The 72,089-nt window shown below is 42.1% G+C and overlaps 1 protein-coding gene across 1 annotated transcript; it reads left to right on the top strand.

Moving 5' to 3' along the window:
• Nucleotides 1-26,565: 26,565 nt before the first annotated feature.
• Nucleotides 26,566-29,640, top strand: LOC145660255 (uncharacterized). Its single transcript, XM_081724603.1, has 6 exons — nt 26,566-26,913; nt 27,047-27,157; nt 27,236-27,303; nt 27,430-27,462; nt 28,774-28,839; nt 28,912-29,640. Exons 1-6 carry the CDS (start codon nt 26,784-26,786, stop codon nt 29,023-29,025), a joined length of 522 nt encoding a protein of 173 aa, XP_081580729.1. The 5' UTR covers nt 26,566-26,783; the 3' UTR covers nt 29,026-29,640.
• The last annotated feature ends 42,449 nt before the right edge of the window (nt 29,641-72,089 follow it).

The raw sequence follows: 72,089 nt of genomic DNA, 5'->3' as shown, positions 1-72,089 counted from the left end.
TCTGTTGAGGTCAGGGAGGCACTTTCGCTCCCCGAAGACCAAGACAGAGAGACTGAAGAGGAGCTTCTTCCCACAGGCCATTCGGGCCCTGAATCAGGGAAACTGATAAACTGTAGGGACCACCACCACCATGTAGCATAACTGTATATATATAGATATTTTATTACCACCATGTAACATAAAAACTGTAAATATGCCATTTTACAAAATGGATCTGTACATTCTGTACATTGTGTACATATATATATACACAACCATATACATTGTACATTGTGTATATAATCATAATATACATATATTGTACATACATTGTTAATATATTTTTGTAGATATATAGAATATATATTTCTCTATGCACCCGTTTTCTTTTTCCTCAGTTTGGACAGAGCACTCTCAACCATTTCACTGCGAGTTATACTGTGTATGACTACGTATTTGACAAATAAATTGAACTTGAACTCTGTATCCTAACAGTAGCAGCAGAACTGGAATGGTGATGTAAGTCATGGTTGAGTGAGTGGACACTTCTGAGTATAATCAAACCAATAAGGGGGGTTTACATGTTTACATATTTGTGTGTTTTTGTATTGCTTTGAATCTGTGTAGGTAAAGACATTATTTAATTACAATAACAATACACACATCAGTGGGTATAGGATAGTAATACAAGATAGAAATACAACTCAGTTGTGTCTCTACGTGTTTGCATAAGAGAGAGAAAGAATGAGAGAGAGAGAGAGGACTGCATCCTGTTTCTGATGGTGCACGTACAATGCACTCTGTGTGTGTGTGTGTGTGTGTGTGTGTGTGTGTGTGTGTGTGTGTGTTTTAGCACATGTGTTTTATGATGTTAATAAGAAAACATAAGAGTATTCTTACCTTCAGCAGGGGCCCCTGTGCTGTCCTCACTGTGTCTGCCAGCAGGCCTTTGAGAGGATGTGGTTACTGGTCTTGTCTGGCCAGTGATCACTGGAGTAGATTTTGTAGTTTTAAGTGGAACCTCTGGAAGGAGAGAAGATTTCATACCTGGGATGAGAGTTACGTGATCAGAGTCCTGCATTTCTTACTACAGGATAATCTTTGGTTTGGTTTGGTTGGTTTGGTTTGATTCATGCTGTAATGCTCACTGTCTTTAAAGATTGGGTACTGTTCACATAAACTCAGCATACATTTCCTGCATGACTTTGCAACAAAACCACGCAGCAATCTCACTGTGTGAAGTATTCTATCAGGAAATGTCCCTCAATTCAGTTAGAATATGCTACACACAACATCTGATGAGTAAAAAACAGGAAATAGGGGCAGTGGTAGCTCTGTGGTTAAGGGCTTGCCTTGTAATTGGAAGATTGTGGTTTCAAGCCCCAACACTGCCAAGTTACCACTGCTGGGCCCCTGAGCCATGCCCTTAACCCTCAATTGCTCTAGTTGTACTCAGTCATAATTGTAAGTTGCTTTGGATAAAAGTGTCAGGTAAATATAATATTAACATATTCTTAAATGGTTCTTAAATGGAGAGAGAGAGAGAGATCTAGTTAAAATCTCAGTACAGCTCAAAACTGCTTGTGGACTAATGAAAACTGTAGTTAATTTACCTGTAATATCTACACATCTAATGAGAACCATGACCTCTTACCTTTATCTGGGGTCTCTGTGCTGTGTGTTCCAGTAAGCCTTTGATATGATGCTGTGGTTGAAGGTAGTGGTCTAGTCTGGACTTAGACTGGCTACGGGGGGGAATTGAGTAACATCTCTGTTAAACTCAAAGCTACATGTGGACGAAATTAAAACTGCCAAAGTCTCTTATACCTGTAATATCAAGTAGCACTCTCCTGATGGGATTACTGTTGATGGAATACACATACACTCCTTTATCCTCCTCAGTCAGCTGTGATATGAGTAGAAAGACATTTCCTGGAGAATCACTGAGCTGCTGAACTCTGCCTGTGTAATGCTGAGTCTGGTCAGTGGGGTAGATTTCTTTGTCTCTGAAGGTCAATTTAAGAGTGTGTGCTTTGGTCTGTAGTCCAGTCCTGGAGCAGGGCAGTAGTACACACCCTCCCACATGACCCTGTAGATTTGTCTGTCCAGCTGTGGATGTGCAGTCAGTGGAACACACAGGAACCAAAGCAGATCATTAAAGACACACAGTTCAAATAAACTGTCATGTAATCATAATAATCATGTGTTTAAGAAGTACAACTCCATGGTGATCTTTAGAATGTTAATAGTGTTGACCTACAAGGAGATGGCAAAGACATTTGCAATGCATGTGTAAAAAAGCAACATACAGGTTAGTATAAAATGAGTTTTGTTAAGTCAGTAGAAATAGAGATCTGATGCCTTTTACCTCTAACAGTGAGTTGCATGTCTGTGTATTCACTCCTATTAATAAAACACCTGAAGTATCCCTCATCCTCTTCAGTCAGGTGTGATATGAGTAGAGAGGTTTCCTGGAGAGTGAGCAGTACCCATCTGAACTCTGAACTCTGAGTCCTGAAAACACCTGAGGTCTGTTTTTTTCATTGTGTAGTTTCACAGAGCCCACAGGGCCCCTGGTGCCTCTGTGAACTAGACATGCATGTTGTGGTTTCAGTGTGGGGGTGTCTGTGGGAGAAAAAAGAGGCGGCTTGAGAAACCACCAGAAGGCTGAAAAAGCCTCCTTGTTGACAACTTGCCGTTAAAGCAGCCATGTAACACAGCCAGTCTACTGGTGGACAAAAACTGAATACATTACTTATAGTGTAGCCATGACACTTTATAAACACAAAATACATAAATACAGCAAACATCATGCAGCATAAATACACAAAATCAGCAGTAGAGTGGGTTGTTTTTTGGTAATGAATGGTGTTTCAAACTATGGATGTTTATGTCCCCTCCACCACAAATCCTTTTTTCTTGTAATAAAGTGTAAATATTTGTATTATTTTATTTATTATGTATTTGAAAGATATTTGACAAGCCAGTTAAACAGAGCCTGGGTGATCAGTTATAATTAGACTCTGCCTTTGCTATGAGCTGTTACACTTAATAGTAAAAACTGCTGGTTAAAACCACAAGGACCAAAACCACGATTAACAGCTCGCTCAGACCACATGTGTTTCTTTTTAAACAGTTCAGCTAGCAAAGAGGTTCTAAATCCAGTCATTGTGGCCCCCAGAAACATCATTATTTCTCATAATGGTGAGAACCGTCACCTTTCTGCTCGCCTTCTCAACACTCCTTTTTCTTTGGTAACGCTGTACGGTGCTTTTTACTGTTTCCTTTACGTATAAGTAGAATGATGATAGCCGTGTGACCTGGCTTGATGTGGTCCAGGAGAGAATAAAAGTCTTTCAGATTGCCCACACCAGTGTGTGTGTCACTCCATGTTAACTCCACACATCGCAGTTACCCCATAGCACCTGTTCCTCACTCCAGGAAAGAAGCGTTACACTATTTTCATTAATAAGCCTCTGAAGTACTTTGGGTCTCGTAGTGAAATGAACTGACCAAACAGCAGTGAGGGAGGTTATGTTGGGTCTCACCCCCTGAGCTTCTACATCGTGTCTCTATGACAAAGGACGGAGCCACTTAACTAAGAATGAGACCGTCCTCACTGACAATGTGAGAATATCTGATAGATCACTGAATGATAAGGAAGAAAGAGGAGATATCACATGCCATCTTACAAAACCTATCGCATCTCTATATTTGGTGTGTGTGTGTGTGTTGTGGTTAGTTTGTCAGAGTTTCATCTGAATACACTTCCTCTCCACTATAAGTGTTCTTGTGAAGTCATTCAGTAGAGTGTATTGAAGCGTGTGTACGGTGTGTATCAGCAGTCCTGCTGTAGCTGTGTGTAGTGTGTGTGTAACTCAGTAAGAATGCAGGTGTGTGTTTATCTGCTCCTTGTGCTCCACGCTGCTGATGGTGAGTGTTACCTTCTCTCTACAGGTGTTGTCATCCTCATACATTCATTTGCACAAAGGTATTTATATCTGGGAGTAGCAGAGAGCAGCAGCTCACCACTTACCCCAGATTCTGTCTATCTACCAAGATATCTACCAACAAAAGCTGTTAAATGCTAACGTTGCTAACAAACATTGGAGGTCAACAGCAACTCAAATATAGCCTTCGTAAATACATCAAACTTCTCTCAAGCCGGTCAAACCGTATCCAAGTGTTAATAAATGCCTCCCAGACTAGTCGGTGTGTCGTATAACTCACTGTGAACTAGACAAGTGAAGAAACACGTCACCGGGAAGCGACCTGGATGAGGTTTGAGGACATGTAGCTCGATATCTGACTTATTTACAAATCCTATTAGCTATCGTTGCTGTTGGCTTCCAGTGTTTGTTAGCAACGTTAGCAGCTTTTTGTTCTAAAGGAGCGAAATATGGACTCCAAACATGTCTTGTCCACCCGGGTTAAGGGAATATAAAGTAAATTTGATTCTTCGTCGACCTGACCCGTTAAGTGGCACTGAAATCTGCGCTGTGGTTCAGTCCGGTAGAGAGTAACCGGTGCTAATTACTTGCTAATTGCTAATTAGTTACTTCAGACCAGCATAAGGTAGGAATTGTAGGGACATTACTAAGACTGATGAAATTAAGAAACAGTGTACAGAATATTGTGACTCTTACAGGAATCATTTTGCTCTTTTTTACATCTACATCTCTAAGTAGAAATCCTAAGTAAAACTATCATCTCTTGGAAACTGAAATAAATATGAAAACAAAAAAAATAGCAAAGCATTAGTCATTAGATTAGAACATACTATTCCATCACTGATCCATCCTGATCAAACTGCTTTCATCAAAGGAGACACTCAGCCATTAACAGGGTAGACTACTTAACCTAATACTGTGACGGTGGCAGTTCAGAGGAAGTGAGAGGCAAGGTTGTGTTAGTGTTAGTGTGTGCGTGTTAGTGTTTGTGTTTTTACACAGCATGCATTTTAATTGCTTTTTAAGATATTAAGAGAGCATGTTGATATGCAGTAAATGCATGTTACTGTCAGTCAGAGTCTTTGCACTGTCAGTAGTGGAAGCGTCAGCTGGAGCCTTTGCACTTGTTGTGCCATCAAATCTTGATGTAAATTCTGTTGTTGAGATTCCTGGAGAGGAACATGTGTTAGCATAAGATGGTGTACTGCTTTAGTACTACTTGTGTTTGCAAGTTTGGCTACAGTACTGACCCATTATAAATGTGTATAGGAACATTCAGGGTGGTTTACATTCGTGACACTAGTAGTACACGACCACTTTAACCACAAATACACTCCTATAAAAATGGATGAAATGTATATTTACCCTGGACTTGTTTTAGCTGTGCTTTTGCAAACAAACACCTAGCAAGCCACATCAGTGAGAAAACACTACTCCAGTGATCTGTAGCATTCATCCTATCTCCAGTATAATAGCCTTTGATAGTCTAAGAGTGCTCTATAGGTGTAACAGGTGCTACAGGTATAATGTAACTCTAGTTTGCTAAAGTTCAGTTTATTTGTGAGTGATCAATGCACAAAGAATACGGAGTGAGTCTGATGTATAGTTCTTCATATTCCTTATGTATACAACTGTAATCTCCTTCATCTTCCTCAGTCAGATGTGATATGAGTAGAGAGAGATTTCCTGGAGAGTGAACAGTATCCAGCTGAACTCTGTTTCTGTACTCTTCACTCTCACTGGAGATCACTTCCCATGTTTTACTGTTTGGGCTGTATTTCTTCCAGGTGAAATGTGCAGGTTTGGCGTGTAGGTCTGTGCAGCTGCAGGGTAGCTGTACTGAGTCTCCTGTGTGTGCAGTGATGTGTTTTGTCTCCCTGTTGTATTCTAATACTCAACCTGTAGAAACACACCCTAATGTCAGACTCCACCACATTTGCTTGTTAGATTAATAAATATTTACTTTAATATTATATGATTTTTAGCATTGTTCTCATGACATTGACTATCCTTATAACAATGATAGTTATAAGGTGTAACTGAGCAAACTGGTTGCTCCATTTAGGTAACAATTTGAGCTTTGTTTGTTTGTTATTAAGTACCAATGTAACAATTTTTTAATATTTGATCAAAATCTACATTTCACATTTATTAACATGTTTCTTAAGAGTGGTCTTCATAAGTCCTTCATAACCCATCTTGATCCCGAGCCTGTTCCCGGCGTGAGAGACACCGCCCATCTTGATCCCGAGCCTGTTCCCGGCGTGAGAGACACCGCCCATCTTGATCCCGAGCCTGTTCCCGGCGTGAGAGACACCGCCCATCTTGATCCCGAGCCTGTTCCCGGCGTGAGAGACACCGCCCATCTTGATCCCGAGCCTGTTCCCGGCGCGAGAGATGACTCCGTCAGTTCAGTTCCCTTTTCAGTCCCTGGTGCGAGAGATGCCGCCCATCTCGTTCCTGGCCTAGTGGTGTCCGCCTGGCCTGTTCTCGCCGCCGAAGAAGTCTCTCAACCTGTTCCTGTGTTAAATCAGTGCCTGTAGGTGCACCCCCAGACCTCGCTGCAGTGCCACTTTTGCCCCTGTAGCTGCAATAGGTGTGCCTCTATTTGGGACTCCCTCAGTCATACCTCGTAGTGAGCCAGTGACCCTTGAGGTCCCTCTGTCGACCTCCTGGACCCATACTAACTCCTTGTTTATGCTGGGTGTCGCTCCTCGGCTCCCTAAGGCTGCTGTGCCAGCACCCATTAATGTCTGGGTGCTTCAGTGTCTCCAGTTCCTGTGTTGCCTAATCCTGTTCCTGGTTTCGTCTATGTTCCTGTTCATGTATCCATGCCTGTTTGTGTATCGGTACTTAAACCTGTTGCCCTACCTCGTGGACTCAGCATACCCCTGCCTGTCCCTGTCTCTGTAACCATGCCTGTTATAAATTTTGCTCCTGTTCCTATGTCTGTAGTGGTTAATATAATCTCATCTGTCATTACTTCTGCCCCTGCCCCCGTTCCCGTAACCATGCCAAAGTCCGGCGTTGCTCACCTTTCCTCGTCTCTGTACCCGTCCCCTGTCCCGGCCATGTTTCAGATCCCACTGCTTTTCCCATTGTGTTTCAGTCCCTCAGTCGGTCCCTGCCCCCGTGCCTATCCGTGACATAACCCCTGGTCTCGTACCTGCTCCTGGACCCATCTTGGCTTCTTTACTTGCTCCTGGTACCCTGGATTCTGTGTCAGCTTTTGAGTCTCCTGTTCCTTTGTCTTGTCTGGTTCCTGTCCCTGCTCCTTATCTGGCCTGTTCTGTTCCTGTTAGTGTCCCTTGTCCTGCTGTTCCAACTCCTGTTTTTTTTTGGGGGGGGGTACTGTCACATCCACAAACCTGAGCATACCCCGTTGTGAAGGCAACCAAATCACTTCTGGGTTTTCATTCGTCTCCATGGTTCCCTGTCTCCTCCCCTTTCATGCCAGCTGTTCCTGGTTTATCCCTGATTGTAGTGTTATAAAAACCCCATCCCTACGTATTTTGTTTGTCGGTCATTGTCTTTGTCTTAGAGTGGCTTTCATGGTTTCTGGTCAGTTCTCGTTTGGTCGCTATCATTGCATTTCTAGTTCGATCTCATTTGTTCTCCGTGTTTAGTCCGATCTGCTGCATGTTGCTTTCCTTGTTTAGTTCTGTATCTTCGTCGTCAGTATTGTTTGTGCATCTTATGTAGCCCGGTTCTGTGTTGTTCCCGTTTGTCTGTCTTTATGCTCACTGTTATGTTTCATTATTGTTGTTCTCCGTTAGTCTTCCCTTAATGTTTTATTCCCTTGTTGCTCATTTCTCGCCCTCACCCTGTTCTCATATTATTCTTCTGTTAGCCTGTTTGTTTTTCATTCTATTCTGTGTTGTTAGTCTGTGTCGATTATTAAACGTATTATTTATTTCTTCTATTCAATCAGTTTGGTTCATTATGGCGTCGTCACTTCGCACGAGTGTTCGCTCTCCACTCCTCCCACGTTACAATTAGTTGTTGCTTACCAAGTGAGGGGTGACATCTTAGAACAGGCCAGACGCTTGCGGACAGCCGAGTTTTATTTGTAGCGGAATAAGCAACAATTGTAAAGTGAAAGAGGCGAGGGTAATGGCCAGATATACACACGCCAGGGAATTGCTCAGTACATGCTGATAGACCAGCGATAATACTTAGCAGGGACTGAATGCAACCAGAGAGAATAAATAGCGTAGCAAAGATGAGACACAGGTGATACTAGTAAACTGGTGATGAGGATCTGGTGAGGTTGTGCTGGGGAAGACGGGAGTTGCAATCACGGATTGAGGGCAGTTGCGGGACATGAGGATACTAGGAAAACTGAGCAGATGTGAACACCTCAAACCATGTAATACTTTCCTGTTCTTGACTCTGGCTGGAGAGGCTGAAATGAAAACTCCCATATGACTGTTATAAATGAACACTTTGACAATGATTGTCCTGACACTGTATTGAAAGTGTTCTGGCCTGGTCTATAAATAAGGTGTTTTATTTTATTACTAATAAAATGTTGATTGATCTCTAATGCCACACCATTCTACCAGTCAAAGAAAGATCAGACAATATATGTATAACTCCATGATAGAGCGTCAGTGTGGAAGCACTAGAATTCTTTATATCAAGGCAAGTGCCACATACAACACATGCTAGTGATCACATTCTTGCAGTGCTCGTCTTTGTTCAGTTTTCCACCTCATCTCATTGAGTATGTCTGTGTTTAGTGAGGGGTTTGGTGTTGTGTCTATACAGGCAAAGGTCTGAGTAGGAACCATTCTAACAGAAATGGAAATTTATAGAGATGATCCAGTTAGATTCCCATTCTAATTAGATTCCTGTTCCCATCTTTTTGAAGACTTAAGCGTCTGTCACATCTAACTGCCACATCACTCCTTTTTCACCTGAGTGGAGCAAATTCAGGTGTTTATGGGCGGTCTTGATATTGTTTAATTTTGGAGGTAATGTAGTACTACAGAAAACAGCTAACACTATCTGACTTGTTAATCTGGTTTTTGTGACTTTGTGTTAACGGATGAGAAAAAAATAACTAGTAAAAAGATTGCAGCTGTTTTTTTCTCTCAGAAAGAAGCAAGTACAGCACCATCCTCTGGTTTTATATTAGCTCTCACTTCCAAACTGCATTAATTAGAAGGTTTCAGCTAGATGAACTCAGCACGAACATTGATCTTTAATATATATATATATATATATATATATATATATATATATATATATATATATATATATAGGCTTCCATTATAGATCATTGGGCGTGAAGCGAAATTACTCGCTACCAGAAGCGAATTCATTACCTTCATAGATATTCCATACATTTCTTTATGAATTTAAAGGCTCAATCAAACCAGCTACAAGATTAAGAAAAAAGAAAATTGGAAAGAAAGCAAAATTACAAGACTTTGTATATAAATGCTTCATTAGAATTATAAATTCTATAATGCCCTCATACAGGTAGCTGGCTATACACTGAAATACACTGAGCTACAAAGTAAGTTGTCATGACTATGTCATTTAACCAAGAAAGTCAGAACATGTTCCTACTTGTAGGCCAAACTCTCATCTATAAATTTTTTGTTCTTGTGTAAACCAAATCCTGTGGTCATCTCTGGTCTCTTGCAGAGATGTTGTTATTAAAGCTACATAACACACCTAACAGCTCCGAATGTGCCCGCACACACAAACTGCATAATACACGCAGGTAAAAGATACAGATCGCAAAATTAATGAAATATTGAATTATTTGGATGAAATTCATTAGACAAATATTCACAAGTTTATGTTAATGTGTTACATTTACAGGAAACTGGTGTCAGCAGTTCATAAAAAATAGTTGGTTCTTCACTCTAGTTAGGTAGTAGTTTTACATTATATAATACTACATAAAGAGCCGAGTTTCATATAAGTTCAAGGCAACAAAGGGTTAATTAACATACTACAAGCCAGTTAGATACACATTACACTAGGACAGATATTGTAATGAAACTATACACATGATATAAATAACAAAAATATGGCACAGGAAATACTATCTAAATGTTTCTAGAGAGAGAGCCCGAGAGAGAGAGACAGCAAGAGACAGAGAGCGAGAGAGCCCAAGAGAGTGGTCTCCCCCAATGTAGCAGCTCAGGCCACGAGCTCTGCTCCAGCACTGTGACCTTCAACCCAGCATTAACTCCCCATGCTTTAGAATTTCTTTAGGCTTAATTTCGTTATGCTATGGTACTTTATTGTTGTGAGTGGTAGCTCAGTGGTTGAAGTACTTGATTTTTTAATCGAAAGGTTGCTGGTTCAAGGCCCTTAACCCTCAATTGCTCAAGTTATACTCAGTCATAATTGTAAGTCACTTTGTATAAAACTGTCAGGTAAATTTAAGTTTGTCTAAATGTTTATTCCAATTGTAATCAATTTGTTATTTTAAATATTTTAACATTCTGTTTCTAATGTTTGATCATTCATGATCACATATGTAGTTTTTACATTAGGCTACTTATGTTTATCACAGTAAAGGATCCAATACTGCCTCTTGCATTGTGATTTTAACAGTGCCAGAATGCAATGTAGACAGAATAGGTGAGTTACATAAAGTATCCAGTCTCTGCACCGCACATTTAGTAGGTTAAACCCAAAGTTAGGCTGACTGAACGGTAAAGCTCTGAGAAAGCAGGATATTATGACTAAGGAACCTAGTCACACATTTTCTCATAACACATGCTAGATTTTGCATAACACATGTTAAATTGAAATTACAGGCATACTTTGGAATCAGATCATTTCTTAAAAGTTTTATGTGCATTAAACCTTTGCCTGCACCTCTGCCATTGGTTGTAGGTAAGTGGGACAGGGATAAATAATTACAGTAACAGAAACTCCAAATATATCACTTTTATTGTCAAACTGACATCAACATTGACTAAATCAACTTTTATGATTGTTTACATTTATTTGCAACTTGTCATAGCAAAGCATTACCTCTTATTTTAGATGTTTTAAATCAAAAATCTAAAATAAGAACACATTAGTGATTGTGATCCAGCTGGTCCTCCTACATTAATGATCTGCACACTGTGCAGTTTTCAGAACGATAATGTAACGCGTAGGCAGACAGGACTTGACGCACATGTGTAAACAAACGTTCTTCATTTCCAAAACAGGTAGACAACGTCAGAATTAACAAAATGATGCAAACTAAACACTGACAAGGGAGAAAAACGATACAGGAACTGCGCAGAAACAATAAAATTGTGATGGAACGTTTGATATTAAGACATCGAAGCTCTTAACACAGTGTACTGAAGCTTACTATTACCAATAATATTGCCACTAAAGTTACTGTTACCACTAATACTACCACTAAAGTTACTAATAACACGTGACTAATGATATTTGAAGCTTCAAACGTCCCCGAACCACAGGATGAGGGTGAGACTGTTTCATAAGTTTGGCACTGTCCTATAACTTGGAAGCTTTATCTTTTTACTAAAAAATTGGAAATGTGCAAATTATAGAAGCCAAAAGGGAGAGTAAACGTTTCATAACGTCACCCTGTTGTCTGACAGTAAGGTTTTGTATCAAGTTTTCACATAAAAAGGGAAACAATGATTTTAAACAAATTATTGCATAATTTAATTACTAAACATCATTACTGATCATCCTTTTTTTTTTTTAATGACATATGAAGGCGGTGGACTGTTGTATTGTTTATAATGCTGCGCAGTTTTGAATCTATAACTGCTATAATTTCTGAACACCACCAGGTGTCGCTGTTTTGTCACCAGCTTTCAATGCTCCAAAGCTTCGAATCCTTTAGCAGTACAATAAGGAAGAACCTCAAACGCTTCACAGGACTTCGTCTGCACATCATTACCAAAAAGGAAGTAAAAACACATCTGCAGATAAAAACACACCTGCATTCCACAACACACTACACACAGCTACAGCAGTAACGCTGCTACACATCTTATACACTCTACAAAACTACAGTGTACTGAACACTCTGAAAGCTGCACCCTAGACTACAGTCTGTCTGTGGGAATCACCACACAACTATGACCTGGAACTCTACAACTCTCTCAGTAGAAATCCACTGAAATTCTCCACCCACTAATATCCACAGTAGAGGGGAAGTGTGTTCAAGTGCAAAACAAATTATTCCTCCACTTCTTTCTCTCTCACATACAGACTAAATGTAACAGTGAAACAGTGTCTTTCTAGTGTCATCACTTCCTCCTGAGCTGCCCAGTGTTCAGTCCCCATCCTCAGTAAAGTGATCCTGCAGTAAGAAGTAGTGCTACACAGTGATCCCCCTCAGCACTGTTTGGACACATCATTTCACTCCTGCACTTAGTGATCAGAGGGCCAAACTGAATGTGTAGCTTAGTAAATATTAGACAGATCAGACAGGAAGAGCTCTAGACTACATGCTGATCAAAATAAAAACATTGATCATTTAATCAGGTAAACATGAGGATGGTCTGATAACATTCATATTATTCATAAAGTACAGGTGGAATGCAGCAGTCTATGATCAAGTTGTAGTTTTCATACTATTAAGAAAAAACTACTTAAGTGAAGCTGTGAAATCCACCCACTGACACAGAACCACTAAAGGAGTCACCAAAGTAAAGACCACTTTGGATGTAGACAGTACAATGTCATCACAACCCAACCGTTATCACAGGAAATAGAAACATTTTCTCACCTTTTCTCTGTTACTTTGTTCTTTTTGTTGTTAAAGCTGTCAAAAGCTGTTTAACAACTGTTTGCTAAATGCTGAATATCTGTAAAGTAACTAATTGAGGCTGTAGGCTAGTGTGCACTGCGCTGTAACAACAACAACAACAACAACAACAAAATAAAATAAAAACTGTACAAAAAGCAAAAATAGTAACAAATAAATGTATAAATAAAATAACTGAGAACAGCAATAGAGAGAGTGGGCTTCCCTGCCTAGTACCTCTATGCACATTTTGTGATGGTATTACATTAGTACTGACTGTGGCCTTAGGTGTGGTGTTAAAGATAAAATGTGAGGAGAAAAACTTCCATTTACTTTATTGAAGGCCTTCTCTGTATAGCAGTTTCTAATATGAGGTGTAACGTATTTGTCACGGTTGGCCGGGCAGCCAGAGGGAGGGACACACCCACTCCTGCTAGATATCACACTAAACACCTGCCTCATTCCCAGTCTCCTGCCTACTAATCACCTTCACCTGTTCCTTGTTCATTCTCTCTATTTAAACTCACAGGTCAAGAGAGAGTGCAGCACATTAGTGGCCTGTCGGACTGCTCAATCCCAACGTGTACATCGCTACAAGGACTACTGGAACAGAGTAGTGTTTGTCGTTAGTAGTGGTATCGTCACATATTGACAATGGAAAATAAAGAGCACTTTGGCGCAACCTTGCCTCTCGCTCCCTCTGAACTGCCACCGTCACAGTATTAGGGTAAGTAGTCTACCCTGTTAATGGCTGAGTGTCTCCTTTGATGAAACCAGTTTGATCAGGGTGTATCAGTGATGGAATAATATGTTCTAATCTAATGGCTAATGCTTTGCTATTTATTTATTTTTTTCCATTTTTTATTTCAATGTTTCCAAGAGATGATATAGAGTTTTACTTAGAGATGGGGTTTGTACTTAGAGATGTAGATTTCATTAAAAGGACCAAATAAGTATGGACTTTAGTAAAATGTGTTCAGAGTTGTAGACCAGTACCACAGACCAAACATCTTTCACCTCCCAGGCAGCCTGACTGCTGTCCAAGGTGCTGAAACTGCACCCTTCAGCCAAGTTCAGAACCTGTGCTGTACACAGCTGCCCTGTATATGGCTGCCCAGTGGGACCCAGACAGAAGCCCCTGGTGCTTCCTCAGCTGTAGCTGTAGCCACTCACCTTCCCATCTCACCAAATACACCAAAAGGTCTTTAGAGGGGGCGCATATCCTACATTTATCCTTTATTTTATTTGTTTTCTTTGTTGTCCTCTTACAATATTTGTGTGGCTTAATCTTCCAAAAAGAGTCATAATTCAGTTTGACACAACTATTTTCTAACCTCTCTTTATCCCTTGGAATTACGGAGGCCATTTCTGTAGCTGTTCCTTTAAGATGTAAGATAAATGAGCTCTGTTCTGAGTGGCTGCCCTGTATTGTGCTTCATTTAAATAGCACTAAGAGCTGAAATATGCCTGAGAACTGCAATGTAGGTGTTAGGGGTTAAACTGCTGTAGGCCAAAGAGGCAGTAAATGAGCTGGTTCTCATGACATCAGAGAAACAGCGATTTCAAAACAGGCTATTTTTACAGATTATATTCCATATATGGACTGTAAGAAATGGGAGAGTAAACAATGTGTTTTAAAAATGTAACAATAATTACATATTACTTAAAAATTATTTATTTCAAAAAAGTGAGCAAAATTCAGTTTTTCATGGTAGGGGCCCAGATATGACTTTGGCAAAACCAATAAGCAGAGTCAGTCTGCACTGTTTGCATTTGGTATCTTTTGTGGTTCTGTGGTTGTTAAGGTGCAGTTCCATCTCTGAATCAGCGTCTCACCTACTTCACCTTCAGTCTTGTTGCTACACTTGTATTCCACATTATGTTTGATTTACTGTTTCTTTTCAAGAACACAGAAGGGAAACGTGTGCTACAGTTTACAAACTTGATGCAAATTCCTGAACGCTATACAAATTCAGAAAACACTTTATTCAAAATGACGTGTGCTATATTTTAGAAATGCGAGGCAACTTCAGAAAACACTTCCATTGTATTGTGACTGAGTTTGCAGCATTTCTGAAGTTGCTCTGCATTTCAGAACAGTAGCGCACGTGTTTCCATTCTAATGAATTTGCATTTTTTAATTTATGCATTTTCTGCACAATGGGTCTTCACACCCACCGTAGAGCTGGACCTGGATACCTCACTTGTCTTGCCAAATGTATTTATTCATCACTAGTCCAACTCTTTATCCTGTAGGTAGTGAGCTCTGCTGCTCCTCAGGTCTCCATGGTAAGACAGAGTAGTATTGTCTTGCATTTGATGAGTATGTCAAAATTCATGAGATCAGAACTCACTGTAGCCTCTCCCTGAAACCCACCCCCACTCCCCACTTAGTAAAACACACAGAAGCACCAAACACATACATCATACACCACACGTAAAGGACTGCACCACATATACAATCAACCACAATGAGGTGTGACCTCTGTCACAGGCAGCTGGATACAGAAGTGGGTAGTGGACAAGAGCTGCATCATACACAGAATGAACAAGTGAGGAAAAAAAAAACAAAAACAAAAACAAAAACAAAAACAACACCACTAACAGAAAGTAAGTGTGTGTGTGTGTGTGTGTGTGTGTGTGTGTGTGTGTGTGTGTGTGTGTGTGTGTGTGTGTGTGTGTGTGTGTGTGTGTGTGTGTGTGTGTGTGTGTGTGTGTGTGTGTGTGTGTGTGTGTGTGTGTGTAATATCCCTTTGAATGTACATTTACTGTGTGTGTAAAATTGTCTCTTTCTCCAAGTCCTTCAGATGTGGGTCTGGCCATCCTGCAGCAGCTGTGCATGTTTTGTGTGTGTGTATACGTGTCTGTGTGTGAGAGAGAGAGTTAGTTATGTATTGTTAAATTGTTAAACAGTGCTCCAAGTTTGCTAGGAGGAAGAGGTGCTTGCTGGGAAACTGTACTGTTTTTGTGATATTAGTTTTTTGCAAGACAGAAAAACGGGGACATGTGACAATAATTGAAACCACTAACTCATGTAGCCCATCTCCTGACCTGTTATACTAAACCAAAAGCACCTTCTCTGATTTACACTCATTTTGTATTTCTAAAACACATTTTTTCAATACGCTAAACACAATTCTCTATATTGGACACATCATTCAACAGAAATCTGTGTGTTTCTTATGGAAAACCCTCAAATACAAATTATACATCCATTTATCAATTAACCAAACCCAGTACTCACTGACTAATTTGACTAATGGCACTTAGAAATCAGAGCCTGAGCACTAAAAAGAGGCCACAGGATTGATATCTTGGTTGGATATCAATGGAGGTCAGTATTGGAGAGCGAGTATGAGGAAGAGGATGAGGGCGAGGAAGAGCAACCATCACGGATGAGATCTGGGCCACTTTAGTTGACCATGTGGTTAAGCATGGGTTGTGTTTCAGGAAAGCTGAGCAGGGGTCCAGCCTAATCTGGGTCACTACACTGTAGGAAGTGTCAGCAAGTACTATAGTCAGTGTCCCTGAGCAGCACGGGGGTAAACCATAATAAGCAAGTAAAAAACTGTCTTCACGGTGGGAGACAGCTGTCTGGCTGAAACCCTCTGGGAAGTCCTGATAGCTGAGACCTCTTGATTGAAATGGATTTAATCAGTACCAGTCCAGCTCTTTAACCTACAGGTAGTGAGCTCTGCCCCTCCTCTGGTCTCCATGGTAATATAGAGTAGTACTGTCTTGGTTGACTGCTAGCTCAATAAGAGATACGATGGGCATTTCAAAATTCATGAGATCAGAAACCTCTGTACTCTTTCCCCCAAACCCGTTCACACTCGGGAAAACACACAGCAGCACCAAACACATACATCATATACCACATGTACAGGACAGTATCACATATACAGTCAACCACAATGAGGTGTGACCTCTGTCACAGGCAGCTGGATACAGAAGTGGGTAGTGGACAAGAGCTGCATCATATACAGAATGAACAAGTGAGGAATAAATAACACAAACAGAAATAAACAAATGACCACATTTCACATACCACACCATAATAAAAAACGTTTTTTATAAATGTACAGATTTATAGAGCAAAATGATCCTTGTAAGAGTCACATTACTCATGTACTCTTCCTGTTTCTCAATTCCATCAGTCTTACTAATGTTCCTACAATTCCTACCTTATGCTGGTCTGAAGTAACTAATTAGCAATTAGCAAGTAATTAGCACCGGTTCCTCTCTACCGGACCGAACCACAGCGCAGATTTCAGTGCCACTTAACGGAACAAGTCGGCGAATAAGCAAATTTACTTTATACTCCCTTAACCCGGGTGGACAAGACATGTTTGGAGTCCATAATTCGCTCCTTTAGAACAAAAAGCTGCTAACATTGCTAACAAACACTGGAAGCCAACAGCAACGATAGGTAATAGGATTTGTAAATAAGTCAGATAGCGAGCTACATGTCCTCAAACCTCATCCAGGTCGCTTCCCGGTGACGTGTTTCTTCACTTGTCTAGTTCACAGTGAGTTATACGACACACCGACTAGTCTGGGAGATATTTATTAACACTTGGATACGGTTTGACCGGCTTGAGAAGTTTGTGGGCATGTATTTACGAAGGCTATATTTGAGTTGCTGTTGACCTCCAGTGTTTGTTAGCAACGTTAAAATTTAACAGCTTTTGTTCTAAACTAAAGAGGCAAAATTTGGACTTCAAACATTTCTTGGTCGATAGACAGAATCTGGGGTAAGTGGTGAGCTGCTGCTCTCTGCTTATCCCAGATATAAATACCTTTGTGCAAATGAATGTATGAGGATGACAACACCTGTAGAGAGAAAGTAACACTCACCATCAGCAGCGTGGAGCACAAGGAGCAGATAAACACACACCTGCATTCTTACTGAGTTACACACACACACACACACACAGCTACAGCAGGACTGCTGATACACACCGTACACACACTTCAATACAGTCTACTGAATGACTTCACAAGAACACTTATAGTGGAGAGGAAGTGTATTCAAATGAAACTCTGACAAACTTCTATCCGCAACACACACACACTGCTGTGTGTGATGGCCAGAACCACATTTGAAGGACTTGGAGAAAGACAGACATAATTTTACAAACATAGTAAATGTACAAAGTGATAAACCTGCAAAAGTGATACACCCCTGCCCACCCCAAAACACACACACATGCACCCACACTCACAAATACATGCTGTCATACACACACACACGCACGCACACACACACACACTGTCACTGATGTCACTGTGGCAACAGCTACCAGTTTACAGATGTGAGAGTTCCTAGCATACATCTCTTCCTCCTCACATATGTATTGCTAATCTGGGTACACTGGGTGCAATGTGTGAAATGTGCTTTACTTACTTACTTGCAACCCCACACTGACCATGATGCTGCATCTGTGAAACCATATAGGAGACACACATGCTCATTATAAAGCAAAGGGGGTGGAGTCTGATGTAGAGGAGAGAAACAAACAGTATTATCCTGTCACTCTATTCTCAAACTCCTATTTCTAAGTTTATAATTTTAAAATGTAGTTTACAGACCTGCTTTTTGTTTGGTGATTTTTCAGTTTCCGCTTCACAACAATTTGTTGTGGACCATTGCTTATGTAGAAAGGTTCTTTAAGATATTTTGTGAGTAATATGAAGTTCTGGATTTACTGAATGAGTCGAAAACAAACAACAAAAACCTGCATTACTCACAATAAGAACCTATTTGAATTTTGATAAACTCTATTAATCACCCTTTGAACATAGACATGGTTTGGGTAGTACATGAGCAGTCCCTTTTCTCAGTGAAGTACTGACATCTCTCCTCACAGTACATAATATTCCTCAAATTATCAGTAACCATACCAGTCCTACTCATACTAAACCTATTTTGTACTAAATTACAGTCAAACTGGACCTGCCATTGGAGCCTAGTCCTAGTTTTAGTCTGTGTTTCATAATCCTTTATCCCAATTTTACACTAGTATAGACCCAGCAGTCAGAGTTGTGCTGTTTTGATTATTAAACTACACATTACAGAATAAATGTAGTATTTTGTATTATTTCTAGCTAGAAACCACTGATAAGCCTGTCATGGTATAAGGCAAGAAATACACTAGAACAAAATTGAGCTTGTGAGTGTGTGACCACAGCTTAGCTGCAGAGGTGCAGAAGCAGCACGGTTGTCACTTCTGGTCTAAAATGGGCTTTAGATTCTGCTCTGGTACCCACTGCCCACTGCTTGGAACTGTGAGAAATGAAACCACAGCAGACGTCAGACATCCTGAGCTCTCAGACCAGAACAGTCTCCTCCTTCTGGGGCGTTCATAAGGTGTTTTGAGAGCAAAATGTTTACTGATTTTAAAAACTGCACATATTCACATTAAGATGCCATACACTTATCAAATACATTTCTACCACGATTTAGTCCACAAACCATATTTTTCTCACACCACTAAAATTAAGAACACTGCTTGTATGTTATATTTGATGTATTCACTGAGCTGAGTTATTTCATGACAAGTATTTACATGAAAGTAGGGTCATACACTGACCATGACTGCAGACTGCATTAGGATATTTATACAGCAGGAGACAAACAGAGAATATCTGGGAACAATTAGTGGGAGGGGTAAGAGACAAAACTCACATGAGACACATGTCAAGGGGCAGAGCAGGGGAGGAGCTACAAACTAAAACATACAAAAGCACATGGAGACAAAGACATACTAAAGCAATAACATGTAATTGTCTTCTACACTTTACTACAGTGTAGTCTATAGAAACGTATACCAGAAAATATAATATAATTATATTTTAACTATATTAAAAAGTAAACAGACTTCATAAGATGGAATCATAAGATATGCAGAAATATTTAATAATTATTTGTTAAGTAAAATATTTTTCCAGTTCCCTGAAAAGTCAGCTCGCTTAAATAACATTTTTATATTAACAAATAAATGTACAATTTCATGCAATTCAGCATTAAAAGAGAATTTTACACTTCACTTTCAGTGAAGAGAATACACAAACTCAGCAGCATTGTCACTATGCTGAGCCCACAGGGGTCCCTGGTTCCGCTGTGAACCAGACATGCATGTTGTGGTTTCAGTGTGGGGGTGTCTGTGGGGGAAGAAAGAGGAGGCTTGGGAAGCCACCTGAAGGCTGGAAAAGCCTCCTTGTTGACAACTTGCCGTTAGAGCAGCCATGTAACACAACCAGTCTACTGGTGGACAAAAACTGAATACACTACTTATAGTGTAGCCATAACACTTTATAAACATAAAATACATAAATACAGCAAACATCATACAGCATAAATACATAAAATTAGCAATAGAGTGGGTTGTTTTTTTGGTAATGAATGGTGTTTTAAACTATGGATGTCCCCTCCAGCACAAATCCTTTTTTCTTGTAATAAAGTGTAAATATTTGTATTATTCTATTTATTATATATTTGAAAGACATTTGACAAGCCAGTTAAACAGAGCCTGGGTGATCAGTTATAATTAGACTCTGCCTTTGCTAGGAGCCGTTACACTTAATACTAAAAAGCGCTGGTTAAAACCACAAGGACCAAAACCACGACTAACAGCTCGCTCAGGCCACGTGTGTTTCTTTTTAAAAACAGCTCAGCTAGCACAGATGTTCTAAATCATCACTTGGGCCCAATCACATTTCACTCCTCAACCCTACCACTTAACCCTGGCCCTCCATATGCGGTGTTCATAAGTAAGGGTTGGGTGTCCGATAGAGGGCTAGGGTGCACTGTTAGTGCTAAATGGCCCTCCAAACTGAAGGTTTTCAGAGTCACACTCCAAATTGAGTGTGAAATGTCTCAATCCCTTGTGAATCATTGATAAAATGGATGCAGAAGAAAGGGGGAAGATTTCAACCACTACCCTTTGTAACTCAATCCCAAGGGGCAAGATGACACTTGAAAACAAGGGGTAGGAGGAAAAATGAGAGGGGATTGGGCCTTGGCAAAAATCTAAGCACTAAATCTAAGAATAAAATGGTTTAAAACATTACATTTAATACGCATGGTATTACCTAATCCTAGAGATATATAATAAAGTTCTGTTACAGGACAAGGGGGTTTTCAGATCCAGTACAGACATTAAATCCTATAAGATCAAATACATTTGAAAAAAAGAACTAAAATTCTTACTCTCTAATCTTAAAAAAATGAGATCCCCTCTAAAATCCTCAATGTCAGACCTAGCTACCATACATCGTACATTCTTTAAATTGAGAACAGCATTTTGAAGTCTGATTTCTGACTCAGTTACTGCTCAAATGGTCAAACCAGAACTGTATACATATTTTTACAATTATGGCCCCTCCACTTACTGGCTTAGTAGCAGTGTTACTGTGATTCTTATTACTTTATCTGACACCAAACCAGAGGTGATAAATCTGATTTTGAACGCTGACAGACTCAGAAGGGCCTGGATGTTGCACCAACTGCTATGATCAGATCATCATAGTCAATCAACATACAAGACAACACATCGGGACAAGAACAGGACCTCTAGAAAGTTGGACTAGACATTAATTGCTTATTTTTTAATTTGTTACATTTATTTTTCTTTTTTAAATTGTTATTGTGGTGACCATTGTTGAGCAGAGGAGGATGGGCCCCCCTTTTGAGTCTTGCTTCCTCTCAAAGTTTCTTCCCCTTATTTCTTCTTCTAGAGAGATTTGTCTAGAACTGTTGCCCTTGGCTTGCTCCCTGAGAGCTTGGACTTGATCATTTGTAAAGCTGTTTTGTGACAACATCTGTTGTAAAAAGCGTTATATAAATACACTTTGATTTGAAAGAACTCATTTATAAATGAGTCACAGGTAAGTCAGAGAGTTTCGAGGTTAATGTATATTTGTCACATTGCCACATTTGTTTTAGAATTACATAGTTTCCATAATTTAAGTAATATGTGTATGAAACAATGACAAATATCACCAACATGCCTAATGTTATAACTGCCCCTGATTTGTGTGTTAGAGACTGCTATGATTGGTCTGTCAAAACAAATGAAGACCGATTCAGGTCTCACTCAAAACCTTTATTACCATTCAGATGCCTGAGTTTGTGCACAGTAAACACAGCACCACCCAGGGCCCAGGGCATGGTAAACATTGTGCCACCAGGGCAGAGGGGACGTAAACACAGTGCCACGTAGGCCCAGGGCACAGTAAGTCCTCACGATGACATTGTATCTTCCTGGTGAGAGAGTGTAATGGACAACATACATTCTACATAGTGCAGCTTTCACTTTATTTGGAGAATTAAGTCCATGATTGTAGACATTTATTTAATAGTCTATAGACGGTCAACTTGGTTATTTTAGCTTTCATTTTAATTGGACAGTCCAGTCTGAAAGCCACAGTACATTTGTGGTGTGAGTAGAGTTCACATCTCTAGTGGTGGAGTGACATTCTTACAGAAGGAGGACCAGTTTTTTGGCCAACAAACACGTTACTCCTGCAAACAAATTCCATATCAAATCTGAAACTGAACCACACTACTCAAACTGAACATGTGCAATTAAAATACACCCTGACTTATGTTTCATGCACTGCATTATGTATAAATAAATAAAAAATAATGCTCTGAAATTAAATGCTCCTTTAAATATCTGTTCAAACTTTTTGAAAGTCTCAGGTAGCCAGCACTGTGGCTGCTGTAATTCCACATGCTCTTGTAACAGACACAGTTGTACTGCGCCTTTAAGAGGGAGCTTTATGGTATGTGAATTGAGTAACAGAGAGAGTGTGTGTGTGTTTGTGTGAAGGGAGAACCGTCACCTTTCTGCTCGCCTTCTCTGTTTCCTTTACGTGTAAATACAATGAAGGTAGCCGTGTGACCTGGCTTGAAGTGGTCCAGGAGAGAATAAAAGTCTTTCAGATTGTCCACACCAGTGTGTGTGTCACTCCATGTTAACGCCACGCATCGCGGTTACCCCGTAGCACCTGTTCCTCACTCCAGGTAAGAAGCGTTACACTTTTTTCATTAATAAGCCTTTGAAGTACTTTGGGTGTCGTAGTGAAATGAACTGACCAAACAGCAGTGAGGGAAGTTATGTTGGGTCTCACCCCCTGAGCTTCTACATCGTTTCTCTGTGACAAAGGACGGAGCCACTTAACTAAGAATGAGACCGTCCTCACTGACAATGTGAGAATATCTGATAGATCACTGACTGATAAGGAAGAAAGAGGACGTATCACATGACAACTTACAAAACCTACCGCATCTCTATATTTGGTGTGTGTTGTGTTGAGCTTAGTTTGTCAGAGTTTCATCTGAATACACTTCCTCTCCACTATAAGTGTAGCTGTGAAGTCATTCAGTAGACTGTATTGAAGAGTGTGTACGGTGTGTATCAGCAGTCCTGCTGTAGCTGTGTGTAACTCAGTAAGAATGCAGGTGTGTGTTTATCTGCTCCTTGTGCTCCACGCTGCTGATGGTGAGTGTTACCTTCTCTCTACAGGTGTTGTTATCCTCATACATTCATGTGCACAAAGGTATTTATATCTGGGAGCAGCAGAGAGCAGCAGCTCACCACTTACCCCAGATTCTGTCTATCGACCAATAAATTTTGCCTCTTTAGTTTAGAACAAAAGCTGTTAAATGCTAACGTTGCTAACAAACACTGGAGGTCAACAGAAACTCAAATATAGCCTTCATAAATACATGCCCACAGACTTCTCTCAAGCCGGTCAAACCGCACCCAAGTGTTAATAAATGTCTCCCAGACTAGTCGGTGTGTCGTATAACTCACTGTGAACTAGACAAGTGAAGAAACACGTCACCGGGAAGCGACCTGGATGAGGTTTGAGGACATGTAGCTCGATATCTGACTTATTTACAAATCCTATTAGCTGTCGTTGCTGTTGGCTTCCAGTGTTTGTTAGAAATGTTAGCAGCTTTTGTTCTAAACTAAAGGAGTAAAATATGGACTCCAAACATGTCTTGTCCACCCGGGCTAAGGGAAAATAAAGTAAATTTGATTCTTCGTTGACCTGACCCGCTAAGTGTAACTGAAATCTGCACTGTGGTTCGGTCCGGTAGAGAGGAACCGCTGCTAATTACTTGCTAATTGATAATTAGTTACTTCAGACCAGCATAAGGTAGGAATTGTATTGACATTACTAAGACTGACAAACTTAAGAAACAGAGTACAGAGTATTGTCACTCTTACAAGCATCATTTTGCTGTATAAGTTTGTACTTTTATAAAAACTTTTTTTAATTATTATGGTGTGGTATATGAAATGGGCTCACATGTTTATTTCTGCTTTTGTTATTTTTTCCTCACTTGTTCATTCTGTATATGATGCAGCTCTTGTCTACTACCCACTTCTGTATCCAGCTGCCTGTGTCAGAGGTCACACCTCATTGTGGTTGATTGTATATGTGGTGCAGTCCTTTACATGTGGTGTATGATGTATGTGTTTGGTGCTTCTGTGTGTTTTCCCAAGTGGGGAGTGGGTGTGGGTTTGGGGGAGAGACTACAGAGGATTCTGATCTCATGAGTGTTGACATACAAAATGTCACACGCTTTATGAAAAAGCAAACACTTAATCCAAAATTATTTCCAAAATGATATTTTTGCATCAAGCATCTATACAAATAAAATCTATACATGCTTTTTCTGCATGGCAACTACACACTGATGTGATAAATGGAAATCACTACTAGCTTGTGTTTTTTAAGTTTCCACTGTGCAGAGCACAGCAGTCTGCTGTAAAAGTCTGTCGCAGTACTCATACGTACATGTATTTTCATAAATATACAGGCTATGTTGTATATTCAGTACATACACACCATAAAGTGAAACACAATTACAAGGGGAAAGTTAAATTTTTTGCATGAACATTATTGCAACACACATGCTGTATATACTGTAATACATAGAAGATAACAAAATAGGCTTGTAATAATGAAACAGAAATTAGGTTGCATCTTGTCTCCTGCAAGGGTTTGGCTACAAGATCTTATCAACATCACAGGTGATGTTATCTCTGGTCAGGCAGTGAGGGAAGTACCACCTGGAGTGACGTATCCACCCCTGACATGCTCCATCATCAATGTCACCACAAGCTTCTTCCATCAACTGGAGAAGGTGTAACCCGTTCTGCCTCCGCGGTCTGACGCCGTGGCGGTATTGGTCATCAGCCCCGATTTTCCTCTGGGGGTATTGGGGTGGCTATAGTGGCCGTCCTCATTCTCAGCCGACTCTGTCTGCTGGGGGGTCCCGTTATGTTATTTTAACTGGAAACATATTTAAAACTTAGGTAAAAAAAAGAAAAAAACAACAACAACCTATAGCCCTTGAATGAAGTGTTATGTCAACTAATCAACTGATAGTATTGTGTTATGAAGAGAAGACTGTATGACAGCTGTCTGTCAGAATCAGCCTTTATACACTAAAGGTGTATTTAGGTTTGTGTTAGCTGTTATGAAGGACTTATGAAGACCACTCTTAACAAACATGTTAGTAAATTTGAAATGTAGATTCTGATCAAATATTAAAAAATTGTTAAATTGGTAATTAATATCAAACAAAGCTCAAATTGTTACCTAAATGGAGCAACCAGTTTGCTCAGTTACACCTTATAACTATCATTGTTCTAATGACATTCACTATCCTTATAACAATGCTAAAAATCATATAATATTAGAGTAAATATTTATTAATTTAACAAGCAAATGTGGTGGAGTATGACAGTAGGGTGTGTTTCTACAGGTTGAGTATTAAATCAGTATTAAATTGAGCAATTAAAAAACAACAGGGAGACAAAACACATCACTGCACACACAGGAGACCCAGTACTGCTACCCTAGAGCTGCACAGACCTACACGCCAAACCTGCACATTTCACCTGGAAGAAATACAGCCCAAACAGTAAAACATGGGAAGTGATCTCCAGTGAGAGTGAACAGTACAGAAACAGAGTTCAGCTGGGTACTGTTCACTCTCCAGGAAATCTGTCTCTACTCATATCACATCTGACTGAGGAAGATGAGGGAGATTACGATTGTATACATAAGGAATATGAAGAACTATACATCAGACTCACTCCGTATTCTTAGTGCATTGATAATCTCATAAATAAACAGAACTTTAGTAAACTAGTGTTACATTATACCTGTAGCACCTGTTACACCTATAGAGTACTCTTAGGCTATCAAAGGCTATTATACTGGAGATAGGATGAATGCTACAGTTCACTGGAATAGTGTTTTCTCACTGTTGTGGCTTGGTAGGTGTTTGTTTGCAAAAGGACAGCTAAAACAAATCCAGGGTAAATATACATTTCATCCATTTTTATAGGGGTGTATTTGTGGTTAAAGTGCTCTTGTACTACTAGTGTCATGAATGTAAACCACCCTGAATGTTCCTATACACATTTATAATGGGTCAGTACTGTAGCCAAACTTGCAAACACAAGTAGTACTAAAGCAGTACACCATCTTATGCTAACACATGTTCCTCTCCAGGAATCTCAACAACAGAATTTACATCAAGGTCTGAGGGCAAAACAAGTGCAAAGGCTCCAGCTAACGCTTCCACTACTGACAGTGCAAAGACTGATGGTAACATGCATTTACTGCATATCAACATGCTCTCTTAATATCTTAAAAAGCAATTAAAATGCATGCTGTGTAAAAACACAAACAGTAACACGCACACAAATACACATAACATTTGTATAACGTTACATTATACCTGTAGCACCTGTTACACCTATAGAGCACTCTTAGACTATCAAAGGCTATTATACTGGAGATAGGATGAATGCTACAGATCACTGGAGTGGTGTTTTCTCACTGATGTGGCTTGGTAGGTGTTTGTTTGCAAAAGGACAGCTAAAACAAGTCCAGGGTAAATATACATTTCATCCATTTTTATAGGGGTGTATTTGTGGTTAAAGTGCTCTTGTACTACTAGTGTCATGAATGTAAACCACCCTGAATGTTCCTATACACATTTATAATGGGTCAGTACTGTAGCCAAACTTGCAAACACAAGTAGTACTAAAGCAGTACACCATCTTATGCTAACAAACACATGTTCGACTCCAGGAATCTCAACAACAGATTTTACATCAAGGTTTGATGGCAAAACAAGTGCAAAGGCTCCAGCTAACGCTTCCACTACTGACAGTGCAAAGACTCTGACTGACGGTAACATGCATTTACTGCATATCAACATGGTCTCCTAATACCTTAAAAAGCAATTAAAATGCATGCTGTGTAAAAACACAAACACTAACACGCACACAAATACACATAACATTTGTATAACGTTTGCCTTCAGATGTCCAAAACCCTGCACGTGGTCTATTATATATCCTCATGACTACTGCTGTGGGAGCTGTCCTCCTCCTGCTGCTGGGTCTCGTGGGGGTCTTGTGCTGGAGATACAAAGGTACACACACACACACACACACACACACACACACACACATACAAGTTGTGGGTCACACTGTCTGGTTTTCTAATGTAGTCCAGAGACATGGACAAACGAGGCTAAGAAAGGGGCAAACAGAAGAGAAGAGAGAGCAGGAGACACAGGTGAATGCTCACATACCATCCAGTGTAACAAGCAAAACAACCTCCACATCATTACTGGCACATGTCCTTCAAGGTCAAACCTTCCATGGTGTGTGTGTGTGTGTGTGTGTGTGTGTGTGTTTACAGGATTGTTCTGCTGTGCTTTGTTCACCTGTTCAAGTGAGTGCTACTTTGTATCTGATAACTGGGGGGGGAGTTCAGATGATACAATACAATTATTACAATACTGTTCAAATAAGGAATCACATATATCACATACAGCACTTTTTTCATGTATTTATTTATTTTTTTTAAAGGAAAACCAACTTTGGGAAAACACAGGTTGTGAAGTTCAGGTTTTGTTGAAGCAGTACAAAATACCTGAGCAGAGGGTTTTATACAGATAGTGTGTGGGGTTCCCTAGTTGTGTGGGGTCCATGGTGAGGTTCTGATACAAAGCAACTCCTGATACACTGATGAACATTTTTGACGATGGCTGTTGTGATCTCCAGTTTGAAATCAGTGGAGATGGTGGTGTCTAGGAAGCTCAGACTCTACATCACTTACTGTACTGAGTTACAAAGGGATATGGACAGTTGTCTTATTTCAGAAATGTATCATCCATCTCTACTGCCTTTTGCATGTTGACCTCCAAGTTGTTTTCAGTGCACCACAAAGCCAGACGAGCCACTTGACTCCACTAGCAGTCCTGTCAGTGTTGCTAACGAGTCCTGTTAGGGTCATTTGCTTGATGATAGCTGGAGATGCACTTGTTGGTGTAGCAGGAGAAGAGGAGGACTGAGAGTATCCAGCCTTGAGGAACCCCAGTGCTGATGGATAGGGGCTCTGACAGATAAGGTTCCAGGCACACAAGCTACTTTCTATCTGACAGGTAGTTGAAAATACCCTGACAGATACAGGGTTCCACTCTCAGTTGTGCTGAAAGCCGAGCTGAAGTCTACAAACATGACTCTGTCATAGGATCCTAGAAGGTCCAGATGAGTACAGACATAGTGTTGATTGTGACTGGGCATAGTGCAGATTGCTCTGTAAAACTATATCAGTCCAAGGAAGTGGGAGTGATAGACTTGACGTAAGACAGAACCAGCTTCTTGAAGCATTTCATGACTACTGATGTTAAAGCTTCTGACCTGTAGGCATTAAGGCTGGTTATATTGTCCTTCTTTGGACAAGGATTATTTACCACTAAATTCTACCTGTGTTTCACTTCACCTGTGCCCTTATGGAGCACAGCTCTCATCACTGCATTCATATGAAAACGGGTCTTCTGGACATGTACCAGTGATTTCACACCACATATAGGATGTTGTTGTTAGCCTTTGCATGATGGTCATAGGTGCATAAAGGGTATTGGTGCATTTGAATTGTGCATTTGTGTGCATGTATAGACTCCTATATACAGTGTTTTTGTGAAAGTGTGTGTTAGTGTTTACACAAGTTTGCTTATTTTCCATTTCTGTGCTTCTACAGGAAGATTTGAGTGTCCTATACGCAACTGTAAATCCAAAAGCAAAATGCAAAACAGCACAAGAACAGGTGTGTATCATACTGAATGTGTGTTTTGTAAACATGTGTTATGTAATAATTGTTAATGTGTTATTCCTACAGGATGATGTCACTTACTCCACTGTAGTACACAGTCAGAAAACCAAACCAGCGTCCACTCCAGTGGATAATGCAGATTATACAGAATATGCCAGCATCACATTAAATTCAAATTAAGCAAACACACACACACGCACAAATGCAATCAAGCAAATGGACAAAAAACAAACATACAAAAACATGTATGGTAGCCAGTAAATAGCATGTATTTTATTTGTTTCATCACTGTAAATGCCTCATTAGGGGTTAATCTGCTGAAAGGTGATTTGAATACTTCTGTGAACTGTTAGCTTTTCGGCATGTAATTTATTTAGTAGTAGTAAAACTTTCATGGTACGGCCTCCTCCCAGACATCGCCGTGTGTGTGTGTGTGTGTGTGTGTGTGTGTTTGTGTGTGTGTGTGTGTGTGTGCCATGCACTCCCTGTGTGTGTGTGTGTGTGTACCACGCCCTCCCTGTGTTTCACACCTGCTTCTCATTTTGTGTCATTACTGTGCGTGTATATAAGTCTCCTGTTTAGTAGTGGATATTGTCGGTGATAGGCTAATACAATGTACTACGTTGTCGGTTGGCTGGCGTTAATAAACGTAACTTTTGTCGGCTCGTTTGTGCGTTCTGCCTAGCCTCCATCATTATATAAATGTGCATATCATTTTATGTCAAGTGCTTTATTGTTGACTGTAGCCAATACTTCACTGTGAGAATTTATTTCTGTTTTAAAAATAAAGAGCAAAAGCCAGATGAGTGTGGTTTCTATTTTTACCTGCTTAAAATGACACATTACACCTTTATAGAGGTGAAGCACTAAAATGAATTTAGACTGTGTACTGAGTTACCAGTCTATAGGTACACCTGCTCCATAGCTATGACTGTAGAATTAGCTTAGGCTATAAGACATGGGTTTCTAAATCTCTGAAAGTGTAGATGGGATATTTTTCATCAAGTTACCGAAATTAGTGCAAATACCATTAGCATTAAAATGCCTTGCCACTGGATATGACAAATCCTTAATTCTGATGGTCCAAAGCTGTTCAACAAAACAATCAGCAAACATTCTCTTGCTTCCTCCAATATACAGATGAATACATCTCTTGCAAAAGATAAAATAGACCACTCCTGTAGTAATGCATGAGGAGGAAGAGGTGATAAAAATGGATCCTTTTGTTCTAGTTATTTTATTGTCTTTGTTAAGTTTTTATGAAGCACATCTAGGGCAAGCTGTGCAAGCAAAGTGCTTAAGAAGTTGTATATTTTTCTATAGATATCCACTCGACATCTTTAACTACAGTACCTTCCAGCTGCTTCCCAAGAATCCGCAAGTGCTTCAAGTTTCCAGAATAAATGTATATTAGAAGAATCTAGATAACACTTCCCCTTTGGTCAAACACACGTTACTTATGAAAAGCAAGACAATGTAATTTGGTACAGCACCTTTCATACACAATGAAAAAAACCAACAAAGAAAAATCAACAAAGAAAAAAACCATTAAAATAATATGAAAGATGCTAATAAAAAGGACACCATGTACACAAGGTACAGGACAGCAACACTGTCAGTGAAATGATAGATAGATAGATAGATAGAGATAGATAGATAGATAGATAGATAGATAGATAGATAGACTTTGGCAATAGAATTTGGCAAGAGCTGATTACATGTGATTGTGATGCATCATTTTAAATAGTGTGTTAAGCTGTCCAAATTGAGCTAAGATTAAAAAATACATGATGCAATCTGGTTTATGAGAATACATTAGAATTATTTGGTTCAGTTAACCAACTGCCATCAAATCTATTGGTAATCTTGCTGGTATTTAATTATGTTTATCAGGGATATTTTGTACATAGGCTTGTTCTAATTCTACAAATTGGAGTCAGTTTCCCAACAGAGTCATGCAATAACATAAAACAGCAGAGTGCCACTTTAAATACTCCTAACAATATAATGCTGTACATTGAAACTGAACCTAAATTAGTCCATGCTGTGTTTATGTACTACTGTGGTTAAAGCAAAACTCTCTTATATATATATATATATATATATATATATATATATATATATACATACACACATACATATACATACACACACACGTATGTTTTTCTTGAAGAGAAAAATTGCATAAATTAATGTGTTTCTGCAGGCTGCACACTGGACAGCACAAGGGAGATCAAATATATCATTGCTTACACAGGAGACTTGGTCCTGCTGCCCTGCTTCTGCACTGACCCGCACACCAGACCTGAGAGTTTACACTGTGCCAGGAACAATTCAACCAGAAACACGTGAAGTGTAATGCTCAGTAAGAGTGCCAGGTTGTCCTCTGGCTTCCATCCGCAATCCATTGCTTCTCCCAGTCCTTTCCATGCCTGCAGGCCCATTCCTGCAAATCCTCTTGGTCTGAGCACCTATTTTGGGCGGAGTTCACCCACAACACCCTGTGGCACTCCTCCGTAGGTATGTCACCATTCGAGTGCCAGTACGGTTATGCTTCGCCCATGTTTGCCGACCAGGAGGCTGACGTGGGTGTCCACTTTGCTGAGCATGCAGTCACGTGCTGCCACTTGGCCTGGCGCACTTGGCCTCTTATCTGCTACAGCTGCTCAAAAACGTTATGCTGACAAGAGACGCGACCAGCGCTGACTTATCGGCTGGGACAGTGGGTTTGGCTATCGGCCAAGGACCTGCCTTTGCGCGGTTATACCTGCAAACTTGCCCATCGCTACCTCGGGCCATTCAAGGTTCTTCACCCCATAAACCCTGTTTCCCCGTCGTTGCATGTCCACCCCACTTTCCACGTATCTCACCTTAGGCCCGTATTGTGTTCGGTGGGCCTCTCCGACCCGCCGGGTCCGGACCGCGCATGGTGGACGGTGCACCAGCGGACATGGTCAAGCGTCTCTTGGACGTCCGGCCAGTTCATGGTGGAGTCCAGTATTTGGTGGACTGGGAGGGATACGGGCCCGAGGAGCGGTCCTGGGTCCCCTCCTGTCACATCCTGGACCGTGAACTCATTCAGGCTTTTTGGCGGGATCGTGCGGCTGGCCTTGGGACGTCAGAAGCCGCCCCTTCCGGCGGGAGTACTATAAGAGTTGGGACCAGCCTGAGGCCCCCTCTGGCCACCAGAGGGAGGCCTCGAGTCAACCACACTACTAATCAGGCTTGATGCCCAACAGCTGGGCTAGACCTTATATAAGCCCAGTGACCCAATCACTCACTGCTGGGTCTTTGCTAAAGTTTTGGGCCAAGCGCCTAGCCAGTAACTTCAGGTATTGTGGGTCCTCGGGCTACACCTCATTTCTTCCCTGTGAGGGCGTCTGTGTTTTTTCCATATCCCCTCTCCTCTCCAGTTTTCCCCTCTCAAGTCTGTCTCTCTCCTGAGACTTCCCTTAGCCATTAAAGTTCCTCCTTGTTTTCTGGTTTTGTTTGGGAAGTTTTAGTTTGGTTTTCCCCAGTGCATCAGGGTTGCCATTCTTTCCGTGGCGTCCTTTGTTCTCCCTTTTTCCACACTCAGCGTGCGGGTTAGTTTTTCCTTTTGTGTTACCTGCTCCAACATCTAATTGTTCTGCACACGGGCCCACCATTGTTAGAGCGTGGTTGTTCACCCAGTAGGCGGTCCATGTCATCACCTAGCCGACCTGGGTTTGCGCCCACCTTACATTTATGTTGTCTAGAGGACCAAATGTATAAACAAGCTGTTGTAGTATCACTACGCCTCCTGAAATTAAGAATTTCTCATCCATTTTACCTTAGCATCAGTTCCAGCCACACTGATGGAGATGGAACAGACAACAGACATTAACAGGCCCACTACAGACCTACACACTTTCTCAACAGACAGTCTACGGACTTAAATACTTGATCAAGAGACCAGCCAAAGAGCTACACAACTGATCCTATCTGGGTAACCCTTTATTTGGATTGTCTGCATTTAGACATTCAACAGACCATCTCCAGAATATTGACTGTTCAAAGTTATGAATAGCTTATTAACTGATTCTCAACAACATGTGAGTAGAGGTTTATCTATCTTTCAGCATGTCTTATATTTCACCAAATGACTGCATGTTCCTTATCAACTAAAAGCAAGGAATTATAGTATAGATAGGATAGGTGAATAGATGTTGCGAATAACCATCAAAGTATCTGTAGAGATTGTATAGCCTACATTGTATAGATGAACAACTGTTCAATTAATTTTTATTGAGGTTCAGTTAAAGTTCAGTTACATTACATTGTAAAGCTATAAATGAAACACTGCAGTTCCTGATGAATGTTAATAAAACTATAAATGAGTACATTGACAGTTTTATTTATTTACCCTTTTAACAGTTTTATTTATTTAGTTTTCCCTGACTTGTGTAGATGGCAGTCCAAAATCTGTTCAGTCTTCCCCCTGAGCCCCCCCGTCTGCCGTGTCATCTCATGCTATCTCTCTCTCTCCTGCTCTTCCTGTCTCCTCTCTTCCTCCATTTCTCTCTCTCTTTCTCTCTCTCTCTCTCACAAATTGCATCACTCCCTCCCTCGCTCCACAGCAAGAATTTCAGTGCCCCTTTATTGCCATGGGTGTCCTAAGTTTCATCATCAGCTATTTCATTATTTCATTATAGAGCATGACCAGGAGAAGAGGCAAATCAGAGCAAATCAACAATACTGACCAACTCAAGGATGTACTGACAAGATGTTACAAATTCACTTGCATAATCAGCCCACAATCTCTCTCTCTCTCCCTCCCTCCCTCAACTGGCCATTAGCGGCTGTAATTTAGAGCCCTCTGATGCATCTTATCGGCGAGGCTGCCATTTCTCTCTCCGTTCGTCACCCCTCCGTCCCTCTCTCCCTCTTTCCCCTTATCCCTGCGGGTGAGAAGGAAAGTGAACCTCACAAAGACATCTAACAGGCTTCCAAAGAGGACCTCTCATTGACTCCGAGTCACTCGATAATTAAACACACTCGGCTGTGCGTGCGTGTGCGTGGAATCCCACCCTCCTCTGCCTCTCCGATCCTGCTTAATTCAATAGAGGTCCAATTATCGACTGTACTGCCACTTTGAAATCCCTTTCAATTTATTTAAACTGTAAGTGTCTGAGGGTCAGGACCTCTGGTTTCATTCATACAGGAACACTTCACATATCACTCCAGTTAAAGCCAAGATCCAGATTCCCCCATCAGACCACGGCTCCAGTCACATGACAGGACGTTAGTTGTATTTATTTGTGTATATAAGGGCACAGGGCAGACGTCGTGAATGAGGGTTATTCTATTAGCAGGTCATTTGCTACAAATATTTCAACGGCGACTGGGAATTTATTGTCTGGGCTCAGATCTTTGCTGAAGGACTCGAGAAAGCAAAAAAAAAGAAAATCAGAATTTAAAAGACGAACAGCATGGCCCTGCCCCTCGGCCCCGCCCATGGGCCCCACCCTCTTGCATTACCTAATAAACGTGTACAGGTCCTTTTTCTCTGTTCTAAGGGTGGGCGGGGCCTCTCCTTGTGCCCTGCTCCGACAACAACCAGCCATTGGCTCTCGGTCCCAGCCTGCTGCTGCATTAGACCTCCCCCTTCTAGAATGATCCAATCACACCTCAGCCTTCGGACCGGCTGGCGCTGGTCAACCTAGCTGTCCGTGCATTTTGCGGGTATGCCGTTTCCAGTAGAATTGTGTGCGTACTCGCGTACGAACGAGGATGCGTGCTCTCACGCTTGTGAGAATCCCTTGCAAAAAGATCTCGGTCTGGGTCCGTGCTCCGGCTGTACCCGCCGGGAACGTGAAAAACAAGGAAGAGCCAATGAGACAAGCGTGAGACCAGGATGAAACAACCAGGGCCAGACCTCTTCCCGTGGGCCACGAAGGTCCAGGCCATTTTACACATCCACCCTGGATTATGGAAATGACAGCAGGCGTGTGTGTGTGTGTGTGTGTGTGTGTGTGTGTGTGTGTGTGTGTGTGTGTGTGTGTGTGTGTGTGTGTGAAGAAGAGAGACAGAGACAAAGAGAGAGAGAGAGAGAGAGAGAGAGAGAGAGAGCGCCTCATCAGAGCGACAGCTTCAAGAGCCAATCACTGGGCCCACGCCACACAGAGGGACCCGCCCCTCGCGCTCGGGGCACTCCCATGCAAGCGCCCTTCTTTCCACCACAGCCACCCGAGCCGCGAAACGCTCCATGAGAAATCGCAATGGGTTGGGAATGGGAGCTCACTTACTTTCCGTATTCCTCGTTGTCCCGGTCGCAGCGGCCGTCCTTGTGCTTCTCCCAGTCCTTTCCATGCCTGCAGGTGGTCAGCAGGATCACATCGTCCCCATTGTGGACGTAGTGCAGAGCGTTCCGGGTCTCTGAGCCAATGCCGGTGAGGTAGCGCTTCCCCTTGAACACCAGCAGGTACCTCTGGGCGGGCGGCACATCGTTGGCCGTCAGCCGGCCCCTCCCGCCGCCCTTCAGGGGGTGCTCCCTGGGGAACAGCGGGATGGAGACGTCGAAGCCGGGTCAGAAGTTCCCTGCGTCGGCGCTGGCCTTGGCCAGCATGGCGTGTCCGGCGTCGAAGCCCAGATCCTTGCCGTAGTCAGGCCAGGTGCCTGAGTAGAGGTTGAAAACCAGGTGGTTGCGCCCCTCGTTCCAGAGCGGCAGCGCCCGGATGCGGCCGCCTGCATCGGGGACGTACTGCGGCGACAGCCGGTCCCGGTCCAACGTGTCTACGCCGAGCACAAAGAGGCCGGCCTCGGCCGGGTCACATGTGCGGTACGGCGACTCCTCAATGGCGGCCAGCACCTTGCGGTAGCCCTCCGACGCGGCCTCGCCCCTCGCCGGCAGGTGCACGTAGACGCAGAAGGCGTGGCGGCAGCGGGAGAAGTCGAAGCAGGTCTCCATACGGCAGCGCCGGCTCTTGTACATGGTCCGGTGGACGTCGCGGCGCTCGTGGGGGGAGGTGTGTTGGTGCAAGAGGAGGGGACCATCCTCCTCATGCTCCGCCCCCTCCAGGTAGGACCGCAGCGGCGGGGGGGCCGGCAGCACCGGGCCCTGGGGGAGGCGGATGTGGAGCTCAGCCACGCGCAGGGTCCAGGCGTAGGCTAGAAGCAACGCGCACGCCCCCGCCGACACCAGCAGGTAACGTTTCTTGGCCTGCATGTGGACAGCCAGCGCGACGGCGTGACACGGGGACGGCAGGCAGGGGTGACGCTCAGCCTGTAACAAGAACTCCCATACCAGCGCTATAGCATAGTGTCAGAGCACAGGCCACTGTGGATGGACACACACACACACACACACACACACACACACACACACACTTCATGCTTAAACAAAAGAGAGTTGTTAACCACACTGGTGATATTTATAGGTTCTCTGGTACAAGTGCATCGATTTAGTTATAGGGATGTTAGATATTCATGACATGGTAAAAATGTGTGTGTCTGTCTGTGTGTGTGTGTGTGTGTGTGTGTGTGTGTGTGTGTGTGTGTGTGTGTGTGTGTGTGTGTGTGCGCGTGTGCGCCGTTAGTAAAGAGCCACGGCACCGTTTCCACAACAAGAACAGTTTATCACCCTCTTGAATAACTCGTATGTTTTTGAAAAAACATCCGAGCGAGGTGAAAATAAGTGCACGCGCGCGGAAACCGGTCCGCCGGCAAGCGCCGCTTACCTCGCCTGGGCACGTGTCCACGCGCGGGCAACTTTTCTCGGAGCCCTGGTCCTCAATGCACGTCACCGTCGACCAAGCAGGTCCATTGATAATTAACGCAATGCTGAGGCATTTTTGGTTTGTAAAAAAAAGAGGTAATTTCTCTCTCTCTCTGTGTGTTTTTTAATAGAATCGCAGTGCAGACAGGAGTCCTCGCCGAGCAGGATGTCGCGCGTGGTAGCCACATAAGTCCTTCGAGGCTGCAAAACACGCACTCCTGGACTCCTGGAGAACAGCATCACTCTCCAAAGTGTCTGAATACCCTAAATCTCTTTTATGCATGTTGACCGGGAACACATGCGATTACATTCCGGTAGGATCACGGTGCAAAACCGAGTCGGCGGGGCATCTCTTCGTCTCCCGTTTTACCTCCAGCACTCCAAACTCCGAGAGGGGGAAACTCACTCAACTCTCTCGCGTCCGCGCCGAACGGGCGACAGGAAACTTCGAGCCGCCGGTCGCCCGAACCCACCCAAGTCAAATCCGGACGTGCCGTGTCAGAAAGAGCGTCGTCCGTCGAACACGCGCGCTTACCGGGTCCCGTCGGTGGTGTGCGACGCTCGGTGTCCCGCGCGGGCGCCGCATGGCATTTTAACGGCTTACGTCCGTCTTTGGGGACCAAGGCTCGTTCTTGCAGACAAGACGTTCAGCGCGACGAACACACGGCCAGAAAGTTAACGGCGCTGACACCTGAACGCCATCAGTTATTTTTCACCGTGCGATCTGTTATCGGCCGAGCAAGTCCGGGTTTCACTAAATAAATAAATAAAAAGAAGAATTTTTTTTTTTTTTAAAGAAATGAAATACGATGACGCCAACGCGCCGACGCCTTCCACAGCCCACGAGCGCGTGCAGACGGAGCGCCCCCGCCCCCGTGTCCTGATTTTCGGAGCGGATCCGCGAGAGTCGGCGAGTCCGCTCAGCCTCGCCGTGCGCTCGCGCTCTGCGCCCGGGCTGCGCTTGCATGCGCCTCCCACCTTGGGCGCCGTTATTGGCGGAGGGAGAAAATGGTCGGGGGGAGGAGGGGGTGGGACGGACCGACGCGGTTCGCTCTTGCATCGGGACCGGCCGTGGCGGAGACGTGACCGGACGGACGGGATTTAAAACAAACAAACTGGAAATCACGGCGCGCCGGTCCGAATTTATGATCGTGACCCCCGTTAAACCAACCTGCTCACCTGGTTCAGGGCCCTCTGTTTGTCACATGATTTTTTTCTTCTTTCTGTTTGTTTTTTTATCATTACGTCTTTTTAAATCTTTATTTCTTTCCAGTTGGCAGACTGGAATATGCTGCATCGTGGTGGCGGTCTCGTTTGTGTACTGCTAAAGTCGGTAAAGTAACAACAACAAAAACAACAACAATAACAATAATAATAATCTGCTCATAGGAAAATCTGAGCGTATGAATACTGTTCACCTGTACGAAAAAAAAGACGCAGGCGTCCCTCTCAGCATCGTCGTAGTCTAGTAGCTCATAGTCTCAGGATCAGGGGTTACGCCACATGCACTGGTGATCTGGGAGTAAATGCTGCCATCTAGAGGCGCGATGGGTAACAGCAAGCGATTAAGAAAATCCCGCTTGCTGCCTATTAAATGGAGCTTTAAATCTTTATCTCTGATATGAAGTCATTATTAGTATTGCATACATTAAAAAAAAAGGTCTGGTTATTGTCAGTGTAACTGTATGTGTTATGATTTATGGGGTTACGTTTCCCGAATTCTCTGTCTGTAGTTTTTTTGTACTTAGGGGCTTTCTTATTTCGTGGCAGCAGTGAGGCGGATGTACGGCACCAAATATTTCAGGGCAATTTCACAGCAGCCTGAGGTTCACAGGTGTGCCTTCAGGCTGTAGTCAGTGCCCAGAGAGAGATAGAGAGAGAGAGAGAGAGAGAGTGAGAGAGAGAGAGAGAGAGAGAGAGAGTGAGAGTGAGAGTGAGAGAGAGAGAGAGAGAGAGAGAGAGAGAGAGAGAGAGAGAGAGACTTAATCAGTTGGTTAGTTCCCCATAGAGCAAGTGTCATATAATTTGATCACAAAAGATAAACTGACATGAGCCACAGTTGCTGAATTTGAAGTCAAACTTACGTGGGCTAAAGGGTATAAGTTTGAGTGAGCGGTGTGAAATGGTGTTTGTGTGTGTGGCGTGTATATCTCGTGTTGATTAAAAGCCCACAATATCGTTGGATAACCTGAATCTTCCGATTTTGTAATGGGCTTGAACGTGTCCAATGCATCTCCGAGTGCCGTTAACGAGGTCACAACAGAGCGCGGATCTGTCTCTTTACCGCTAAACGCAAGAAGAAGCAAAAACGCCTTAGTCAGGTCTCTCCACTCCTGGTTAAATTCACCATGCATCAAGAGACATGTGTCGTCTGTTTATTACACACTATATGTCTGTTTGGTTGGACCGCATTACAAAAATCCTTCACCGTCTGTTCTTTAAAAAAAGTGTCAAAAGATCTGCTGACGTTACGGTTAGGTTCAGGTGTAAGCACAGTGATATTTAGCTGTGTGTGTGTGGACAGACAGAGAGAGTTGGAGGTCTCTAATTGCGAGTTGTGTACACACCCTGAACGAACAGTGGCAAATGGCATATGTGTGTGTTGGAGAGCAAATCTAATTTTCTACCCGCTTCCTCGTTTCCGTCGGTTCATTAGAGCCATCACGGCTGCCCGTGCTGGAGGCGAGGCTACCGGGGAACGCACGCGCCCACGGAACGTGAAGATTCCTCACACGCCGGCGCCTGAAAACGCCTCGCGACCTCTCACGCACGAACGGAACAGAACTGAACTCGCGGGACGTCGCTTTCATCGCTGTCTCTTTCTAAATATATATTTTTAAAAGTTGAATAGCAGTGTTTAAAAATCCGACTTTCCCCTGACTCAGGACGGCGTGGAATTCATTTCACTTCAAATTCTAGCTTTCATTACTTACACCCCCCCTAGTAAAAAACGCTCGCTGCTATGTGAAATGACGTTTACCAATTTTAGACTTTTGCAGGCCAACCCCCCCCCCCCCCCCCCCCCAAAAAAAGGAAATAAAATTACGCATGACATCACATTATTGTTTGGAATAACAAAATATATCTCAGCAGTCTTGGGAATTCATCCACAGTGGACACAAATAAGAAGCGGCGTGTGTGCTGCAGGCTAGCAGTTAGCCAGGCATCGCTCATCTGACAGAAACTGTGTACATAACCGTTTCCTTCCTGGCTAAAGGTATACGGACAGAGTTGGATGGCCTCTCTGAATTATTGTGAGATTTTCATCGAAGGGTAGCCTTCGGAGACTTGTCAGTTAGGTACAATGCCACAGTGTCGGTCTCACTTGTAGTCACCGGGGCTATAGGCCCGCCCCTTAGTGAAAATCATCCATTTCATTGGTCATATTTCCTGTCATTTTGCAGACGGACTTCCACCACAGAACCTTTCAAAAATATCACAAGAGTTCCTGCAGACGTGCTACTGGGCAGGTTTGATTAGTTCCTATGATTTGTTGCCATTGTACTGTAGTTCACTGAACACATGGTCTTGCAAAGCAAAAAAGCCCAAGAAATGTTACGGACTTAATTTCATTTCAAAGAGTGATAGATCACCTACCTTTTTTTAAAAAGCCTGCAGGCCCTGTAATTTTATGTTATTACCAAATAACAGTCCATATAGACTCTGGGTGTGTGTGTTTGCGTGTGTGTACGTGTGCGTGCGAAGTGCTACACACTGATTAAAGTGCGTTTGATGTGCTGATAGGAGGAACGTTTGTTCTGCCAGTTCTCTGTGGCAGGTGAACCCGGCGGCGTGAGGATAGGCGGGCACACCAGGGGCGGAGAGAGAGTGAGCCTGCCTGTCTGCATGCCGCCAGCATCTCTGGTCTGATCCTCAGATGAGCACGGCGCAGCAGCCGCGGTGGGGCATCCACGCGTTTCACGTGTCGACAGCGAGCAGTTGTGGACAGGTTGGTCGGTTTTTGTTTGCTAATATTTCCGCTGACAGGGAGGGAGAGGTTTCGTGAAGACGTCAGGCATACATGGGTTGCCCCACCCTCCTTCCGACCACTCCAAAGGTGACGATGAGAGTCCTCTTTGCCCGGCCAGAGGGGCAGGGGGAGTTCAGGTTCAGAAGGATGTCCGCGGTTCTGCGTCGTCCAGTTGATTCCGTTAATTCATATCTACACGCGGCTTGAGATAATTAGCTAATCCATACAGCCGGAACAAAATCCAGGGAAGGACTGTTACCTTCTTGGCCGGAAGCTCTCATCTCCGCTCCCAGACAGATGTCGAAATCGCGGTGAAGCGTGAGCGCTAACTTCCCTTGGCGTTCCGCCTCGTGTCCCCGAGGACTGGGAGTGTGCATTCTGGGAGACTGCATGGTGTAGAGTTTTCCCAGTGTTGACGGGCTCCACTTCACTGGATAATCATCTGATGAGCCTCATCGAATGGATTAGGGCTGTGAGAACAGAACAGTGCTGTCGCAGTGTGTGTGTGTGTGTGTGTGTGTGTGTGTGTGTGTGTGTGCACGCATTGGACACTGGGCCTCCAAAAATTCCGGGTTGGGCCCTTCTGTCTCGGTTTATTTTATGTGTCTATAAACTAAAAGAATTATTAATGGACAGATGCTTTAACTTAACCACATCCCTCACCAGCCAGCCTGAACCTACAGGACCTCACACATTACAGTACCTCACCCACTACTGTGCCTCACACACTACAGTACCTCACACAGTACAGGGCCTCACCCACTACAGAACCTCATGCACTACAGGACCTCACCCACTACTGTGCCTCATATACTACAGGACCTCACACACTACAGGATCTCACACATTACAGGGCTTCACCCACTAGTGTACCTCACCCACTACTGTACCTCAAGCCCTACAGTACCTCACACACTACAGAACCTCACCCCCACAGTACGTCACACACTACAGAATCTCACCCACTATTGTACCTCACCCCCTACAGTACCTCACCCACTACAGTACCTCACCCACTACAGTACCTCATACACTACAGTACCTCATCCCCTACCGTACCTCACACACTACAGAACCTCACCCACTATTGTACCTCATACACTACCGTACCTCACACACTACAGTACCTCACCCCCTGCAGTACCTTACACACTACAGAACCTCACAAACTACAGAACCTCACACACTACAGAACCTCACCCACAAATGTACCTCACCCCCTACAGAACCTCACCCCCTACAGAAACTTCACCCCCTACAGTACCTCACACACTACATAACCTCACCCCCTACAGTACCTCACACACTACAGAACCTCACCCACTATTGTACCTCACCCCCTACAGTACCTCACACACTACAGAACCTCACCCCCTACAGAACCTCACCCACAAATGTACCTCACCCCCTACAGAACCCTCACACACTACAGAACCTCACACACTACAGAACCTCCTACACTACAAAACCTCACCCCCTACAGTACCTCACACACTACAGAACTTCAACCCACAAATGTACCTCACCCCCTACAGAACCTCACACACTACAGAACCTCACCCCCTGCAGTACCTCACACACTACAGAACCTCACCCACAAATGTACCTCACCCCCTACAGAACCTCACACACTACAGAAACCTCACCCCCTACAGAAACCTCACACACTACAGAACCTCACCCCCTACAGTACCTCACACACTACAGAACCTCAACCCCCTACAGTTACCTCACACACTACAGTACCCTCACACACTTTTTCTTTTAGACCCCCTCTTAATTATAAGGTGTCTCATGGAAGACAAATGTGGTTTTTAAACTGATCTTTCAAGTGTGATAAATTCATTATTTGAAAATACTTTGAAAACCTAAAACGTGAAAGTCATTCCATTAAAATAAATGAAAATCTATTTTATCAAAGTGGTGGTTCCCAGGAGCAAAGGTTCTCAGGAGAATTTTTATTTGGCCAGTAGTCTCAGCTCAATATGGCATATATAAAAGAAAATCATGAGTAGTTGGCTGAATTATTCACACACACACACATTCACACGTTTATAGTCATGAATCATGCTATGCTCCATCTTTCTGGCTCAACAGCTCATTGGCCACGCCTCCCTAGTCACACCTCATTGGCCACACCCCACTATCCACACCTCATTGGCCACACCTCACTGGCCACACCTCCTTCTTCCACACCTGGAGGACCTTACCTGCACCCTTTATAAGGCTCTTTTGTGTTTAGATACATTAACCATGCCATGTCTCTCATGCCTTTTTTTCACTCTGCCTTTTTCCTGTCTTTGAACACCTTTTAACAATCGTTTCCACACTTGCGTCCACTTTTTCAAACCACTTAATGCCTTCATCATATCAGCAGACTATGAGAACTAGACTTTCTGTATTTCTTTTCTATATTGCTTTCAAACAAATGGCATTCAATCACCACTTCCTCCAAAATTCATGAATCCTTCTCTCAGTCTGTGTTCACCACCAGCAAAAGTCTGTACAGCTACAGCAAATTTAAACACTCTCTTTTTTATGATTAGCCAAGCTCCTGGCATCCATGTTTCTATGGTTTCCCTGTCTCGTGTTATTGTTTTGCTTCCGTTCCTTAGTTTCGTTCTCTCCCACCCCGCATCTGTTTTCCTGTCACTACCTTTCACCTGTGTCTGGTTTAGAGTTGATTAGTTCATGTATTTAAACCCTGTCTGGTTCCCTGTGTCTTGGCTGTTCATTGTATGTATGTAAGTAGGTTAATTGTTTATTTAAGTCAAACTGCTGTATGTAATCCATGTATGTAAAGTCATGTTTATTTATCCCAGCCTGTATGTTAATTCTAGCATCCGTTTATTCAAGCCTCCTTGTGTTTCATTCTAGCCGCTGTTGTGTTTATTAGTTGTTCGTGTACCCTAAGCGCTTGTTTTTGTCATGTATTCTTGGACTCTCTATGTTGGCTCTATGACCCTGGACTACTCGGACGACTACGACTCTGGATTTGCCCCTAACAAATCTCGCTCTTCTCCGCACATGCGTCCGCCTCCTCACTGCTCACCGTTGCACTCTTCAAAACCGTTAATGTTCAGTTCGAAACCCAACAAAATTCTGACCACTGCAGATGGAAATAGGTTGCACTTTGAAAAATAAATGAAAATACACACTTGAAATAGGCAAGATGGATTATTCTGATTTTAGCAGAATGTTTATTCAGTGTATTCAGTTTTTTTGGTTCTTGTTGTTTGTAGTCTTACCGTCGATACCAAGTGGTCCTACTGGCATTGAAATGTGCATGTTTATATCGAAAATACGTAGTTGTAGAACAGATATGCTTCCAATATTAATGTCATTTCTACCAACGACCTAAACGGTCCAGCGTTGGCCGTCTTACGGTCGGCTTTCACTTTCTGTAGCTTTCTGCTGAACAACATGGAGGCGGAAGACGTTTCCTTTTCTGCGTGGAGACGGAAGGTTTCTGACCATCACCCGAATGTCCAGATGTCACTCCTAGATGCAGTGGCTGGTGGGGGTATGGACCTAAAAGCAAAACACACCCAGGGCTGGGGACGGCACATGAAGAGATATTTTTATAATTGGTGTCTGGCAAGAGACAATGTTCGCTGTGATGGTGAAAATCTATGGCCTAATACAAAGGACAGCATAGATGGACCAGTCCAACAGTAAACATCTAACAGTAAACATCTAACAGTGAACATCCAACAGTAAACATCTAACAATAAACATCTAACAGTAAACTTCTAGGCAGATTATGTGAACTGTGTGATGTGCAAATTACTGTACATAGTGAAAATATTGATTTGCTATGACTGTATTTGTTATTGATTGTATATATTTTTCATTTCCAAGCTACAGTGTATTGCACCATGAGAACAAATGTATAAATACAGTAAAGGCCATGAATAATATGGTATGTACAGTAAATATTGTTATTCTGGGATTCTTATATGGTAAAATGTTCATTCATTACAATATATACACAGACACACATAATATATATACACACACTCCATTATACATACACAAACACACACATACACTCATTACGTATACACGCACACATACACACACACACACACACACTACATATATATACACACACACACACTACATATATACACACACACACACTCATTACACACATACACACTCATTAAAAAAAAAATAGCAAGAAAATGGGGATTCTCTCATTCTCTAAACAGTGTCTCACCATCAGATTCTAAACAGTGTCTCACCATCAGACTCTAAATGAGTGTCTTACCATCAGACTCTAAACGAGTGTCTCACCATCAGACTCAAAACAGAGTGTCTCACCATCAGACTCAAAACAGAGTGTCTCAACATCAACCTCTAAATGAGTGTCTCACCATCAGATTCTAAATGCGAGTCTCACCATCAGACTCTAAACAGTGTCTCACCATCAGACTCTAAACAGTGTCTCACCATCAGACTCTAAATGAGTCTTACCATCAGACCCTAAACAGTGTCTCACCATCAGACTCTAAATGAGTGTCTTACCATCAGACTCTAAACGAGTGTCTCACCATCAGACTCAAAACAGAGTGTCTCACCATCAGACTCAAAACAGAGTGTCTCAACATCAACCTCTAAATGAGTGTCTCACCATCAGATTCTAAACGCGAGTCTCAGCATCAGACTCTAAACAGTGTCTCAGCATCAGACTCTAAACAGTGTCTCACCATCAGACTCTAAACAGTGTCTCATCATCAGAATGCACACAAAGACAATGCGACTGAAATATACAGACAATCAAAAACACCACCTCTCCTCACCTCCACACTACCTGTCTCACTTTCCCTGCAACACATCTCTCATTGTCTCTCAAACATGAACCAAAATCACCTCACACACACACACACACACACACACACACACACAGTCTTCATCACCCACCGAGCCCCAAAGCGTCCGCGAGCAACACTATATTGAGTTTAGAGAAAATCGTTATTTGTCCCTCCATGTGTTTCCCTCATCCCATGGGCCGAGCTGTTAAAAACACATCCCATTAAATCGGCCCTGTGGACTGTTCTGAGATCAGTAGAGTGCGCCCCCTGCAGCCAGCACAGTGATGTGGCACAACTCCCTGCTCCGGGGACAGACATCTATAAACATGACCAGTGTGTGGGGGAAGGTGTCACAGAAAAAACCAACCAAACCCCCCCCCGTCTCCATCAACTGGATCAAGTGAAAAAGTGGCAGCAGGAAAATACATTAAAAAAATAAGTAGCTGGACCAGGTCCAACTCTAATGGACCCGGCTGAATATCTATAACGGTGGGGGGGTATCCTGTGTATGAGGGAGGAGAGTGATTTATGGGTAATTACACCATAAGACAAGGACAAGTGTTTGACAGCTTGGATGTTACAGAGGCCGTCTACTGCTCTGTATTTATAAACCGCAAAATGTTATGGGGAGATTTTTAAGTTTGATGTAAAAGTAACGACTCTCCAATCCCAGAAAGGTAGTCTATATCCAAGGAAAAAAGTCTAACTTCTTAGGCATTGTATTTTTAGAGCTAGAAGTGTGTGTGTGTGTGTGTGTGTGTGTGTGTGTGTGTGTGTGTGTGTGTGTGTGTGTGTGTGTGTGTGCATGCGTGCGCGGGAGACCTTAAAGCACAATGGCTGTCAAAGGTTCAGGACTACTACTAGTTCACACACCACAGGATTTAAGTCCAGCCTTCCTCTGGCCCACAGAATCCTGCTGCACATACTCCTGTGCCTGACACAGAGAGAGAGAGAGAGAGAGAGAGAGAGAGAGAGAGAGAGAGAGAGAGAGAGAGGCAAGATATTTGGGACAGTCGATATCTGAAGATCTGGAAACACGCAGCACACACAGGTAGCAAGAGAGATGAGTAAGTGTGGGTGTGCATGTGTGCGTTCGTCTGTGTGTGCGTGTGTGTGTTTCAGAGGGGAAAAAGAGAGAATATGTGAGAGACAAGGAAGGTGTGAGTCAGAAAGACAGACAGAGAAGACGTTGAGATGCAGACAATCACACACTGGGCCATAACGCACGCCACCGTACTGGGAGTGGAAACATCAGAACCCATTTCCCCACCTTGGGTTCACAGTGCTGGCAGGAAAAGACTGGTTGCTAAAAGACAACGAAAAGACCGATTACATGTACTTCAGAGGAGAAGGACCTCGGTGTGTCACCAGGAGAGTTGTGTGTGTGTTTGTGAGAGAGAGAGAGAGAGAGAGAGATTAGAGCTCTCTACCCAGAGAGCAGAAACTCTGCCAGCAATGCAACAAAGACACTGTAGAGACAGAGCTACACTTCCTCTCTGAGTATGAAATATTTGACCTGATATGTCCAAAGGTACTTAACAAAGTGTGAAATGATACACTCCAACTTTAACTGTCTGCCGAACACTGACAAACCGCCCGTCCTGTAGCTGGGACATATATATCTCCCCCTAAAACACACAAACACAGCACGCGCACACACACACACACACACACACACACACACACACACACACACACACACACACACACACACACACACACACACACACATGCGCACACACACATACACATACACACATACACACACACACACACACACACACACTCACAAACACACACACACACACACACACACACCACACACTGTATTGCCCTGTTTGTAAATACCTTTATGTATTTATTATTTCCTCCTCTCTTATTATAATTTATGTATTTTCCTTTCTTTTCACTTCTCAAGTGACTTATTAAAGTGAGAAGGGGGTTTGCGAGGGACAGAGAAAAAGAGAGGGAGGGGTTATGAGCTCGCAGGAAGCACCGCAGCACACCAGCAGGGACATCCCGGCACTGGAGCGTGTGTTTGGCGCCCCTGCTGGCAGGAAAAACGCAGGCATCTCTGCTGCTTTGATGGGAAAAAAAACAAAACAAAACCTCTCTCAGTGGGCTATAAAGCCGAACAGTCGACTGTTCTTAGATTTGTTCGATTCTGGTTCGATTTCTGTAATTATGGGGTCGTTGTACCCCTGAATGTAATACAGCTAATAACTTAACATCATAACTTATGGAATAACTTATGGATCATAATATTTCTGAGGGGGACTCGGTCCAGGTCGACGTCTCTGCTCTTCTTAACGGCCCCAGCTGCTACTAAATATGTTAGAACTTTTTTATTATCATAAAATATCTTTCCTAAGAGCTTAATCTAATAACATTCCATATCCAGGTAAAAGGTTTTCCCCGGCATTCTTCTGAGGCTAAATGCTTGCTGGAATTGTCCCAAATCACCAAATCATTCAAGAACGGATCCTGTAGTATTAGACCAAGTACGGGTCAGTACATAAATACTAAAATACTAAACTGCCGAGTGCAAGTTTTTTTATTCCATCGAATAAAAAATAAATTAAAAAATGTAATTTTATGCTGGCGCTCATGTGACACCGTAGGACATCTGAACGTTTGCATTCTTAAGGCGAGGCACTGACAAATGCGCTAACGTTTTCTCTTTATTTATATATCTTCATTTATTTATTTACTTATCTATCGCGCTCTCGCTTGGGGGAAATTGCTGCCAAATGAGTTAACGAGTTCGCCTGCAAGCCGTCTTGCTTCCCTGGCAGAGATACAAACCACACCCGCACGGCCAGCTCGGTTATTCGTGTTCCGTTTTTCTAGCCTCGTTTTTTGTTTTTTTAATGTGAGGCTGATAAATTCCATGGCAGCGGAGATGGATCGAGGCTTCGAGTAACTTTTTTTTTTTTTCCTTGGCCTGCACTGGCCAAAAGCGATCATCTTTCAGTATCGATTTTGCCATCAGCACCTGTGCAAAACAGAGAGAAAGAGAGAGAGAGACAAAAACATAGGAAAATATTTTTGACTAATGGAGCAAATATTTTTGACTAAACTCTCTGTAAATAAAAAAAACCCAACAAACAAAACTGGTTTCAATCTGGAACTCGCAATGGTAACAAATGCTTTCTTGAAATTTGCATTAATTTTCCTTGTTTTCTCAGGTCAACAGACAGGAAGCTGGAGCTTCTGGCAGGAAGAAGCTACCGTGGCTAAAAGCCAGAGCCTCCAGCGCTGATGGGCAAATGCGGCAATTATAGGATGGATAAGAGGTGGCTGAGCTCTATCTTATCTTATCTGGGCCTATTTAAGGGTTGCCGTGGCAGAGAGAGGATGAGACAAGCATCTGGAAAATGGCATTACTAGCAGGGAAAAGTCTGGAATTTTCCGTGCTGTCTGCTGCACTGCAAATGAGCCTTGGGGTTTTATTTGAACAAAGAAAGAAAATTTAATATTGGCATAAAATTGCATATGTGCACCAGGGCTAATGTAACTGTAATACTGTTAGACTAATATTACTGTTGTAGAATACTGTACACTATTAATGTAAAAGGATACAAGACGTTTTGCACTATAATGTCTGAATTAAGAAAATATGTTGACACAAAAGCTGCTAGATAGAAGATGAGTGTGGTGTGTAATTCTAGTTTTTGTACGTGTGTGTGTGTGTGTCTGTGTGCGCATGCGTTTACTTTCTCATTGAGGAATAAATCTGCATCCTTGTGTTGTTTATTAAAAACAAACAAACAAACAAAAGAATAAGAAGTAATGCAGCATATGAATCTTTCAGCATCTTTGCAGGCCCCATGGCCCTTCAGATTGTGATCAAAGTCTCTGAGTGCTCGTTCGAATGGCTGGAGAGCCATTTAGCTGAAAGGGAACCCTCTAGTCCGAGATACACATCAGTCCAAACTGGTGGTCCTGGAAAATGGTAGATTCTGTTCTTGCTTTCTAAACTTATGTAGCAGGTACATGTGAGATCTTCACTGCTTAAGGCCATAAAAACCGAAGATCTCTTTCATTGCAGTCCCAATAGTTGTCCTCAGAACCTCACTCCTCTCAGTTGTACTTTGAAGTCATGAACAGTATTGCCTTCTTTTAACATTTTGAATACAGTTAAAAAGCAGCTCAGCTGCAGTTCCATGATGGTGAGTTTAAGTTGATTTCCCTGTGCAGTTCTTTAGCCTCGCCTGCCCATGCTTCCTTTTGTTCCAACCATTTTATACAGTAAACACCAAAAATGGATGAAAGAGAAATGCTTCTGCACAGTATATAAGATGGGACCTGTAACCTGGAAAGCAAATGCAATGACCACTACTCTAGATAAATCAAGAGAGTTCAAGATCTATATCAATCAATAATTATCCACCTGTTATGTCCACCTGTATGTCTGCATTCTGTGTTACAGGTTTTGCCTCTGCCTCTCTCCTAATCCACACCAGGTTTTCCGGTGAGCAGAGGACAATATAAAAGGAAGAGGAAGAGACAAAATGTTTGGATTAGGGCTCATTGGAGAAGAGTTTCCTCCTCCTCCTCCTCCTGCTCCTCCTGCTCCTGCTCCTGCTCCTGCTCCTGCTCTTGACTTGTTGCTACATTTTGAGCTTGTGTTTGCTAGACTTTATGTGTATGACTGGATTTGCCCCTTGTTTGATGGCTTGTTACTATATGTTCTTGTGTCTTATATATATATTGTCCCGTATATAGTTACACACTGGTGGTAGGGAGTGGCTGCCCTTTTGTTTGGGTGTGGGTTTATCTTTGTTTCACACAGTGTAGTCATTGTAAGTTTCTTTTGTTAGCTTAGTCAGTTGCTGTTTTGTTTCTAGTGTGGTTTTGTTGTGTTGGCCTTGGTCACTACTGATGTGATTACACCAGTTTCTTGTCTTTAAACAGCTAAAGCTTGTAACTTCACTAGATCTTTGCTGTCAACTTTGTCTGGTTATTCATCCTGTTGCTCATTTCTACTGTTGTAATACTCGACCCTGTGTTACGGCCTCCCAGACTAGACAGGGTTGTAACATAATTGGGGCATAATTGGGTCCTTTGTTCCTTTTTTTCTTTGCCCTTTGTGTGTTTTGGTGGGTTTTCTGTGCTGGTTGGTGGTGTTCTTTTGTTGGTGGGGTGACTGTGTGGTTGTGTGTAGTTTGGGTTTTGCCATAGTGTGTTGGGAGCACTTGTGTTAGGATTGTGAGTTTTGATTAGTCTGGTTTTACTCTTTGTCCTACCCTGGAGCAGTTTGATCTGTCTAGAAAGGCAGACCTGTTACTACTAACAAATTTATTTGATGTTGTGGTGACCTGTTCAGCCACAAAATGGGAAATCAAAGAAGTCTTAGAGGCCTGCTTAGTACAAGACGGAGTTTTGACAGAACGAGGTGGTCCTGTTGGTGTTGTGGTGAACCTGACACAGGGCATGTCAGTGGTGGAAACAAGAGGCGACTTTGTGGTCAACTCACGCATAGAGCCTCAGGTCATCCAGTTTCTTGGTGGTGACCAGATGCTGGAAATCAAGAGGCAGGAACATGAGACAGAGTTACTGAGGGTGCAGGCCTTACAGCTTGAGGTAGAAAAGGCAGATAAGGAGGCTGCGATCCGGAGGCAGAGCATGGGTCCGGAGGGTCCTATTCCTCGGATGGCTCGGCTAACGGCAGTACCCAGGTACCAAAATCACGCCTGCCAAGATCACTCACTACTCCTGTATTCACTACACAGGTGGCACATGGATTTAACATCAGCCGGCAGAAGTTTAGTACAAGCATTTCGGGATGGAGGTAGATGCATATTTTTCTGTGTTTTAATGTATTGCCACAGCATTAATTTGGCCTAAGGATCTTTGGCCACTCATGCTCCAGTGCAAGTTAGTAGGAAAAGTGCAAGAGTGCTCATTAACTTTAGAGCAGAGCTTTAACTGCGATTTTACTGTATGCTTGAGTTAGTGCCAGAAGCCTATAGGCAGAATTTTCGGTGTTTGAGAAAATCCCCCAACCAGACACATAGAGTTTGCAAGAGAGAAACCTTTTTATTTGAGAAGTGGTGTAGTGCAAGTAGTGTGAAAAACATTCGACCAGCTAAAAGAGCTGATGTTACTTGAGTTTAAAAATTGTCTCCCAGAAACAGTTGTTTACTTGAATGAACAGAAAGCAAGTACAGTACCTTCTGCTGCTACTATGGCAGATGAATGTTCTAACTCACAAAATTAACACATATAGTGTTAACGATGTGTTTGTGCAGGGTGTAGAACTAAATATTATGAGGCTCCCTGTACATAATCTGTACCTATGCTCAAGTGTCAGGGCCAGCTAAAGTGGCGGTACAATCTGAACTGCCCGTCCGTGGTGTATCATTCATTTTAGGTAATGACATGACCACTGATATGGTGTTCCCTGTGCCTGAGGTAATAGAGAATCCTGTAGAGCTAAGTGAGTCTACACAAGAGGCATTAAGCACATTTCCTACTTGTGTTTTGACCTGTGATCAGGCACGGAAACTTGGTGATGTGCTTCCCCTGAAAGGAACATTCATGTGTGATGTGCCAGTAGGTGATGATGCACCTGTGTTTGCAGCACCTAAAGAAAAGGTTGTGCCCATTGTTCCTGATCCTGAGATGCCCGATCTCATGTCACAAAAGGAGCTGGCTGTGACTCAGAGAGAAGAAAGCACCCTTTTACATTGCTTCACCCTCATAGATAAACAAGGAGAAAAAGCTACAGGATATACCAGTGAGTATTACCTTGAAAACGAAGTGTTAATGCGGAAGTGGTTTTCGACTCACCCTAGTGAAGAGTGGAACACAGTGACGCAAATAGTGGTACCAGCTAAATACCGTGCCCATATCTTGTTTTTAGCACATGATCACCCATTGTCAGGTCATCTGGGTGTGCAAAAGACCACACAGCGGATTTTGAGACATTTCTTTTGACCATCAATCCGAAAAGATGCAGTGAATTACTGTCCGTCTTGTAATACATGCCAGCTTGTTGGGAAACCAAACCAGGTTATTCCCCCTGCACCTTTGGTTCCAATTCCTGTGGTGGGTGAACCCTTTGAATGAGTTCTCATAGATTGGGTAGGTCCCCTGCCACAGACATGGGCAGGACATCGTTACTTGTTGACGTTAATGTGCACCACCACTACGTACCCAGAAGCGATTCCCCCTTCGTTCACATAAATCTAAAGCATTGATTTAAGTTCTGTACTACCTTTTGGCCTACCTAAATGTATCCAATCTGACAGAGGGACTAATTTCACCTCAAACCTATTTGCCCAAGTAAAATGTGAGTTAAATATCTAACACCACTTCTCCAGTGCATATCACCCCGACTCTCAGGGTGCATTGGAAAGGTTCCATCAGACTTTCAAAAATATGTTGAGGTCTTACTGTGCTGAGTATGATAACGATTGGGAGGAAGGTGTTCCTCTGCTCATTTTTCCTATCTGTGACAATTTGAGTCTTTGGGGTTCTGCCCTAATGCATTACTTTTTGGACGCACAGTGTGTGGTCCATTTGAAGGTTTTATATGACCAATGGTTGTCATCCAGTCCCCGAAATGGTGTCCCCCTTTGTGATTTATGTCAAATGACATAATTGATTGCACTTTGTTCGACAACTGGCCAAACGCAATCTTAATGATTCTCAGGCACCCAAAGTGGAGAGCACCCCAGCTTGTGAGTAACATCAAAGCACCACATCAATAATAAGAGTTTACATACATCCACTCCATAAACACAGTTTAAAAATTCTACTTTTGTTTCAGATATAAAGGCTCAGAATGCAAGAAATGGAAGAGAGTATGCCTCTTCAGACAAGCATGGCAGGGTATAAAAAGCACCTTGTCCTGTGCCAAACGCTCCAACAAAATTAGCCCTACTCTTTAACTTTTTCCAGCTCTTTTTACCAATTTATTTTGTATTTCTTTTTGCCTTTATTTTCCCCAACCTGTCTTTTCATTTTCTGAAATAATATATTTTGACTTTTTGATTTACTCCCTTAAATAATCCTTACTATATGCAAAGACTTTGTCTGTTTGCATTCTGTACTAGAGTGCTCTTCTGTTAGTCTTTAGCAGAGGAGGATAACATTTAATTGGAAAGACGTAGCTCCAGTTAATAAGCAGGAGGCAGTAGAGCCACTTTATCCGACTTACTAAGTACCCTCAGTTCCTCATCGGTAACAGACTAACATTTCAGGTGTAGCCTTAACTTATTCTGCTTGTAAAGATGCTCGTCTTTTAAGAGTTTTGAACAGTTAAAATAAGATTAGAACACTGGTGAATAACAAAAAAAATAAATATTCTCTTTGTCTTTATACAAATACACTATGAAGTCTAATTAGACAAAATCATCTGTGATCCCACTTTCAAAGACATGGTTAGTTGGTAACAATACATTCCAAAGATAAAGAACAAAGATTTTAATCATATGTTTCATTCGTTAAGACTAGCCACGTTCTGGTTCTAATTCGCCCAAATAAATCTAGAATGGTTTAACTCACTTTAATAACATTTTTAGATTCAAATATAAATGGACTGTTTCATGTCACTCAACATTAAAAGAGAATTTCACACTCACCTTCATTGAGTACAGTGAAAACACAAACTGAGAAACATTGTCACTGTGAAAACACTACTGACCTCCCAGCACACACTAACAATTCTACACCCTGAACACCATTACTACTGTGAACACACACTGACTCCAGAAGTCTCACAGCATTACTTCAGTCCACCAGACCCTAATGTCCACCCAGCAGAGAGGAACTGAGAACAAATGAGGTTGGCCAGAGCTCTTCTGTTCTTTAATGTTGTCATCAGCAGTTTTTTTTATTAGTCTCACAAAACCAAACACAGTGCCACGTGTGTCCTGAGAAGACTTGCTGTTACTCTGTTATAACTTCACAGCGCAAACACCCACCCTAACCCAGCTGCTGTCCCTGTGAAATGCACATGCATGGTGTGGCCACAGGGTGGAGCTGTTTCCTGCACAAACCTGTTTCCTACTCTCACTGTGTTTTCTCCGTTTAGATTGACAGGCTAAAAAGCACACACAGGTTTTCGCTGGTAGTCCATAAGCATGCTTTGCTAGGGGTTCACACATTTTTCCCAAATTTCCAATATTTTGACAAATATTGTCATTTGCAGAACATAACATCTGGTCAAAATAACAAAAATGATGCAATGTTTACAGACCTCAAAAATGCAAGGAAAACAAGTTTACATTAAATTTTAAACAACACTAATAAAAATAATAATTCCAAAATCAATATTTAGTGGAATAACCCTGATTTTCAACCACAGCTTTCATGTGTGTTGGTTTGTTCTACTATTCTCTCATTGCTCATTAAATTAGATTAAATAAGAGGTGATGACCCAGTCAGAACCTCATTAATTATATATGAACGTGTGTGTGTGTGACCAAAAACATTTTTTGCAAAGTCACCTTTTGTGAATAAAACAAAGTGGAGAGAAAATTAAATCTCACAAGCATTCTCAGTAAGAAACACTGACAGCTCTTCACTGAGACCCACTACCACTGACTACAGAATACTCTGTGCACAACTTCACTGGAAACACCCACAGTGTCGCCCCATTACAGAGGAGACAAGTTCACATCAGCTTGGTCAGAGCTCTTCTATATTTAACATTTATCAGCAACTGTTTTGACATGTGCAAAACCACAGCCAGTGCCATGCTTTAGATCCTGACAAGAAGACCCCTTATATCGGAACTGACCAAACTCATCCCACCAGTGATAACGTCTCTCTCAGTGAACCACTACTGTTAACATAAGCCATTCCCTCATCCATCAGTATTAACTCAAACATACATCATGCCTGTTCTTATACAACATTATAGAGTGAGTGTGGATTTGCCATTGAAAACACCATGTAGCCTTCACCTAACTTTAGTGCATGTTTACAGCAGCAGGCCTCAGACCTTTGTTGCTCACTGTGTGAAACCATGACAACTAAAGCCACAACAAACACCCAGACCACAAATGGCACCTCTCTCTTCTATCAGCCTTACAAGCTACCGTCTGTCCCTAATGTATTTTTAAACTTCTTTTTAAAGGTTGATGATGTAAACCCACTATGTTTTTAAAAGGTATTGGACATGAAACACAAGAGGACTCAATGCATTTTCATATGAGACTTTATTTATAATTACTTATTTAGTTACTTGAAAATTTGAAATTAAGCTTATCAAAGCAACAAAGACAATACAAGAGAAGAATATGTAAAATTAAATTTTGGAGTATATTTGGAGTGTGTCTGCTGCTCTCTCCCCCTGTAGAGTGTGTTCTCTGTCTTATTAGAGGAGATGAGATGTGTGATCACCTGTCTGCTGTTCTCTCGTCCTGTAGAGTGTGTTCTCTGTTTTATTAGAGGAGATGAGATGTGTGATCACCTGTGTCTGCTGTTCTCTCGTCCTGTAGAGTGTGTTCTCTGTCTTATTAGAGGAGATGAGATGTGTGATCACCTGTGTCTGCTGTTCTCTCCTCCCTCTGCTTGTCCAGCTCTGCTCCCCTTCTGTCTTCGTTTATAAACTTCAGAATGAAACCAGACAGAGTGAGACAAACAGATCATGGCTTGTGTGTGTATTTGTACATGTGTGTATATTTGTGTTAATGAACATGTGTGTTTACCTCTGTATCTCCACTAAATGACTCCTCTTCGCTCACTTCGAGGCTACATCTAGCAGCGCTAATGCAATCCGCGCTAACGTTAACAGCGCTAATGCTAGCATCGCCAATACTAACAGCGCTAGTGCTAATGGTACTATCGGCGCAGCCAACGGTGCATGCGCAGAGCCCACCATAGAACAGCACCCTCTCATCATCACGGAGAGTGACGTGAGGAGAGTGTTTAAAAGGGTGAATACCAGGAAGGTGGAGGGACCAGACGGTATCTGCGGGAGGGTCCTCAAAGCCTGCGCAGAACAGCTAGCCCCGGTATTCACAGACATCTTCAATCTCTCCCTGACGCTCGGTATCGTCCCGTCCAGCTTCAAGCGATCCACCATCGTCCCCGTCCCGAAGAAACCTCGACCCTCCGACCTCAATGACTACCGCCCTGTTGCCCTTACATCAGTCGTGATGAAGTGCTTTGAAAAGCTAGTCAGAGACTTCATCACATCTTCACTGCCAGCCTCCATGGACCCACTGCAGTTTGCATACTTCCACAACTGCTCCACTGATGATGCAATTGCACATCTACTCCACACCACACTGACCCACCTGGACGAAGGGAGAGGAAATAATGTTAAAATGCTGTTTGTCGACTACAGTTCAGCATTTAACACTATCATCCCCTCCCTACTTACTACTAAGTTGGAGGATCTAGGACTGCATACATCCCTGTGTGACTGGATCTCCAACTTCCTAACAGACAGACCACAATCGGTACGAGTGGGCAACTGTGCCTCATCCACCCTCACACTCAGCACTGGCACTCCTCAGGGTTGTGTCCTAAGCCCCCTGCTCTAATCACTGTACACCTACGACTGCACAGCCACTTCCAGCTCCACCATCATTGTCAAGTTTGCTGACGACACCATTGTCATGGGCCTGATCTCAGACAACGATGAGAGGGCCTACCTGGAGGAGATTAAACACCTGGAAAATTCGTGCCAGGAAAATAATCTCCTCCTAAATGTAAGTAAGACAAAGGAGCTGATCGTGGATTGCAGCAAGAAGCAGGAGTGGCACTACCAACCTGTGAGGATCAGTGGAACCACGGTGGAGAGAGTTTCAGGTACCTTGGTGTTCACATCTCGCAGGACCTGTCCTGGTCCCGCCATACCAACTCACTGGCAAAGAAGGCTCGTTAGCGTGTTTACCACCTCAGATGCCTAAGAGACTTCAGACTGCCCTCCAAGGTACTGCCGAACTTCTACACCTGCACTATCGAGAGCATCCTCACGGGGAACATCACAGTCTGGTTTGGGAATAGCACCAAGCAGGACAGACAAGCACTCCAAAGGGTAGTGCGTTCAGCAGAGCGCATCACTCACACAGAACTTACTGACCTGCAGACCATCTACTACAAGCGGTGCCAGACCAAGGCCAGGAGGATTGTGAAGGACCCCACCCATCCCAACAATAGGCTCTTCTCTCTGTTGAGGTCAGGGAGGCACTTTCGCTCCCCGAAGACCAAGACAGAGAGACTGAAGAGGAGCTTCTTCCCACAGGCCATTCGGGCCCTGAATCAGGGAAACTGATAAACTGTAGGGACCACCACCACCATGTAGCATAACTGTATATATATAGATATTTTATTACCACCATGTAACATAAAAACTGTAAATATGCCATTTTACAAAATGGATCTGTACATTCTGTACATTGTGTACATATATATATACACAACCATATACATTGTACATTGTGTATATAATCATAATATACATATATTGTACATACATTGTTAATATATTTTTGTAGATATATAGAATATATATTTCTCTATGCACCCGTTTTCTTTTTCCTCAGTTTGGACAGAGCACTCTCAACCATTTCACTGCGAGTTATACTGTGTATGACTACGTATTTGACAAATAAATTGAACTTGAACTCTGTATCCTAACAGTAGCAGCAGAACTGGAATGGTGATGTAAGTCATGGTTGAGTGAGTGGACACTTCTGAGTATAATCAAACCAATAAGGGGGGTTTACATGTTTACATATTTGTGTGTTTTTGTATTGCTTTGAATCTGTGTAGGTAAAGACATTATTTAATTACAATAACAATACACACATCAGTGGGTATAGGATAGTAATACAAGATAGAAATACAACTCAGTTGTGTCTCTACGTGTTTGCATAAGAGAGAGAAAGAATGAGAGAGAGAGAGAGGACTGCATCCTGTTTCTGATGGTGCACGTACAATGCACTCTGTGTGTGTGTGTGTGTGTGTGTGTGTGTGTGTGTGTGTGTGTGTGTGTGTGTTTTAGCACATGTGTTTTATGATGTTAATAAGAAAACATAAGAGTATTCTTACCTTCAGCAGGGGCCCCTGTGCTGTCCTCACTGTGTCTGCCAGCAGGCCTTTGAGAGGATGTGGTTACTGGTCTTGTCTGGCCAGTGATCACTGGAGTAGATTTTGTAGTTTTAAGTGGAACCTCTGGAAGGAGAGAAGATTTCATACCTGGGATGAGAGTTACGTGATCAGAGTCCTGCATTTCTTACTACAGGATAATCTTTGGTTTGGTTTGGTTGGTTTGGTTTGATTCATGCTGTAATGCTCACTGTCTTTAAAGATTGGGTACTGTTCACATAAACTCAGCATACATTTCCTGCATGACTTTGCAACAAAACCACGCAGCAATCTCACTGTGTGAAGTATTCTATCAGGAAATGTCCCTCAATTCAGTTAGAATATGCTACACACAACATCTGATGAGTAAAAAACAGGAAATAGGGGCAGTGGTAGCTCTGTGGTTAAGGGCTTGCCTTGTAATTGGAAGATTGTGGTTTCAAGCCCCAACACTGCCAAGTTACCACTGCTGGGCCCCTGAGCCATGCCCTTAACCCTCAATTGCTCTAGTTGTACTCAGTCATAATTGTAAGTTGCTTTGGATAAAAGTGTCAGGTAAATATAATATTAACATATTCTTAAATGGTTCTTAAATGGAGAGAGAGAGAGAGATCTAGTTAAAATCTCAGTACAGCTCAAAACTGCTTGTGGACTAATGAAAACTGTAGTTAATTTACCTGTAATATCTACACATCTAATGAGAACCATGACCTCTTACCTTTATCTGGGGTCTCTGTGCTGTGTGTTCCAGTAAGCCTTTGATATGATGCTGTGGTTGAAGGTAGTGGTCTAGTCTGGACTTAGACTGGCTACGGGGGGGAATTGAGTAACATCTCTGTTAAACTCAAAGCTACATGTGGACGAAATTAAAACTGCCAAAGTCTCTTATACCTGTAATATCAAGTAGCACTCTCCTGATGGGATTACTGTTGATGGAATACACATACACTCCTTTATCCTCCTCAGTCAGCTGTGATATGAGTAGAAAGACATTTCCTGGAGAATCACTGAGCTGCTGAACTCTGCCTGTGTAATGCTGAGTCTGGTCAGTGGGGTAGATTTCTTTGTCTCTGAAGGTCAATTTAAGAGTGTGTGCTTTGGTCTGTAGTCCAGTCCTGGAGCAGGGCAGTAGTACACACCCTCCCACATGACCCTGTAGATTTGTCTGTCCAGCTGTGGATGTGCAGTCAGTGGAACACACAGGAACCAAAGCAGATCATTAAAGACACACAGTTCAAATAAACTGTCATGTAATCATAATAATCATGTGTTTAAGAAGTACAACTCCATGGTGATCTTTAGAATGTTAATAGTGTTGACCTACAAGGAGATGGCAAAGACATTTGCAATGCATGTGTAAAAAAGCAACATACAGGTTAGTATAAAATGAGTTTTGTTAAGTCAGTAGAAATAGAGATCTGATGCCTTTTACCTCTAACAGTGAGTTGCATGTCTGTGTATTCACTCCTATTAATAAAACACCTGAAGTATCCCTCATCCTCTTCAGTCAGGTGTGATATGAGTAGAGAGGTTTCCTGGAGAGTGAGCAGTACCCATCTGAACTCTGAACTCTGAGTCCTGAAAACACCTGAGGTCTGTTTTTTTCATTGTGTAGTTTCACAGAGCCCACAGGGCCCCTGGTGCCTCTGTGAACTAGACATGCATGTTGTGGTTTCAGTGTGGGGGTGTCTGTGGGAGAAAAAAGAGGCGGCTTGAGAAACCACCAGAAGGCTGAAAAAGCCTCCTTGTTGACAACTTGCCGTTAAAGCAGCCATGTAACACAGCCAGTCTACTGGTGGACAAAAACTGAATACATTACTTATAGTGTAGCCATGACACTTTATAAACACAAAATACATAAATACAGCAAACATCATGCAGCATAAATACACAAAATCAGCAGTAGAGTGGGTTGTTTTTTGGTAATGAATGGTGTTTCAAACTATGGATGTTTATGTCCCCTCCACCACAAATCCTTTTTTCTTGTAATAAAGTGTAAATATTTGTATTATTTTATTTATTATGTATTTGAAAGATATTTGACAAGCCAGTTAAACAGAGCCTGGGTGATCAGTTATAATTAGACTCTGCCTTTGCTATGAGCTGTTACACTTAATAGTAAAAACTGCTGGTTAAAACCACAAGGACCAAAACCACGATTAACAGCTCGCTCAGACCACATGTGTTTCTTTTTAAACAGTTCAGCTAGCAAAGAGGTTCTAAATCCAGTCATTGTGGCCCCCAGAAACATCATTATTTCTCATAATGGTGAGAACCGTCACCTTTCTGCTCGCCTTCTCAACACTCCTTTTTCTTTGGTAACGCTGTACGGTGCTTTTTACTGTTTCCTTTACGTATAAGTAGAATGATGATAGCCGTGTGACCTGGCTTGATGTGGTCCAGGAGAGAATAAAAGTCTTTCAGATTGCCCACACCAGTGTGTGTGTCACTCCATGTTAACTCCACACATCGCAGTTACCCCATAGCACCTGTTCCTCACTCCAGGAAAGAAGCGTTACACTATTTTCATTAATAAGCCTCTGAAGTACTTTGGGTCTCGTAGTGAAATGAACTGACCAAACAGCAGTGAGGGAGGTTATGTTGGGTCTCACCCCCTGAGCTTCTACATCGTGTCTCTATGACAAAGGACGGAGCCACTTAACTAAGAATGAGACCGTCCTCACTGACAATGTGAGAATATCTGATAGATCACTGAATGATAAGGAAGAAAGAGGAGATATCACATGCCATCTTACAAAACCTATCGCATCTCTATATTTGGTGTGTGTGTGTGTGTTGTGGTTAGTTTGTCAGAGTTTCATCTGAATACACTTCCTCTCCACTATAAGTGTTCTTGTGAAGTCATTCAGTAGAGTGTATTGAAGCGTGTGTACGGTGTGTATCAGCAGTCCTGCTGTAGCTGTGTGTAGTGTGTGTGTAACTCAGTAAGAATGCAGGTGTGTGTTTATCTGCTCCTTGTGCTCCACGCTGCTGATGGTGAGTGTTACCTTCTCTCTACAGGTGTTGTCATCCTCATACATTCATTTGCACAAAGGTATTTATATCTGGGAGTAGCAGAGAGCAGCAGCTCACCACTTACCCCAGATTCTGTCTATCTACCAAGATATCTACCAACAAAAGCTGTTAAATGCTAACGTTGCTAACAAACATTGGAGGTCAACAGCAACTCAAATATAGCCTTCGTAAATACATCAAACTTCTCTCAAGCCGGTCAAACCGTATCCAAGTGTTAATAAATGCCTCCCAGACTAGTCGGTGTGTCGTATAACTCACTGTGAACTAGACAAGTGAAGAAACACGTCACCGGGAAGCGACCTGGATGAGGTTTGAGGACATGTAGCTCGATATCTGACTTATTTACAAATCCTATTAGCTATCGTTGCTGTTGGCTTCCAATGTTTGTTAGCAACGTTAGCAGCTTTTTGTTCTAAAGGAGCGAAATATGGACTCCAAACATGTCTTGTCCACCCGGGTTAAGGGAGAATAAAGTAAATTTGATTCTTCGTTGACCTGACCCGTTAAGTGGCACTGAAATCTGTGCTGTGTTTCGGTCCGGTAGAGAGTAACCGGTGCTAATTACTTGCTAATTGCTAATTAGTTACTTCAGACCAGCATAAGGTAGGAATTGTAGGAACATTACTAAGACTGACAAAATTAAGAAACAGAGTATTGTGACTTTAACTAGGAACATTTCGGTCTATAAGTTTGTACTTTTATAAAACTTATAATATATATATATATATATATATATATATATATATATATATATATATATATATATATATATATATATATATATATAAATATAAATGTGCTCACTTGTGCTCACTTGTTTATTTCTGTTTGTGCTGTTTGTGCTTCTGTATCCAGCTGCCTATGACAGAGGTCACACCTCATTGTGGTTGATTTGTATATGTGGTACAGTATTTTACATGTGGTGTATGATGTATGTGTTTGGTGCTTCTGTGTGTTTTCCCAAGTGGGGAGTGGGTGTGGGTTTGGGGGAGAGACTACAGAGGATTCTGATCTCATGAGTGTTGACATACAAAATGTCACACGCTTTATGAAAAGCAAACACTTCATCCAAAACTATTTCCAAAATGATATTTTTGCATCAAGCATCTATACAAATATAAAATGTATGGCTTTTTCTGCATGGCAACTACACACTGATATGATAAATGGAAAACACTACTAGCTTGTGTTTTTTAAGTTTCCACTGTGCAGAGCACAGCATTCTGCTGTAAAGTTCTGTCATAGTACTCACACGTACATGTATTTTCACAAATATACAGACTATGTATGTATATTCAGTACATACACACCATAAAGTAAAACACAATTACAAGGGGAAAGTTAAATTTTTTGCATGAACATTACTGCAACACACATACTGTATATACCGTAATATATAGAAGATAACAAAATAGGCTTGTAATAATGAAACAGAAATTAGGGTGCATCTTGTCTCCTGCAAGGGTTTGGCTACAAGATCTTATCAACATCACAGATGTCTGGTCAGGCAGTGAGGGAAGTACCACCTGGAGTGACGTATCCACCCCTGACATGCTCCATCATCAATGTCACCACAAGCTTCCTCCATCACCTGGAGAACGTGTATGTGTAGGTGGGGTTGGTGCTCATGGACCTTCCACCTCCATGCTGAAAAGAACTCCTCAACAGGATTTAGGAAGTGGTGGAAGGTGAAGCACAACACATCATGGGTGTTCAGTGTGTACCAGAGCAGCCTGGCAGAAACTTGTTATTGCAGACAACAACAAACCAGGACTGCTCTGGTCCAGTCCCCTGGTGATGGGCAATGAGTGTGTTGTGTAGTGTATGGAGGAAGGTGATGACGTGGGCAGTTGTAGGGACCGAGAGTGACATGATGATGAATGACATCATTCTGGCTAATGGCTGCACACATTGTGACATCACTCATGTGCTGCTCAGGGACACTGACTATAGTGTAGTGACTTAGATTAGGCTGGACCCCTGCTCAGCTTTTCTGAAACACAACCCATGCTTAACTATTTGGTCAACCAAAGTAGCCCAGATCTCATCTGTGATGGTTGCTCTTCCTCATCCTCTCCCTCCAGTATTGGCCTCCATTTATATCCGACAAAGATATCAAGCCACGTTGGTGGCCCGAGTGCCGATGGGTACGGAGCAGGACGTGCAGACCCCCTCGTCTGTGAAAGACGTTTATTAACATAAAACATGGGACAACAACAGTGGCACTCTCATACAGCGGGTGAAATAAGTATTGAACACGTCACCAATTTTCTAAGTAAATATATTTCTAAAGGTGCTATTGACATGAAATTCTCACCAGATGTCGGTAACAACCCATCCAATCCACACATGCAACGAAATCAAACCATAGATGTCCATAAATTATGTGTAATAATGAGAAGTGACACAGGGAAAAAGTATGGAACACATGAAGAAAGAGAGGTGCAAAAAGCCATGGAAAGTCATGACACCAGCTGAAATCTATCAGTAATTAGAAAGCAATCCTGCCAATTAGTGCAAATTAAATTAGATAGTTCAATTGATGGCCTATAAAAAGGTGTCTCATTAGCAAGGTGCCACACAAGAAACATCTCCTGATGGGTAAAAGCAGGGAGCTCTCTCAAGACCTTTGCAACCTTCTTGTTACAAAACATACTGATGGCATTGGTTACAGAAGAATTTCTAAACTACTGAAGTTTCCAGTGAACACTGTTGGGGCCATAATCCGGAAGTGTAAAGAACATCATTTCACCGTAAACCGGCCACGACCAGGTGCTCCCCGCAAGATTTTAGACAGAGGAGTGAAAATAATTATTAGAAGAGTTGTTCAAGAGCCAAGGTCCACCTGTGGAGAGCTACAGAAAGACCTGGAATCAGCAGGTTCAATTGTTTCAAAGAAAAAAAGTAATGCACTCAATCCCCATGGCCTGTATGCATGCTCACCACCCAAGTCTCCATTGCTGAAGAAAAAGCATGTTGAAGCACATTTAAAGTTCGCTCAATAACATTTAGACAAGCCTGTGAAATACTGCGAGAATATAGTCTGGTCAGATGAGACCAAAATTGAACTCTTTGGATGCCGTAATACACACGATGTTTGGAGGCCAAAAGGCACCATACCAACAGTGAGGTTTGGAGGTGGGAACATCATGGTGTGGGGCTGTTTTTCAGCATATGGCACTGGCACGCTTCATATAATTGAAGGAAGAATGAATGGACAAATGTACCGAGACATTCTTGATAAAAAAATCTGCAGCCATTTAGATGAAAGGAGGGTGGACATTTCAGCAAGACAATGATCCCAAAGACACAGCCAAGGAAACTCTCAATTGGTTTCAGAGAAAGAAAATAAAGCTGGTAGAATGGCCCAGCCAATCACCTGACCTGAATCTAATTGAAAATCTATAGAAGGAACTAAAGCTCAGAGTTCATAGAAGAAGTTTGGATTTGAAGAGTGTTTGTGTGGAAGAATGGGCCAAAATGACACCTGAGCAATGCATGTGACTAGTTTCTCCATACAGGTGTCTTGAAGCTGTCATCACCAACAAAGGCTTTTGTACGAAGTATTAAATAAATTTCAATAAGCATGTTCCATACTTTTTCCCTATGTCATTTCTCATTATTACACAATTTATGGACATCTATGGTTTGATTTCTTTGCATGTGTGGATTGGATGGGTTGTTACCAACATCTGGTGAGAATTTCATGTCAATAGCACCTTTAGAAATATATTTACTTAGAAAATTGGTGACGTGTTCAATACTTATTTCACCCGCTGTATGTCATATAATGCCGTAGCAAGCCAACTGCCTCAGCTACAACAGCAAAATAAATTCACTTTGCAGAACCTTTTCAACACAGCTCTACTGCCCTAAGCAACCACCTGCTATGTTCTACGTATGAACCCTTTCACACCAAGCACTGGACCAGAGTCACCTGTTTGGGATAAAAGATGATTTTCACATTTGGTGTTTTTTCTTGAGTCTGAGTGAGACTGTTTCTATGTCACTGATCTGGTTTCACATTGTGTACAATTCTGCAGAACCATCTGCTCTACTTTGGTGTTCAACCCTCCTGATCAAGCTTGTCTGTCCAATGCATTGGTGAATTTGTACACCAATAATGTGTATATGTGAACCATACCACAGCTCAGTTAGAATGGTTTCCAGTTTAAGGTCCTAAAGACAAAGAAACAGACAGTGGCATCCAACTGCTGTCAGTGAACTGCACTCTACACACATTCTGCTGTCAAACTACACCACACACACACGATGTACTTAATGAACAGTAGGTGTAAACAGAAACCACAACTCTTTCCTGCTTTGGCTCTTTATTTATTAAACAACAATAGACTCTCACAGTGCAAGTGACGCATACAGAAAACGGTTGGCATTTGACTCTAAAATGACCTGCTTAATAACAGAAAAATGTGCTACTATTTAAAGATTAAATATACAAAAATGCTTCGAGATACAGAAAATGCAGAAAAGACAATCTGCTGACAAAAATCCATAATGTAACAATAAAACAAATAGTTTTTGCAAATGTACAGAACAAAAACGGTACTTGCTTGTAGGAGTCACAATTTTAGTTGTAGATTTAGCGGTTAGCCTCCTTTCCCAAGCAGAAGATGAACCCAAAAGGAATAAAACCCAAGTACTCTGGTTCTTGGAGTGGCTACACTGTAATGTTATCAGTCTTAGTCCTGCCCCTGTTACTGTTAGTCCTCCACCTACAATTCCTAACTTATGCCAGTCTGAAACCACACCTGAAGTAACTAATTAGCAGTTAATTAGTAAAATACAGCAAATTATACAAAGTCAGCACTGAAACCAAGACAGAAGAACATAACAGTTCATTGGCTAGATACCATACAATAAAAGTCCCTGTGTGTGTGTGTGTGTGTGTGTGTGTGTGTGTGTGTGTGTGTGTGTGTGTGTGTGTGTGTGTGTGTGTGTGTGCGCACGTATACCCGTGTGTGTGAATTTAAGTTTGTTAATTTAGTTTGATCCTGGCATATTCTGTATTATCTCCATTATCCATTGCTCTGGGTGCTGGTCTGGTGGTGTTAATTTGGGCTACAGTAGAATACATCACATCATCCTGCAGAAAATATCACAATTACAAAATATTAACACACATACAGACTAATGCACACCCTGTTGAGTGGATTAATACAAGTGTTAATATAATAAATGTATTGTATTGCAGAGGTGTTAATGGGTGTTAATTGTAATATACATTTAATCCATAACTGCGCATGTAAATCTAATTTATGGCAGCACGTGTGTAATCTGTTTATACATTCACAAACATTTAAACACTCACCGGCCACTTTTATAAAGACACAGAAATCACCTGCAGTCTGTAATTTAATATGTGCACATATCTTGCAGGTGTGCACCACTGTTTACTGGGTGACCACTGGAGCACTGCTGAATGGATCCTACCTGAATGGTGGACCACTCTAAACAAAGAAGTGTCTCTGCAGTGGTAGTGTCTTTAGAGCATGTATGAGTGTGTAACAAGAAAAGCAGTGTGTCTGAAGTTTATACACAGGCCTGTGGAACTGTACACAGGTATATAACGCAGCTAGAAGATAACTGGATGTAGTGTGAAGGTGATCCTAATAAAGTAGCTGAGCAGAGTAACCATATACATACATCATCTGCCCTTTTTAATACAAATGATAAATGTTTGTTGATCAATTTTTCTGTAGTTAATGAGTGCTTACTGAAGAGAGCTTGAAAACTAGTCTGACCAAAATGAATTTTTCCAGTACACAAAAGATACCCAGATGACATACTGCTATGGCCAAATAATCCAGTACGTGACCAGGCCTGTCTCCATGGTGTACAGCATCTCATCATGCAACGGTGGCCGTAAATCACAAGTGGGTAGAGCTTCATAAGTTCACGTGACGCCTTAGTATGGTTTGTGTTTTAGTACACACTGGATATTATGCATCATACTACTACAGGGAACAGTAAACATTATACGGTATATAATGAGTCCAGTATGCAGCATAAGTATGTAGTAAACTATTTTGTATATGGCCCAAATGTTTCTTGCCTCATGTCGATGTTACATGAAGGGATTGGCTGGCAATTACATTATTTCGATCTTAACGTTGTAGTCATGTACAGAATGTCAGAACAATCATGCAGAAACAGTCACATTCACTGATCCAAGCTTTGACACTGTAGAACAGATCTGTGCACTGAATCAGAGTTCACTGATATTATAACATGGATGTGTGACACTCACCTGTGTCTGCTGATCTCTCCTCTGTCCTGTTTGTCCCTCTCTGCTCACCGTCTGTTCACATCTCTGAACTACAAAATTAACTCAGTGTGAGATGGATGTGGATATGTATGTATTTATGTGTGTGTGTGTGTGTGTGTTTGTGTGTGTGTGTGTGTGTGTGTGTGTATGTGTACCTCTGTATCTCCAGCAGATGACTCCTCCTAATCCCATCAACAGCAGTAAAACCCCCACACCAGCTAATATGACATGACGTGTGTACAGTGGAGAAGTGTGAGCACCTGCATGTGGGAATGTGGGAAGCATTTATATTAAATTTAAATGTATTAATTGTCATTTTAAATATTATATTGTATGAATGTTTAACAAGCATTCAAAGCATATTCTTATTGACACACAAGCAAATAGAAAAGAACATGAATGGGTCTGTAATACGTCTCTACAGGCTCAGTTTGAAGTTACAGAGTCAGGCATTATATTTCATTGAGAGTTTACATTAAATGACACATTAAATAACTTTTATTCTCAGAAACATCACAGATTTAAAGAAACAATTTAACCATTTGGAGACGTCATTGTAGTAGTAGGTTTAGTTGAAGCTGTTGGACTTGTTGTGTCAGTGTCCACTGAAGGAGGATTTACAGGTTTATATGGAGCCTCTGCAAGAATAGAAAAGTGTGATCAGTTATAAGTAATGAGGGTTCAGGACTGTTATGTATTTAACAAGTTTAGATTTTGTACTACAGAACTGATGTATGTACAGTTTGGCCAAACAGACGTGTTCAGTTCTCTGTGTGTCAGTGGTGGTGATACGTTGGCTACGTCTGAAGCTGCAGGGCTCTGTAGGTGCAGTGTGTCCTTTAGTCGTTTTCTGAGAGTGAATGAATTAGGGGCTCCTGGATCGGGTCTCTCTCTCTCTCTCTCTCTCTCTCTCTCTCTCTCTCTCTCTCTCTCTCTCTCTCTCTCTCTCTCTCAGTTCATTTCAGTTCAGTAAGCTTTATTGGCATGACCATATACAACTATAGTATTGCCAAAGCGGTATTACAACATGAACATTACACAACATTACAACCTTTGCAATTATGGAAATTAAGAATTCTGTTATAAAAGAACTTGAAGAGAAACTGTAATTGGTCTGAAATAATAATAATTAGAAGAAGTAAAAGTGAAAAGAAAGGAAAATAAATAAATAATAAGGATGGAAAATAATAAATACTTAATAATAACAAATAGTTAATAATAATAAATAGTTAATAATGATAAATAGTTAGGTAACTTTTATAAACTGGGTAATATAGTCTCTGTGTGTGTGTGTGTGTGTGTGTATGTTTGGGTGGCTTAATCACTGTCCCTCATCTTATGGCAGGCAGATATGTATCACCCAGCTAAAGTGCTGCTTTCCTTCTTTTTGCCTAGTAGGATGGGCAGTTTGTCAGTGTTAGACAGACACTTAAAGTTGGGGTGGACCGTCTCAGATTTTTTTTGCTGACAGAGTCTCTGTTCTCTGGGCAGCCATAACATTTATATCGGCTGGTCTGGACGGCCAGGCTGTGTTCTCTGCTTTGTGCTTGTGTTTGTGTTCCAGTGGGTGATGTAGTTTAGTTTGTGAAGTGTAATAATTTGGTTTGGTCTGATTGTTTGTACTTCAGACTGGTCCTGATGTGTTAGTGTTAGTGTGTGTTAATTAACTCAGTGTCAGCACCAGCTGTGAGAGGAGACTCTTCTCTCTGCTCTTTTTTTTCTTTCTCAGTAGCACTGAATCCAGTAACACTGCTGTACCTGAACCACTCATACCAGTACAACACCCACTACCAAGCCTCCAGCACTGTAGTGGGATTGACGTGTGGAGAATGGTTCAGTATCCACATATACTGGGACATCTGTGGTCAGAAACTGACCAGTGATATCCTGCGTGCAGGGTGACACACTGTGTAAGACACCAGGTGGACACAGTCTGTAATTATACCTACACATTCACTTATTAGAGGTACTGAAAGTGTTCAGTGAGGGCAGGTGAAATGTATGTTAGTTGTGTTTAACTCTTCTAGACTGGTGACAGAGGGTGTCTGGTGACTAATATCTGAGGATAATGTGGTCCACATGTTAGATACATAAATATGTAATGGTGTTTCTCTATTTTTAAATGTCCTGTTTTTGAATTTTAGTAAAATGTGATGTATGTGTGTCTAATAAAGTGTGTGGTGAATGTATTTATATTACATTTATATTTATGTTTGAAAAGCGAAGTTCATGATGGAGATCCACCAGGCGAAATCTACTTAGGAGATTTTAATTTGTCCGTGTTTCTGAATAATATTTTACCTGAAACATAAAGTTTGATGTCTTTGTATTTATTCCCTTTAGTTAGACATCTGTAGTCTCCCTCATCCTCCTCAGTCAGGTGTGATATGAGTAGAGAGAGATTTCCTGGAGAGTGAGCAGTACCCAGCTGAATTCTGTTTCTGTACTGTTCACTCTCACTGGAGATCTCTGTATAACTGGAGTTTTGGTGTTTCTGCCAGGTGAAACTCTCAGGTCTGGTTTGTGGGTCAGTGCAGGAACAGGGCAGTAGTACTGAGTCTCCTGGGTATGCAGTGATGTCTGTGATCTTCTGATGTTCCAGTATACAGCCTGCAGAAACACACCAGTAGAAGACCTTCACTATCAATCCCCTCATGTGCATGTCCCAACCTTTGAGTTTCATCTCTTTACTCTTTTCATCTCTTTTCTCTTTAACATGGCTTAACTATCTCAAGCACACAGTGATTTGTGATTGTTCAGACTAACATTTACTATACAACCATGTACTGACTACTTACTTTACTCTGATTATTATGCTCTAGTCTGAGCACTGAATCCGATATGCATGGGTTATATGTAATTAGATGTAACTGCACCACAATGACACATTGAGTTCAAGGTTTGGTTTACAACTGAAAGCAGCCTACTAACCAAATCTTAAATTCTACCTTACATGTTCAGGTAATATACAACACACACATGCGCACACACACAATTTTATTCTCACCACCTACTTTATTAGAAACAGTAACATCACCCATTGGCACTAGTGTCCACATGTGCCTTTAAAGTGCCTTTTATAGGTGGTCAGAGATGTCGTCTCTAACTGAACTCCTACTAGATGTTTTCAGCGTTTCTTATAAAGTAGCTACTGAGCAGATATTTGATGATCTACAGAAGTAGAGAGAAGGTTACACTCACCATCAGCAGCATGGAGCACAAGGAGCAGATAAACACACACCTGCATTCTTACTGAGTTACACACAAAATACACACAGCTACAGCAGGACTGCTGATACACACCATACACACACGCTTCAGAACTACACTCTACTGAATAATATGACAACTACAGTTATAGTGCAGAGGAAGTGCATTCAGATGAAGTTCTGACCAACGTCTATCCCCAACACAGACACACATAAGTAAGAATGACAACATTCTCACTCACATATATAGTGATCCTGTAGGGTTTAATACATTGTCATTTGGTATGTCCTCTTTCTTCTTTATCAGTCAGTGATCTAGCAGATAGTTTCACATCATCAGTGAGAACGTCGACATTATAACTTGAACGTTTCAGTCCGTTGTCATAGAGAAAATGTGGTTGCCAGTGGGAGTGACCTAAAATGACCTCCCTCAGTGCTGTTTGGTCAGTTCATTTCTCTATGACATAGTCCAAAGCTTCGAATCAGTACAATAAAGAAGAACCTCAAATGCTTCACAGGACTTCGTATGCACATCATTTCCAAAAAGGAAGTAAAAACACATCTGCAGTTAAAAACAAACCTGCATTCCACAACACACTACATACAGCTACAGCAGTAATGCTGCTACACATCTTATACACTCTACAAAACTACAGTGTACTGAACACTGAAAACTGCAGCCCAGACTACAGTCTGTCTAGTGGAACCACCATACAACTATAACCTGGAACTCTACAACTCTCTGAGTAGAACTCCACTGAAATTCTCCACCCACTAATATCCACAGTAGAGGGGAAGTGTGTTCAAGTGCAAAATAAATTATTCCTCCACTTCTTTCTCTTTCACATACAGAAACGCACACACATACAGACTAAATCTAACAGTGAAACAGTGTTTTTCTAGTGTCATAACTTCCTCCTGAGCTTCCCAGTGTTCAGTCCCCATCCTCAGTAAAGTGATCCTGCAGTAAGAAGTAGTGCTACACAGTGATCTCCCTCAGCACTGTTTGGACACATCATTTCACTCCTGCACTTAGTGATCAGAGGACCAAACTGAATGTGTAGCTTAGCAAATATTAGACAGATCAGACAGGAAGAGCTCTAGATTACATGCTGATCAAAATAAACATTGATCATTT

This window comes from Electrophorus electricus, chromosome 2, assembly GCF_041902795.1.
Source record: "Electrophorus electricus isolate QZ-2024a chromosome 2, ASM4190279v1, whole genome shotgun sequence".
Lineage (NCBI taxonomy): Eukaryota > Metazoa > Chordata > Actinopteri > Gymnotiformes > Gymnotidae > Electrophorus > Electrophorus electricus.
Note: the sequence above shows the minus strand (reverse complement) of the source record. Positions and strands in the feature narration are given on the sequence as shown.

Coding starts and splice junctions, on each gene's coding strand:
- LOC145660255 (XM_081724603.1), top strand. CDS start 26,784: ATGCTAACAAACACATGTTCGACTCCAGGAATCTCAACAACAGATTTT. Junction 27,304..27,429: donor AGAGAGAGCAGGAGACACAG/GTGAATGCTCAC, acceptor GTGTGTTTACAG/GATTGTTCTGCTGTGCTTTG. Junction 27,463..28,773: donor TGCTTTGTTCACCTGTTCAA/GTGAGTGCTACT, acceptor GTGCTTCTACAG/GAAGATTTGAGTGTCCTATA.